At 40.8% G+C, this 70,592-nt stretch overlaps 3 protein-coding genes and 5 non-coding genes across 13 annotated transcripts; 1 reads left to right on the top strand and 7 right to left on the bottom strand.

The window, feature by feature from the left end:
- Positions 1-3,798: 3,798 nt before the first annotated feature.
- On the bottom strand, positions 3,799-14,000 carry ADIPOQ (adiponectin, C1Q and collagen domain containing). Its single transcript, XM_006188845.3, has 3 exons — positions 13,850-14,000; positions 6,278-6,496; positions 3,799-5,659 (listed from the first exon to the last, which is right to left on the bottom strand). The coding sequence occupies exons 2-3, from the start codon at positions 6,486-6,488 to the stop codon at positions 5,139-5,141; spliced, it is 732 nt and encodes a 243-aa protein (XP_006188907.1). The 5' UTR covers positions 6,489-6,496; positions 13,850-14,000; the 3' UTR covers positions 3,799-5,138.
- A 14,674-nt stretch (positions 14,001-28,674) lies between these two features.
- RFC4 (replication factor C subunit 4) lies at positions 28,675-41,035 on the top strand. Of its 3 annotated transcripts, none has more exons than XM_032482582.1 (12): positions 28,703-28,956; positions 29,446-29,589; positions 30,216-30,358; positions 31,879-31,957; positions 34,789-34,868; positions 36,712-36,831; positions 38,279-38,422; positions 38,619-38,739; positions 39,433-39,558; positions 40,533-40,613; positions 40,691-40,807; positions 40,888-41,035. In XM_032482582.1, exons 2-12 carry the CDS (start codon positions 29,569-29,571, stop codon positions 40,981-40,983), a joined length of 1,128 nt encoding a protein of 375 aa, XP_032338473.1. In that variant the 5' UTR covers positions 28,703-28,956; positions 29,446-29,568; the 3' UTR covers positions 40,984-41,035. The 3 variants fall into 3 exon arrangements, with proteins under 3 accessions (XP_006188906.1, XP_032338473.1, XP_032338468.1); XM_032482577.1 differs by having other exon boundaries at positions 29,538-29,589; XM_006188844.3 differs by lacking the exon at positions 29,446-29,589 and having other exon boundaries at positions 28,675-28,956.
- On the bottom strand, positions 41,030-47,310 carry EIF4A2 (eukaryotic translation initiation factor 4A2). 4 transcript variants are annotated; one of them, XR_004320913.1, is made up of 12 exons: positions 47,197-47,299; positions 46,332-46,380; positions 46,111-46,243; positions 45,687-45,826; positions 44,751-44,919; positions 44,555-44,664; positions 44,168-44,311; positions 43,719-43,856; positions 43,383-43,472; positions 43,080-43,159; positions 42,517-42,627; positions 41,030-41,812 (listed from the first exon to the last, which is right to left on the bottom strand). XR_004320913.1 is itself a non-coding variant. In XM_006188843.3 (11 exons), exons 1-11 carry the CDS (start codon positions 47,223-47,225, stop codon positions 41,668-41,670), a joined length of 1,224 nt encoding a protein of 407 aa, XP_006188905.1. In that variant the 5' UTR covers positions 47,226-47,310; the 3' UTR covers positions 41,030-41,667. The 4 variants fall into 4 exon arrangements, 2 of the variants coding, with proteins under 2 accessions (XP_006188905.1, XP_006188904.1); XR_004320914.1 differs by having other exon boundaries at positions 41,684-41,812; positions 42,521-42,627; XM_006188843.3 differs by lacking the exon at positions 42,517-42,627 and having other exon boundaries at positions 46,332-46,377; positions 47,197-47,310.
- Positions 43,219-43,358, bottom strand: LOC116666639. Its single transcript, XR_004323571.1, has one exon. It is a non-coding gene; the product is annotated as a small nucleolar RNA SNORA4 (small nucleolar RNA).
- On the bottom strand, positions 43,541-43,671 carry LOC116666627. The gene has a single exon (XR_004323562.1). It is a non-coding gene; the product is annotated as a small nucleolar RNA SNORA63 (small nucleolar RNA).
- On the bottom strand, positions 43,942-44,119 carry LOC116666664. Its single transcript, XR_004323583.1, has one exon. It is a non-coding gene; the product is annotated as a small nucleolar RNA SNORA81 (small nucleolar RNA).
- On the bottom strand, positions 44,382-44,508 carry LOC116666631. Its single transcript, XR_004323565.1, has one exon. It is a non-coding gene; the product is annotated as a small nucleolar RNA SNORA63 (small nucleolar RNA).
- On the bottom strand, positions 45,928-45,996 carry LOC116666669. The gene has a single exon (XR_004323587.1). It is a non-coding gene; the product is annotated as a small nucleolar RNA SNORD2 (small nucleolar RNA).
- Positions 47,311-70,592: the final 23,282 nt, after the last annotated feature.

Consider the following 70,592-nt stretch of genomic DNA (forward strand, 5'->3'; position numbering starts at 1 on the left):
TCTTTGTCTCATGGATTTGACCTGAAGGCAGGCCAAGTCCTGGAATTGTGTATTAGACACTGTTGGAAAAACTCCAGGGGAAATCACCTCTTACTAACCAGAAGACCAGGGAAAGCAACTCCTGCATGACACAGAGTAGAAGAGAAATCCCACTTTTTTTCACATTCACATTTCTCTTTTCTCTCCTAGCTCTGCCCTGAGATCAGCCCCAACCACTGGGCTGCATTGCCACAGCAGCAGTGGCAACATGAGCTAAAATTTGCCCCCTAAAATCATAGTCTCTCTCTGGCCAAGAAACCAGTGAAATGGACCAAGCTGTTCAAATAGTGTGGGATAATTCTTGCTACTTTCTTTCTTTTCTCTTGCTGCTTTAACCCAAAAGACAGCCTCAGTCACACAGGACAACACAATAGTCCAAGAAACTAAAACTCAGAGGAAACCTTAGCTTCTTGCCAATAAGAACCAGGAAAAGGAGGGTCCCTGGGGGCTGGAGAATACAGGGACATGCTAGAGAGGAAGGAGCTGGAAAAGGACATCTTCTAATTCTGTTTGGGATCCCACATAAGTCCCAGACTCAACCCCCAGAATAGACATACAGTACAGACCCAAAGAAGCATAGCAAAGCCTTCAAAAACTAAATGACTAAAGTCTCAGACTAAACTTTGAGTGGTGCCTGTGACAGATAGATACAAATAGCACAGCAAAGGCTTGAGACCCGAATTAGCATTGGAATCACCACCCTTAGAAGGTGAGACACAGCTTGGTCTCTGAACCTAGGCCAATCAGTCATGTGCTAACACAAGCAAGCAAAAATCCAACATCCCCTAAAGGATTTTAACAGAACTTGGAATTCCATAATATCCAAAATATTCTGGATACTATCCAAAATTACTCAATGCATAAAGAACCAGGAAAATCTGACTAATATTCAAGAGAAAAGATAGTCACCAGATGCCAACCCCAGTATGACCTCAAATGGAAACATGAACATTCTTGAAATAAATGGAATGATAAAAGTTCTCATCAGAGAAAGAGAATTTAAAAAAAAAAAAAAGCTAAATGAAAAAATTTTAACTGGAAGACACATATCTGAAATTAACAATTCATCAGATAGGCTTAATTGTAGAACGGAGATGACACAGGAAAGAGAACTTGAAGATAAATCAATAGAAATTATACAAGAAGAACAGAGAGGAAAAGATTGAAAGCACAACCCTAGAGGTTTGCCAATGTAACATTCACGTTATTGGAATCTCTGAAAGAAAAGAGAAAAACAAAATATATTTGAAGAAATAATGGCAGAAAACTTTCCAAATTTGGTGACAGATATGTTTATAGATTTAAGAAGCTCAATGAATCCTAAACAGGTTAAGTGCAAAGAAAACCACACCCAGACACATCATAATTAAACTGTTGAAAATCAAAGGTAAAGAAAATATCTTGAAAGCACCCAGAAGAAAAACGGATAAATTACACACAAGGAAAGCTATGACTGTAGGTATCGCGTCAGAAACCATGGCGCTCAGAAGACACTGAGACATCTTTAAGGTGCTGGGAGAAAAATAAGTAAGTAAATAAATAAAGTGTTGTAAGGAAAAAAACTGCCAACTCAGAATTCCATATACAGCAAAAATACCCTTCAGGAATGTAGGCAAAATAAAGACATTCTCAAATGAAAGAAAACTAAGAGAATTCACCACCAGCAGAATTGCTCTAAAAGAAATGCCTAAGAAAATTCTTTAGGATGGGGGGAAATTATACCAGAGGGAAACATAGAACTTAAGGAATGAAGAAAAAACAAAAGAAATAATGAATACACATATCTGGATAAATAGAGTATTTTTGTCCTCTTAAATTCTTTAAAATACGTATGATTTTTAAAATATGAATAATTTTGAAAAAATACAACATTGTAATATTTCATTGCATACAGATGTAACATATAAAATGACTATAATATAAAGGGAGTAGGATAAAGGACTCTGTATGGTTATAAGTGTCTATATTTTACTTGAAGTGGTAAAATAGTGCTTCCAAGTATACTGCGAAAAATTAGGTATATATGCTGTCATCCCTAGAGTAACTACTAAAAAGTATCACAAAGACATACATGCCAAAGAGCCAGTAAGTAAATATTCGATGATCCAAAAGAAGTCAAGAAAGACAATACAGCAGAGGGGGCATATAGAAAACAAACAGAATGGTAGCCTTAAATTTAACCATTGAAATTTTGTTAAATTTAAATTGTCTAAACAGCAATAAAAGAGAGACATTTTCAGACTGCATAAAATAAAAAGATCCCACCACACACAGTCTGTAAGAATACACATTTTAAATAGAATAATACAGAGTTAAAGTTACCTGATGGAAAAAGATACACTATGTAAACAGTGATCAAAAGAAAGGTAGAGTGCCTATAATAATAATTTCAGACAAAGTAGACTTCATAATAGGGAAAATTGCCAGAGAAGAAGAAAGACGTTATATAATGATAAAAGGGTAAATTCACCAAGAAGACATAATACTAAGTGTGTATGTATCTAACAAGAGAGCTCCAAAAATGAAGCAAAAGTTGACAGAATCAAAGAGAAATAGACGACTCCATGATTATACTTGAAGACATCATGTGAACATTAATCCTAAAACCTTTATCACAATTTGTCTCAGGGGGGTTTATGTAGATTGGCGCTCTGTGTTTCCACAAAGAGCAAACCCTGGTCCAGAGAGATTCGAGTGTGTGTGACACCGTGTCCAGTGCTGTGAGGATCCCACCCTCAGCAGATGTGGGACTGTGAGCATGGCTACTTGTGGAAGTTTTAGAAAAAATCAATAGTAATTTTCCAGTGGTATCTCTTTGAGAAACCTGAGAAAATTCAAACATAACATTAAGAGTTTGTTGTGGAAGTTGTTGTTTTTGCATTCACCATCCATTCTCCCACTCTGCTGTGTCCAGAGGGTTTGCTTTAAGGAAAATATCACTTCTCTAGCTTGAGCCATAATCAATTAAGTCAATAAGTATATTCCATCCTAAGTCCAGTGATTGGTCAGAGACGAGTACACAACTCAGCCGGAGCCAGTGGGATGCAAGGACACAGTTGGTGGGGCTTCTGGAAGACAGAGCTTCCTCTCTTCTCCTGGGGAACAACCAGGAAAGAGGATATCCTTTTGGCCAGCTGGTGTGGTGTGAGATATTTTTCCATTATGCAAGAGGACACGGTTTTTTGTTTGTTTTGTTTTGTTTTGTTTTTGCTCAAGTTTATTTGAGTTGGGTTCTTTGTCATTCACAAAATAGATTCTTGATTACCACAAGGCTTACTCTGTCAACCCTTTCTAAACCCCATGTCTTTCTGCAAAAATGAAAACAAAAGCCGCATGATACAAATGCTTCTACTTTTAATGCTGGAGAGTATCTTTACTTATAGAAAATAATGACATGCAAGCATTTTAAAAGACAAAGCTTATATGTAGAAATAGTAATCCCTAATGAACAGCAATACATATATAAAAGGAAATCATTCAGACTTTAAAACTGTAAGCAAAAAACTAGGTTTTTCATTTCCATACTTATACAGAACACTATTTGCTGCTTTTGCAAAAAAATTTGAAAAGCATCATTCAAGCTGTTGTCTCCTGAGGGGATGTTTACCACCATCAACCAGCTTCTTTTTTTGAGGACTATTTGACAATTAAAAATGTATATATTTAAGGTGTACAATTTGATGATTTAATATGATATACATTGTGAAATAATCACCATAATCAAGTTAATTAACATATCCATCACCTCAAACGGTTATCATTTTCTTTTTTCTTTCTTCTCTCTCTTTTTTTTTTTTTTTTTTTTTTTGTACTTAAAAGAATAAGAGTAGATTTAAGAGGCCCAAGTCTTCCCAGACCCTGCTGGTACTCAAAGTAAAAACAGTTTCCAAATTCCTTCATGGGTTTTGTGTTGCAAGCTCAAGCTACTTCCTTGAGGGAAAATCCTCTAAGTGTTCTGGAAAGCACAGTCACTCCTAACCTCAGTGGCAAAGATTCAAGTTATCCAGTGGAACAAAGACTGGGTGTTTAAAATCAAGAAGTTCCTAAAATGAAAATGTTTTTGTAGAGAAGGATTGGTTATATGGAGAGACTGAAATGAAGTAAATTCTGGGTAGATGTCAGGTTCGAGAGTCTGGTCTCTGGCATTTATCAAGGACCTGCCAGGGGACTCGGGATGAAGCAAGCACCGTTCTTTCTGGACAGTTGGCCCTGGCCTGGGGGTGGATGTCTCCCAGACCCAGGACTCTCATCCAGGTAACACGTGGAGGGGCACAGAGTGCGAGGAAGGCTTGCAGAAAAGAGACATCACATTAGAGAAGCTTCTTGACCAGGTGGTCTTGAGGAACAGGGAAGATTTTAGCATGTGGAGATGGGGCTGACGTTCAGGGCCAGACAGAAGAGCATGAGGAAAGACAGAGAAGAGGAAGTTCAGGGTAGTGCAGGGGCCACTGCATAGTCCACCTGGACTGGGACCTAGTCAAAGAGGCACCTTCCCTGAGGAAGCTCTGCCGGGGAAAGGGTTAATGCATGGTGAAGCCTAATTCAAAGGCCCCTGGGTGAGCTGGGTGGGAGGCCCCTACCAACATCCCCTAAAAAGCCATATACTCGTTAAAAAGGGCACAGTATACTGGAAAAAGTCCATGGCCCTGGGTCTGAGTTCTAACTCTGCCACTTAATGCCTGTGTGACCTTAGGCATTCACTTAACTCTCTCATCCTCAAGAGGTGAATAGTATCTTTCCTGTGCACTTCACAGGACTGGCATGAACATGAGGGAAAACAGTGGGCACAGAATAGCACTGTCAGCTACTTTCTTGTCATGTATGTGAAACTCCCCAGTAAATGTTTTTATCCCTCTATGACCACTTCATAATAGCTCCTTGAGGCCAAGGGACGTGCCTTCTTCAGGACTGTCCTGGGAACACAGTGTATGATTTTTTAATAAAGGTACTTGATAAATGAATGAATGAATGAATGAATGCAAGATGATCAGAGCCCTCCAACTAGATAACAAAATCAGTCTCCTAATGAATTGAAGACCTGTGGGCTCTCCTTTGACTTAGGGCCGTTTGGCATGGTGGAGATTATGAGTTAGTGGTGCTCACTCGGTGTCGTGGTAGAGAAGGAAGCCGGTGAAGGTGGAGTCGTTGATATTGTCTGCATAGACCCCGTTATTCTCTCCATCCCCGTACACTTGGAGCCAGACCTCTTCACCCTTCTCCAGATGGAGAAGCACAGAGCCAGAGGCCTGGTCCACGTTCTTGTCCTGGTACTTGTCATAGGTGAAGAGCACGGCCTTGTCCCTCTTGTAGAGGCTGACCTTCACGTCCTGCAGGTAGACTGTGATGTGGTAGGAGAAGTAGTACAGCCCGGGAATGTTGCAGTGGAATTTGCCAGTGGTGCTGTCATAGTGGTTTTGCTGATTGTAGAAGATCTTGGTAAAGCGAATGGGAACGTTGGGGACGGTGCTCCGGGTCTCTAGTCCTACACTGAATGCTGAGCGGTATACATAGGCACTTTCTCCAGGTTCTCCTTTTCTGCCTGGGATTCCTGGAAAGCCTCGGGGACCTTCAATCCCAGTCACTCCAGTTTCACCAGTGTCACCCTTAAGACCAGCAAGACCTAGAGAACAGGAAGGAAAAAAAGAGAGAAAGAGAGAGCAAGAGAGCCAGAGAGAAGAAGGAAGGAGGAAAGAAAGGAGAAAGGAGGAGAGAAAGAGGAGGGGGAAGGTGAAGTATGTTTAGAAAGTGTATTCTGGGAGCTCCAGCAAAAAGCTCAAGGGGCACAGGGGGCCAAGGGGCTCCCTGTCTCAGAACCAGCTCTCCATACCCTACTCCTGGAAGACAGTCCTTCACGTGCATAAGGGCTCTGGTCCCCACCCATCTCTGCCCCTGTTATCAGGTGACCTTAGCCCCCCACGTCTGATTGCCAGAGTCTTGGTCTCCCCATCCCTTTCTCACCAGGGACTTGAGAGAAAGCACAGAGGGAAGTGGGTCCTAGGATCCCAGATCACAGGCCCTCTGTGGAGTCTGAAACGTAGTTAGTCCCAAGAACCTGACTCTAAACAAAACACATTCTATGTGTATTTTTTTACTCCATGTCAGGCCACATCAAAAAGCTCGCTTCTTCCCCGAGCGTAGGACTGTCAATCACTGCTGCCCTCGTGCTGTTCTAGGAGCCCTCCCCCTCCTCCACTCAGGAGAAGTCTGTGATGGAGGAGGCCCAAGACTCTACTCTTACCTGGATCTCCTTTCTCGCCCTTCTCACCATGGGCGCCATCTCTGCCATCTCGGCCAGGGATCCCATTGTGGCCAGGATGCCCCGGGATGCCCACCATCCAACCTGCGCAGGCCCCCTTGGGCAGGGGGTGCGGGACTCCGGGCCCTTCAGTGGTTTCCAGGCCGTGACCAGGCAGGGCCAGCAGTAGTAGAACAGCTCCCAGCAACAGCATCCTGGGCCCTGGAATTCAGATCTGCACCATCAGCCTTGAAAGAGCGGATCCCACCCAGCTCACCTAGACAGACCCAAGCAGGACTCCGGCCAGCTCTGCAGGGTCCACCTCTGAGACCTGCTCTCTCAATACTCACCTCTTCCAGGAAGACTTTCCTGGCTCTTTCAGCCCACCTTGAGCTCTCTCTGCCCTGAAATTTGTAATATTTAGCATAATTCTTTGTGTGTAATCCTTCCTCCACCGTCGGCGATGGTGAGACAGGACTCCTCCAATTTCTTCATATCTGAGCTTAGTACTACGCACAGGGAAAGCTCCAAGAGTCCGCTTGTCAGGAATTCACCCTTGAATTTTCCAAGAATGATGACTCAGATGATCCCATTCAACTCTAACCAACTTCCCGCTCTCCGGCTCCTTCCTCTTTCTTCTCTACTTCCCTTTGCTTCATTTTCTATGCCTGTTCCTCCTCCTTTCTCTCCCATTCTCTTTTCTTCCTCTCCTGGGTCGCATGTAAGGCCATTTGGTATATTACACATGTGCACACATATTCGCTCACACACACGTATTCACCTTACACACATATGCACACAATGCACATGCATATACACACACAGCCTTCATCAGCAGAGACACATTATCCCACGAGAATATCCACTGACCCTCTGCCTGGGCCACTCTTAGCTGCACCTCCTCACCTGCCTGATCCTTACACAGCCTTCAGAACATGATGGGCTGTCGTCTTTTAGGAAGTCCTCCGGGTCCTCCTTCCCCCACTCCAGGGTGCTATTCCTTATCTCCGCTCCCCAGCGCCCTCTCTTACCTCTAGCATGGCACTTCTTGCATTGTACTGTAGTTCCCAATTTGCTCACCCATTTCCCCCATTAAACTACAAGCACTGGGAGGCAAAGCCTAACCCACTACCAGCACAGAGTAGGGACTAAATAAATATTTTTATAGGAAAAAAAAAAAAAAAAAGAGCAAGAGAGCCAGAGAGAGGAGGGAAGGAGAAAGGAAAGGAGAAAGGAGGAGAGAAAGAGGAGGGGGAGGGTGGAGTATGTTTAGAAAGTGTATTCTGGGAGCTCCAGCAAAAAGCTCAAGGGGCACAGGGGGCCAAGGGGCTCCCTGTCTCAGAACCAGCTCTCCATACCCTACTCCTGGAAGACAGTCCTTCACGTGCATAAGGGCTCTGGTCCCCACCCATCTCTGCCCCTGTTATCAGGTGACCTTAGCCCCCCACGTCTGATTGCCAGAGTCTTGGTCTCCTCATCCCTTTCTCACCAAGGACTTGAGAGAAAGCACAGAGGGAAATGGGTCCTAGGATCCTGGATAACAGGCATCACTAAGACCCTCTGTGGAGTTTGAAAGGTAGTTAGTTAGCCCCAAGAACCTGACTCTAAACAAAACACAGTCCATGTGTACTTTTTTTATCCTAAAGACTCGCTATTTTTCATCATTTGCTTGTCTCTTATAGATTTCACAAAGCCTCCAGAATTGAGTTTGGCTTCAGGAGACAGTTCCTCTGAGAGAAAAGACCCTGATTGGCAATCTTACCCCCAAAGACATGCGTGGTGCTTGGAATCCCACTCTTACATGCCCATTACCGGGGGCCCTATAATGCCCTCTCCATGGGACACAACCAGCTTCTCTTTCATACATACAGATATATGAAACTCATCACATACATGGTAAGTTTATGTATACATTTATATATATACATAAATGTTATATAGAAATAACATGTTTATATATATGCTCATCTTTCATATAAACATATACTTGTGTGTTCATTAAAAATAGTAAGATAAATACTTTGGGAACTACAGAAAACAAAACAATCCCCATTCCCAAGAATCTTTCTTTTTATTCTGAAACATGGTGGAAATCATACTTTACATAGAAATTTTACTCCCCTATTTTTGCCTTGCCATTTTCCAGTTTTTATAACCATCATTGTAAATGTGCACGTGCTAGTCCAGCAAGTGGATATAGCCAAAATATACTTCAACATTTCCATTTTGTTGAACTTTGAACATATTTCCATTTCAAAACATTATTTTAAAATCTATAAGAAACATCCTTAGGCATATAGCTTGTCCCCAAATTATTTTTCTGCTATGACATGTTCCCAGAAGAAAAATTTCTGGACCAAAAGGGACGAACATTTTAAGACTCTTGATGCATGTCCCCAAGTTATGGTTTGTCCCTCTGTCACTCGGCAGTACAGTAACGCATGTGTAAGACAGCCTTTCTGAACTGCACCCTCACCAGCTTCGGACAGAATCATCACAAACATTTTGTTGTTCTTAGTTTAGTGAGCAAAAGAAATGGTACCTCACTGCTTTGACCATTAGTGAGTTGTACATTTTATTAAAGGCCTATTTCCTAATTTAATTTCCTCATTTATGGTAGCTCTGTTAGTGTTCTTTCTCATTTTATTAGGGACACAATGTGCTTTTTGAATTAATTTATATCAACACTTTGTCATATGTGCTATGACAACTACCTCTAATGTAAAGATTATTCTTTTGTTTTGTTTGTCCTGATTTTTAGGTGACAGAAGTTTTAGTTTTTATATAGTCAACTCTGTTGATTCTTTTTTTTGTTTGTTTTGCTTCTAAGTGTTAAACTGTTCTTATCCATAGTAGAGTTTTGGTAAATATTTTATTTTCTTCTATTGTTTGGTATATTTTAAATTTCACTCTTTAATTCATCTCTGATATTTTGTTTTGGTGTGAGCTGTGATCTAAGACAACAAGTGACTTCTTCCTATTTGAAGACGTGCTGTCTAAAAGACACCTTTAATTAAGTTAATCATTCCTGTCTCTATTGATCTGACGCATCGCTTATCACATGTCAGGTTCTAATATCATCTTATTCATAACGTGAGAACTGAGCAGAGAACAGGGGCAGCACAGCAACTGAGACACGTGCGTATTGATTGGATGCTGCTCAAGGCACTCTCTCGCCATCAACATGTACCTTTGTCGCCCCCTACTGGCTTTGGAGGGCTCAAGGGGCATTCTCAACAGCTGCTGGAAATGAAGTGAGAGAGAGTTTAGGCTTGGCTTGTTCTAAGATAAAAAGAAAGAGGGAAGTTAGACGAGAAGCCAAGAAAAGACCAGTCAAGCCCCTTTTGTATTTAAGGAGTATACTTGTTCTGAGACTTTTAAGGCTGCATATGTCATTCAAATTTCCCACGATTTGTCACCTCCATCCTTTCCCCTTATGGGGTTAGCAATAAAACTCCTAGGACCACAGAGAGGCTTTGTGCTTGCTTTCTCCAGAAATGAGCAGGGAAGAATGTATAGACTGTGTTCTTTTCCACAGGGAGACAGGAGGAGAGAATCCAGAACACGAGAATTGGTGGAGGCAGCTACCAAGGGCCTCAAAGATAAAGGGTGACTGGGGGCTTCCTCCAACCATTGGAAGGAGTATAATTTTAGGTCTCTAGAGTTCTCTGGTTCCTCCTCCTCTTTTAAAATCAAGATTCTATTCTCCCAGCCCAAGGAAAGTCATTCGGTCCTCAAACACTTCAGTGGTATGGACAGATTTCTCCACTCACAGGGGCAACCAGTCTGGGTTCCATGACAGTGACATAGGGTGGAGGTACTGGAAAGAGGGATTGGGGTAGATGGACACTCAATCCTAGGATGTTTCTGATGCTAAGAACAGATTCTGACTGAAGAAGAAGGTTGTCATCTAACCGAGTTCTGGATGGAAAAATCAGCAATTGATAACAATTGAAGGTCAGTGCAGAGATGCTGAATTCTTGAAAAAATTTATTACAAAATTATTTGTGCTCTCTGTTTAGATATAGCAATTATTATATTTCGATTTTTGAAAGACCTCTTTTTCCATAGGGAAAAACATTATTAAATGAAACTGTAATCTAAGACTATAATCTAAGACTCAGTTATGCCTATAAAGAGACCATTTACATGAACCATGAAGCTAAATCCCAAGTACCACTTACAATTCTTTGTCTTTGTAGAATGCCATTTGTAAGTCCTCACCTCACTCGATATCTCATTTAATTCTCACAACAATTTTGAGAGACAGAATAAGGGAGAATTTGTTCTCACTTGTAACATGTTTCAGCCATACATTTGTTGGAGGATTAAAAGGCACAATCCACGTAAAGTACTTAGAACAGTCCTGACATGTGTCAGTGCTCAATAAATGCTGTCTATGACTGTATCCATTCTAGAGATGAGAAAAGTGGGTTTCAGGGAGGTTAAGTGACTTGTCCAAGATTCCAGAGCTAAATGTAGAGGAACTCAAACTATCGGCTTCCAAAGCTCAACAATGGATCCTTAGACATAACCCAAAGGAGGAAAACAGCATCAAGGTCACATATCTGCCTATTCCACTCCACAGGATGGGGCGTAAAAGAGAAAATAGTGTAAAAAATCCTCCAGATTATGATGCAAGTGGCCTGGCTTCTAGTCCAGGCTCCACCATTAACTCACTGGGTGACTTACCTGTCCCTAAGCCACCTCCCAGACCTCAATGCTCTTTGCAGGCAAAGGTGATTATTAATGAATTGTTACCCAGCCTATTTCACAGTATTGTTGTGAGAATCAGTTGACTAAAAGTATGAAGATGTATTTTATAAACTTACGAAGTGTTCCACTCTGGATCCTAAGGGGCCATATTATGATCTCTCATTTTCATATGTTAAGTTTATGAGAAATTCCACTTTGACCTGCTGGAATTTCAGTAACAATAGCAGAATCTTGTGAAATGCAAGGATGAGGTCTCCCTTGGGACTGGCAGGAGACAGAGTGGGATGGGGGAAAGAGGTCACCAAAGCCAGTGCCAACTCCTCCAGCTGGAAAGGGCACTAAAGCCCAGATCCTAGAGTCCCCAAGAACTGAAAGGGACCCCAGAAATCATCTCACCCCTGCCCTGCTTTTACAAAGGGAGGCTAAGGGGAAAGAAAGGGATATATTTATTAGAGCCTCATTGAAACTAGCTCTCACACTAGGAGCTTTCACACATTACTTACACTATTTATTATTTATTTCAATCTTTACAAGAACTCCAAGAAGCAAGGAAAATAACCCCAACTCTAGAGAGGGGGAAACTGAGAGATTAAGGAGATGATCCCTGAGAGATTCCCAACCTGACTTCCAAACCAGTGAGCTTCCTGTCACATTACCCTGCTGCTAAATGGGCTTCTCAGACTCAGCTTCTTAGTCTGCTCCATGAGATCATGTTTAAGAGGAGGGACACGAGAAGACTTGAAGTTGGTAAGGGTACTTGGAAGTATAAATTGCATAAAGCAGTTTCAAACCATATTTCGTTTAATCCTCCTGATAGCCCTGCTTTTGAGTCCACTATAGAGAAGAATCTGAGATTCAGAAACCCTCAAGATGCTGACTTAAGATCTTGTAATTTTTGGATTGAATTAAATGAAACTGCCATTTTTAAAGGTCAAAAATGGTAGAATATCAGCAGTTTCACCTGATACAACCTAATAACAGATGGCAGAACCAGGAATCAGCTAGGTTCAGCCTGGCTCCCAGGAGGATTTCCTGAAGGCTTTCACTCAGCATGCCTGGGTCCCAACACACACACACACACACACACACACACACACACACACACACACACACACACACACACACTCTCTCCCTCTCCCTCTCCTCTCTCTCTCTCTCTCTCTCTCTCACTTGTATTCCCAAGGAACTGGTAAATCAGAGTACTCCTCCACCACATTTTTGGGATCAGTCTCTCTCCATGTGAAAGAATTCCTGATAGAAAGCTTCTAGTCTAAAACTCAGCGGTGACCATGGAGGAAGGAGGTAGGAAGGGATAAATTGGTAGTTCGAGATTTGCAGATACTACTATATTTAAAATAGACAAACAAGTTTCTACTGTACAGCACAGGGAACTATATTCAATATCTTGTAGTAACCTATAGTGAAAAAGAACATGAAAAGGAATATATGTATGTATATGTATGACTGAAACATTATGCTGTACACCAGAAATTGACACATTGTAAATTAACTATATTTCAATCTTTTTTAAAAAAAGCCTTTTTTTTTTTTTTTTTTTTTTTTTGCTTGTTTAAAGGAAAGAAAGAAAGCTTCTAGTCTTCAAAGCTTCTACTTCTGCTTCCTGACCTCAGCCAGGTGTCTGGGGCTATTGATCTCCCGGCTTGACAAGGAGAAGGAGGAAGGTGGCCTACAGCCACCTCAGAAAGGACAAGAAGCAAGTCCTGTGTCTCTCTTTACAACTCCTTGAGAATTGAGGGAAGGGGGCAACATGGACTGCCCACTAAGCTGTGGGGCTCCCTTTACACTGCTCTGCTTCAAGGACAAGGCTGACACCCTCATGCTCCTCTAGGCATATCATGCCAGCATGAAGGCCCTCCTGCTCCCCAGCACTGTCGGGAGGAGCCTGCTTTACCCCTAATGGGAGGAGTCACCAGGAGTAAGGCGGCTGTACTCCTGGCGAGGCTTGATCCCCAGACCAGGGGCCGGGGTCCTCTGACACCTGAGGGCAGGCCTGATCTCTAAAACCCCTCCCACTCCGGCCTCTGCGACTGTAACTGAAAACAGCCAGGATGCCTCAAATGCCGCTAGGGCGAGCAGGACTGGGCTTTGCAAAAGCAAGACAGAGTCAGTTGTTTTTGTCAGAAGATGTCTGCTACAAATAAGATTTTTCATAAGCTCCCAGCATATACCAGGTCCCTCGCTCACTTCACCTCGCCAGAACTCCTCAAGCACCCTGGGAGATATCCCCGCATGGGTGTAGACACGCACGTATCTACAGATACCCCCACGCCCACAGAGCGCGACCGTGCCTCACCCACCTTTGTATCTCACCCACTCTACCCAGTGTCTGGTCCGTAGAATCTGCTCAATAAACGTTCCTGAGTAGAATCAGGGGTAGAGCTAGATTCCAAACTCAGTCTGAGGTCGGCGCTCGGGCTTCCCTCAGGCTGCCTCTTCGTGAGCTTTACTTTCTCTGCCCTCTGCGGTCAAGCTGAGAAGTGACTTGTCCCCTTCTCCTCTTATTTAATTGGACTTTACTGCTGGGCCATCCCTCTCACTTCACTGACCTCAACCTTTTCTTTGGTGAGTCTTCTTAATACACGTGAACTGGGCAAAGTTCAGGATGGTCCCAGGCATTCTGACCAGAAGGGACAGTCCCTTTTCTGTTGGAGCTGTGGGAGCATCAAGGAAGAAGCCGGAGGCCTGTCTGCCTCCGCCAGTGCTGCCCCCACCAGGGTTTTGACTGTATCCCTCCCCACCCCGCTACAACGGGAAAGCGCGGGCACACCCCAGCCAGAGGCTCCGTTGCAGGGCAGCCATCTTCACCTCCAGCCTAGAATTTGAATCAATTGTCCTTACCCTCAGTTGTGGACTCGGAGCCCCAGACTGCCGTCAGGAATGGAGGCAAGGAGGAGATGGCCCAGCCTCAGCAGCTGGTACTCATGGAGACAGGCAGTCCCCGCCCCACAGTTGTCCCTTCTGATTGGCCAGCACAATGAGAGCCAGAGACCAATGGGCGGGCCCCGGCCCCTGGCAGATGCCTCAGGTCTCCGCCCCGCGTAACCTGGTGCAACCCAGTTTGGTCTTGGGAAGCCAAGTGGGGCTTCAGTCACAACACTCATGTTTCCAGACCTTGGCCCTTATTTTTGCCTCTTACAACAGCAACAGAAGACAAGGCCGAGGGTCAAGACCAGAAGGAGGAAAACAAGATATTTCCTTATGTAAAATGAATTGCCCACTGGTCCAAGAGGCCTCCCCCTCCTCATTTGCGCTAATAAGTCTGGGGCACCAATTACCACCATCACACTCCTGCTCACTGTGCATGATGAAATGTGATATGGTGTGGTTTAGCCACTGGCCTTTCAGAAGGGGGAACAGTCAGTGGGAGCTGCAATATAGCAAGAAATACAACAGCAAGGGATAAATCCAAATCCCAGGGACTAGGAGTTTGAGATTTGCAGATACTAACTACTATATATAAAATAGGTAAACAACAAGTTTATACTGTATAGCACAGGGAACTATATTCAATATCCTGTAGTAACCTATAATGAAAAAGAACATGAAAAGGAACATATATATGTATATGTATGACTGAAACACTATGCTGTACACCAGAAATTGACACAATACTGTAAACTGTACTTCAATTTAAAAAAAGAACTACAACACATCCTCTGCTTTCTGGCCTGAACCCCAGATTAGAGAAAGAGTTTGTATGTTAATTTTGAGAACTGAGGTGAGGGGATGTTTCTGGGGTCAGGGCCAGATTAAGACCTTTAAAGGCCCTGTATTCCAAATGAGTTTGGAGTCCCCACCTGTGTGTGATTCAGAGTCAATATATCAGAAAACATATTAAATAGGATAATAGAATACCATCTTTCAAGGTTTTTCTGTTTCCAAAATTTTGGATAAGTTTTTGAAAACTACCTTTGTATGTATGTATGAGTCCTCATTTTGCCAGCACCTTAAATATATGCCTGATCCACCTATTGGTGAACCCTGCTCTGGGCTGGGAGCAGCATGGAGGACCAGAGGCTGTAACCCACATGGGTGTTCCTAGAAGGCTTAGGCTTAAAATGGCAATATTCACACCTTGGACTCTTTCATAGCAAACCCACATTCTGTTTTTGAAGGGCAGGATCACAGCCAGTTTCTGCAAGCCACGAATTCTGATGCATTAAATCATGACCCCAGCAAGGGCTCCGGATGCTGGCACCAACTCCTACAAGACATTCAGAAACAGAATGTTCTCAGGCTGAGCAAGTGTCTGCCTATCCCTGAATACCACCTCTACTGGCCACACAGAGCCTAAAAATCTACCAGCAAAGTAAAGTGAAAGTCTAAGCAAAGGTCTTGGTCTCCTGTTATTATGCAAGTATTTCTAGAGAAGTCACAGTAGGTAGGCCTTTGAGATTGGAGCCATCATGAGTCTCTTTCCAAGGGCTCAATGGCTTAGGTGAGGGACTTATGAAAATGACGTTCTAGATAGTTTACTGGACAGACTGGACTGAGGACAAAAGACAGAGAAACTGCAGCAACTCTCAATTACATCATTGCTTTATTTTTACTGCAGCATTTCTTAATTATTTGGGGTTTGTGTTGCTATCTCTCCTTTCTAGAACATAAATTTCATGAGAGCCATGCCTTGCCTATTCCATGTTTTATCCCCAAGCCCCAAAATAAGATCTGGGACAAGATGGGCAACGATAAATGCTGAATCAAAAATAAGGGAGTGATCATATTTAATCTTCCCTTGGAGACAGCTACGGATGTCTCCTCTTTTACAAATCAAGTGTCTGGAGTTCAGTGAAGTAAGTGACTTATCCAGGACAGAGATCCAAGATTTGAACCTAGTCTGTTCAACAACAAAACACATATGCTTTCTAGAATGTTATGTCCCTCACCCCTCCTAATAAGACCCTAAGATTCATGCACATACTTCAGGGCAGCTTTGGGGTTGGCATAAAAAGTATCTTATTCCAATATTTCTGATCTTATGGGAATACAGCTGGTTACAGCAGGCTTTAACTATTGCACAAGATAGAATGACTTTAGCCCCCAAATCACACTAACACTGTGCTGGTCTGACTGTCAGCCAGTGACATTGGGAAGGCCTGTCATTCTGAGGCCTCAGGAAAATCGCCATTCACCACAAAGGCCGTCTTGTGGAGAGAGGCAATTCAGCGGCATACTGGTTTAGAGACTACAACTGAAAAACATTCAGCCAGTGATGCCCTGAGGCTAGTCTTTTTCCCAAAACAGAACTGTTACTACCTCGAGTGGAATAATCAAATGTGATCATTTCCTCCAGGGTATCATGGCTACTGTTCACTCCCCTGTCAGCATGTGAACTGGGATATTGACACAGTAGGTCACGTGATTTGGTTCCCATAAGTATGGTTAAGTATTGCCATATTCTTGCTTAATTGTGATTTTTTTTTAAAAAAATAATCTCAATCAAAATAACTACACATAATCACTGTTTTTGAAAAATAATCCAGAAGATCGGAGCAAGACAAGAGAGGAAGCACATGCTGCAGCCTTCCACTCCGTCCCAAAACCCCTAGAAATGGAAAAAAAAAATTCTTTTATTTCTTCCAAAGTCTTGGCTAAAATTGTACTCCATCCAAGGCAAACTCAGATACTAATTTTAAGTATCGTACTTTGAACTAACAATAATCCGCTTCCACTGGGAGGGAGGCCTGTTCAGATAAGCAACCCTAGACTTGTATCTTTGAGAGCCTGTGATGTTGGACCACTCGTCATATCAAAATACTGTAACTAGTCAAGGAATTTCCCACAATCACTTTGGAAAGGCTGGAGATGCAAAGGGAGGGAGATGACATTGCCCAGAGATCAGGAAGTGGCTGCTGCCCCTGGGCTGTGCACCTGCACACCCTGCCTGTGCTGCTGGAGCCTCCACAACTGCCCTGAGAAGGAGCCTGGCCACTGACACTGCCCAGGGGCACAGCCTGAAACACCATAGCTTCTCCCTTTCTCCCCCTTCAGTCTTGCATGATTGCCTCCCATTTGTGGAGTCTAACTGGAACTGATCCAGCACGGGAGTCTAGGATAGGTCATTTGAGACACCCAGCTTCAGGAATACAAAGGGGATACAGAAAAGTGGATATAAGGCTAAGTACCAACAGATGGGATCTGACATAAGCCACAACTTTAATGAATAGAAGAATTTACACCCAATTTACACCCAACTAATAGCATAAAAAAAAAAAAAAAGGAGAGGGGGTAAAACTTAAAAATATAAGTATAATTATTATATTTAGAGAGATAACAGGAAAGAACATACCTGAAAATTAAATATTCTGCCACAGTAGGAGGTAAAAATAAGTTTTTCTTCTTTAAGTCATCGAGCTTGTGGTGCATTGTTATGGCAACCCTGGGAAACTAATACAGGGACTGAGAGCCAGGCAAAGATTTCTTACACATGACACCAAAGGCCTGAGCCATTCCAGAAAAGGATGGTAAATGAGACCTCACCACAATGAAAACTTTTGCTCTGCCAAAGACCCTGTTCAGAGCTAGAGACTGTGCAGTGCCAACTGGTGCCTGCTGAGGCCCTGCGGTCCCCCAAACTTCCAGCCCTTAGGCATCTGATTGCTCCTCTTCGGAAGATAAAGTCCTGACGGGTGTCTGCCTTCGCAGAATTAACAGCCCTGGGGAATGGCTAGCCTCACCGTAGCTCAGGCTGACTTGTCCAAGCCCACGTCTCCCCCTTATCCGAATCATAAATTCCATTACCTTGTCTGTGTCAGCCCATGTCTCCATCTTACTGGAGTCATAAATCCACTATCCTCCCATGTACCAAAGCCCCTTACCTCACATATAGCCAATCAGAAAGCTGTTCCCCTAGCCCTTTGTGTTCCCAGCCCCATCCTCAATAAAAGACCCTGCACGTTCACACTCGGTGGACACACAGACAAGAAGTGCCTACAGTGTAGCCTCTGCTACAGCTGCCTGTAGCAGAGAACCTATTAAACTTTCCTTTGTTCTTAAATTTCTCCGTGCCTTTGGTAAATTCTTTTACCAACCCGTGACACCGGCCCTCCATGAGTCCCCCAACAGACCGGGAGAAAATATTAGCAAACCACACATCTGATGAAGAATTTATGTTTAGATTATTCAACAAACTCTCAAAATGAAACAGTAAAACAAACAAAAATCCAATTAGAAAATGGGCAACAAACATGAAGGATATTTCATGAATATCCTATATCCTATTATATACGAATGGCAAACATATGAAAAAAGTTTTCAACATTATTAGCCATTAGGGAAAGGCAAATTAAAACTGCAGTGAGATCACTACACACCTACTAGAATGGCTAAAATTAAAAACAGTAAGAAACACCATGATAGGGGGTACATGCCATTATACTGGTAACTATACATTTGTCAAAATCCACAGAATGTATAACACCAAGAGTGAATCCTAGTATAAACTATGGACTTTGGATGATAATTTTTTAAGGTGGGGAAAATTTTTTAAAGATCAAAAAAAATAGCAAGAATACTAAATTTGGGAAAGGACACAATGAAAATGGATCACTCATGATTTGCCAGTGGGAATGGAAAATGGTACAGCCATTCTGGAAAATTGTTTGGCAGTTTCTTAAAAAATTAAGCAGCAGTCCCATTACTGAACATTTATTCCAAAGAAATGGAAACTATGTCCAAACAAAAACCTATACATAAAAACCTGAAGATTTCTGTACATGTAATCTTTGTTCATTTGCATGAGTCAATATTTAAGGTAAATTTCTAGAAGTGGAATTGCAGAATCAAGGGGTGTGCATGTCTTAAATTTTGATAGTTGTTGTAAATTGACTTTCAAAAATTCAATAACAATTTATACTGCTTCCAACATGGTATGAGAACTCCTGTTTCCCTGTACCCTCACCAATATTGGATACTGTCAAACACCTAAATATTTGACATTCTAATAAATCTTTTTTAAAGTATCTCTTTGATTGTGTGTGAGGAGGGTATATTTTTATACATTTATTGGTTATCTGTATTTATGTTCCTATGAATTGTGTGTTTATTTCTATTTATCCATTTTTCCTACTGAGTTATTTTTAGTAATTTTTAAAGTTCTTTGTATATCAAAGAAATTAATCCTTTGTTATATGGTTTGAAATTTTATATATCTCTTGCTTTTTGAAATATATTTTATACAAAAATGTTGGTTTCCTGTTAGAAAACTATATAATTGGTAGTTAGGTATTTTTTTTAATTAAAAAAATTTTTTGGAGGGAAGGTAATTAGGTTTATTATCATTTTTTTTTAAATGGAGGTACTGGGGATTGAACCCATGACCTTATGCACCCTAAGCATACATTCTACCACTGAGCTATACCCTTCCCCCTTGTTTAGCCTAACTTTTTAACATTTTCCTTTTGCCTCTAGAGTTTGTGTGTTGCCTAAAAGATATCTCCCATTTTAAAGTTATTCTTTAAAATATGTTTTCTTCTAGATGCTCATGATTTCTTTTCCTTTCAATTCACTATTTGATTAACCTGTAATAATTTTGTCAAAAGGAGAAAGACCACCCATAGAGTTAATCAAGGGATGTTTATTCAAAGCTTTCTATTATAACGAATTCACCACCATCATTTTCATTCTAGTAGACACTGGAAGGGGACTGAAAGGAGGGTGAATTTTATAGACTGAAAGGAGGAAATCCTAAGACAGTCTTTGGTGAGTGTTCTTTTAGGCTGGGATTTTCTATTTCTAGTAGGGTGGGATTTTTTTGGAAGTGCAGAAAGCTATCTGAATGGCTTTCAAGTACATTTGGCAGTCTTTGGTCCACAATCTACCTGTACGTAAGTGGGGGCTTTCAAGGCTGGGTAGGGTCATGTGAGTTTTCCTGATTCAACTGAGAGAACTGAGCTTTGGATTCTTGCATAAGTAATTCTTCGTACTTTAAAAAATAAGGTAAAATCCAGCTTAATTTTTTTCTGTATTCTTAGTGAACTCAACACCCGTTTTAATACACATTTATCTTTTTAATTCTAATTTTAAATGTCTTTTTCATACATTCACTTTTCAAATGCATTGGGGGTATCTATTTCATAATTCTCTATTCTGTTCATTGCATGTGTTTATTCCTCAACAGGAGTATGTATCCTCATGACCAATGAAAGCAGCATGATGCAAAGCTCTAAGTTATAACTATTAAAGTCATATCTGAAAGTTTATCCATTTATAAAGCTTCATAATACCATAGATATGTAACTGGGAGAGTGTGTTTAATAAAACTTTCCAACCTTGGAAAAAAAAAAAACTTTCCAACCTTGGACTCTGACATGGAGCTTGGCATACAGGAGGACTCCATATATAATGGCTGAGTCCAGAAATGCTAGTGTGGCAATGAGAACTCTGGACCAGGAGTTGCAAGACATGGATTCTAGTGTCTGCTTCGCTGCAGGCTGGTGGGGTGACCATGATACATATGAATGGCCTGGTAGTTGAGAAATGGCCTCCATTATACGAACTTTAATTCCTACCCTTTCTTGAAGATAGGAGTTACCATATGACAAACTTTTGCCCTGTAGAATATGAGAGAAGGTGATATATGCTACTCCGGATGCATCTTAAAATATTACACATGTGATCCTTCAATTTATTCCCTGTCTGTAAACAAGGACACAGATATGCTTGTGACCAAGTTTTGTGGGGGAAGGGTTTATTTTTTAGAACTATATATCATTTTCCCCCCAACTTTACAAGAATTATTGACAAACATAATTGTATACACTCAAAGTAGACAATGTGATGATTATATATATATACACATATACATATATATACATACATACACATTGTGAAATGATTACCAAGATTAAGATAATTAACACCTCCATCACCAAACACAAGTAACTCTCTTTATTTGTGTGTGGTGAGAATATTTAAGATCCACTCTCAGCAACTTCCAAGTACACAACACATATCATTAACTATAGGCCTGGGACACTGTTTTGATCATACAAACAAAGATGATGTTTTAGCAGATGGTGGAAAAATCAGACAAAAGAAACCTGGGAGTCCTGAATGACCGTGTGGAGCAGAGTAGTTTTCCTATTGGCCCTGGACTGGTACCTGAGATAAAAATAAACCTATTGTTTAAGCCATTATATTGTTGGGGCTTTTGTTGCAGCAGCTTACTATTCTACATAGCACATGGTATCCCACAAAGGAAATAGTTCTGTAAAGAGTCTGGGAAATGAAAAGGGTGATAAAAGTATGCAGGTTTCCTTACTACAGGACTTCTCTGCACCTGGATAAATGCTTTCTTTTTTCCTATATTGCAACTTGAGGGAGAAAATTGCTGATCTCTGCTATTCTCTTTCTGGTTCTGAAAAACACATCTGGAAAATGCTGATTGAGATGATTTCTATTTCCTCTAAGTATTGCATAATGCATGGCTAGTGTCAGGATGCATTCCGATTACCACTAAATTTTACAGAATCAAGGCTGTCTTTAGTCCAACTACTTCAGTTGGAGCATGTTATCTCTAGGGGACAAGAGGCAATATTATAAAACCATAAAGAATATGAAAAATTCTTCCAAAAATTTTAGGGGATTTTGATCTCATTGTTCTATATTCTTTCTCATCTAATCAAATAGCCACACAGCAAAGGGCTTCTTTGTGGACACACTATTTTGTTTTCCTGAATTCTTCAGTGATGTTCTTGAGACTCATGGGAAATCTCCCCAGGTGTTTGCTGACCCACTCCATTCCAGGAACGAATCAGGGACCCCAGGACTCAGCCAGATCCCTCATCCAGTGAAAAGTTAAACTCAAATCAATTCCCAGATGAACTAAATCCAAAACTAACTCTAAGACTAAACAACGCCAGAGCTCAGGGTGCCGGTTATTAGCCATGATCTCTCAGCTCCCCACCCACTCTTGTGCCCTCTGCTTTGTGGTTGGGGCATTTACCTCCTTTGTCAGATTCGTAGTGTCAGGCTCAGCCAGGGCAAAAGACCAGAGGCTGAAGGAAGGGAGGGAGTTATGCTCCTCCCTGGGTGTCAGCATTCCCCTAGCAACTGGCCTTCATCCTGAGAGTCACAGTTGGTTCCAGTAGCTGCAGTCTGCCATTTCCCCAACACTTCCACAACCAGACTCATCACTCCCCTTCCTCCAGCACCAGCTGGCAGTGCCGCCTCCCTAGAGTTCTGCAGCCATTTCCCAAGTCCATCTTTGACTTCCTGGGGCACCTGTCCTAATGAAAAGCCCTCCTTCTCAGAGGGCTACCCCCAGCTATGTGGGGCCACATCAATCTCTTCCCTTTGTTCCCTCAGCCCTTGAGCTGGTAGCTGCTTCCTGTAGTTAAAACCTCCATTATATTCCAATATATACTTTCTCTGTGCTAATCGATATGGGGTCTCTATCAGTGATTGGACCCTGAAAGTTATTCTGTAACTAAGTAATCTTGAAAATAAACTTTAAAACTTAGTAAGTTAAAAAATTTAAAAAAGAGGGAATAACTGACAATAAATACAATAAATAGCTGTGAAGATAGCTTAAAACTAAATAGGTGAAAACCTATGACAAAATTTTCAGAAAATAAAAACAAAAAATTAAATAAGTCTGAAAATATAGTTCAAAAAATAAATAACTAAAAACTAAATAATTCAAAAACTAAATAAATGTAAAACTATATAGCTAAAACTACAATAACTAAGAGTCACACTGAAAATGACTCAAAATTAAGTCAAAAGTTAAATAACAAAAATAGACAAAAACAAAACCAAAAATAAATAAATCAAAATTACAATAATAGAAAACTAAACTCAGACGCTAAATCTAAAAATAATTTTAAGTAAATAATTCTCAAAACTAATTCAAAAAACAACTGGAATAACTAAAAACGAACTTTGAAAAAAGTAACTGTGAAAATAAACTGAAAACTACAAAATTAAACAACTATTAAACTAACTAGCTAAAAATAAATGAAAATACAGTCCCGCTGGCTGGAGAGCCTCTCGGGCTCAGGAGAGCCCTCCGGGGCGTGGTCCCCGCGAGGTCTACACCCTAGCCTCCGTGCTCGCGCAAGTGAGTCTCGACCGACTCCGCGAGGTCTGCGCCGAGTCCCTGCGCGGGCGCGGTCGCGTAGCGAACGGCTTCAGGTTCTACGACGGGTCTCCAGCCGAGACCCTGCGCTCTCGCGAGCGCGTGTAGAACGTCGCGGGGTTCTCAGCCGGGCGGCGCGGGGAGAGCTGGGCGCCGCAGGCCGACATAGGCTGCTTCTTCCGCTGCGAGAAGATGGCCCTGTCGCCCCTGGCCAGGGAGGCGGATCCGCAGGCTCCGAGGCCCTTTGCTATTTCTGCTTAAGGGCGGTGCCGGCCTCCGCGCCCACAGCAGAGTTTTCCCCGGAATGAAGGCGGCCGGGGCGGCCACAGCGGCCGGAGCAAAGCCTGGTTTAAATCCTGGTCCTGGAACTTGGAGCGGGGAGGGTGGAGGGCAGGGGGACGGTGGAGGAGAAACTGGCTCTGGGAGATGCCTCCAACCTCCTCCAGATGTGACTTGAAGAGCCTCTGCAGTAACCGCCAGAGACGCCTCTTTAGGGCGGCCATCCAACCTGGATCCCCTTAGACCAGGAGCAGACATTGAGGAAGGAGGGATGGCGGTCTCGCTGGAAGGCTTTTTAGGAGGAACAGAGCAGCCTCGCCCATAACCAACTTCTACGTGAACGGAAGGGCTGAGTCTCCAGGGGCCGTGGCCTCAGTACTTCCATACATTGCAGGGTGCTGGGGACCCCAGAACCGTCCTCCGGGAGGCCGGGGGGTGGAGCCGGGCCATGAGGCCTCATCAGAGAACACAAGCAGCTGGGGGTGGGCGGGATTGGGAGGCCACGTGGGAACGGAAAAACCTGAAGACGAGTTCCGGCCACTACTCGCAGGGTAAGTGGCTCCCGGGGTGAAATGATGACATGGTGCTGGGGCTGCTTTCCCCTCTCTCCTGCGGATCCTGCAGGTTGGGCCGGGACTGGGCGGTGGTGCTTCAGCCGGGCCCAGGGCTGGCACAGCGGCGCTCCCGCACACCTGGCGGCGGGTTGACTACGTTATTTTGGGGTCATCAGGGCCATTCCCTGCCTCCAGACAAGGCCTGAGCTGGAAAGAGTACCAACCCTTGAAGCACTGACAAGTCCTAGATGCCACTTCCCTGCTGGGGATTGTTAGTGCACGTGGCCCCCTTGGCTTCTGGTCCCACAGGTGAGGGTGGGGGCCCCCACTTGTCTAGAGCGGGGCATTTTCTAATGTCATAAAACAAAATACAGAGTTTATATCTTGACGTAGGGTACAGGCACATGCAGACACATATTAAAACAAGTTTTACACAATATTACCCTCACTGTGATTGATACCCTTTAACAGTTTGTGTTAATTCACTTTTTTAAAATGCTGGTCCAGATCCACTGAGTTGATTTTATGACCTACTAATGGGTTAAACTCACAGCTGGAAAAGCACCAGAGAAAAAGAAGCAGAAGGGAAATGGTAGGGACATGGGAAAGGAAAAACAGATAAAGAAGAGGACAGGGAGGAGAAAGGGGTTTTGTGGGAGGTGGTGAAAATCACGCAGATCCCTGCCATGATGTCCCTTTGAGGCCATCTGCTCTAACACACTGCCTCCCACTCTGTGTGCCCTCAGTGCTTCCATTGGACCCTGGGCTACATGGTGGCAGACACAAAATCTCTGCACTTCTGGAACTCCTATAGCTCCTAGTCGAGGAATTCTTAGAATCAGACAAAACCTTAGAGAACATTTCTTAGTCAAAGCTTCTCGTTTTCCAGGGGAGGAAACTGACTTGAAAGTGCCAGCCAGCCAGCCAGTGATTATTCATCGCAGTCAGGCCCTCGGCACAGTCATGATTTGTTCTTGACAGGTCACAAGCATCACTTTTTCACCTAAAAATGAAGATAACAATATCAATTTTAGAGGTTTAGTATTATGTACGTCCATCAAGAATGGTGCCTGGCCCCATTTGTTTATTTATTTATTTTTTGCTTTTGTTTCCTTTGGATCAAAAAAAGAAATTGCTGTGATTTATGTCAAAGAGTATTCTGCCTGTGCTTTCCTCTAGGAGTTTTATAGTATCCGGTCTTACATTTAGGTCTTTAATCCATTTTGAGGTTATTTTTGTATATGGTGCTAGTGACTGTCCTAATTTCATTCTTTTACATGTAGCTGTCCAGTTTTCCCAGCACCACTTATTGAAGAGACTGTCTTTTCTCTGTTGTCCTTGCCTCCTTTGTCATAAGTTAATTGACCATAAGTACATGGGTTTATTTCTGGGCTCTCTATTCTATCCCATTGATCTATGTGTCTGTTTTAGTGCCAGTACCATATTATTTCGATTACTTTGTAGTATGGTCTGAAGCCAAGGAGCATGATGCCTCTAGCTCCGTTCTTCTTTCTCAAGGTTGTTTTGGCTATTGGAGGTCTTTTGATCCATACAAATTTTAAAATGATTTGTTCTAGTTCTGTGAAAAATGTTACTGGTACTTTGATAGGCATTGCATTGAATCTGTAGATTGCCTTGGGTAGTATGGTCATTTTAAGAATATTAGTTCTTCCAGTCCAAGAATACAGTATATCTTTCCATCTGTTTGTGTCATCTTTAATTTCTTTCATCAGTGCCTTGTAGTTTTCCGAGTACAGGTCTTTTACCTTCTTAGCTCTCCAGCTGCAGGATATGTGTATCATTTCATATGCTGCCAAATAGACCCTTTAGCTTTCACATTTGGTCTGGAATTGGCAATTAATCACCCTCAGTCTTTCACTGGCTTTCATTATTTAATTAATGAGGCCCCCCCAATGGCCATCCAACTCCAAAGTTCTTATAGTTACTGTTTCCTAAACATCTGGGATATTGCATCTGTTGGGACGTTCCCTTCCACTGGCATCCCATTCCTGTTTGCCACTGGTGAAAGTTTTACCAATTGCCATACATTCCAGGGGCTGTCCGTGCACCACTACCGCCAGAGATGGGACGCTCATTACCAGAAGGCTGGTAGATGATCCAACTTCAAAATTTCATCTTTGAGTCTTTTTCTAAGACCACGTCTTGTAAGAATCCTATGGGCTGAATTCTTTAGGAAACAGATTCTGAGATTTTGAAGTTTACATACAGGTTTTTAATTAGTTGGTAATTCTTGGGACCAAAAGCTGAGAGGGGTCAGAGAAGCAGGACTGGTCAGAGGTTGTACTGTGATGCAAGTGCTCAGAGATCTGGGGCTGGGACAATCCATGAATTGTGCCACATAAGGCAAAGGGGCTAAGACTTTATACCTCTCCTAGTCTGGTCCTTGGAGGTGGGCTGCCTCAAGGAAGGACTGAGACTTTGGGCAAAGTGGCTCTGTTTGGCTGAGGACAATTGCTAGAGAGAACTAAGCTGAGAGCTGTCACCTAGGGAAGTGAGTGTCTCAGTCCTAAAAGGTGGCACACCAGAACATCCACTGCACCTGCATTTCCTTTTTTAAAATTGACACAGTCACCCACTGTCTAACTCCTCCCACTCCTGACAGCAGTCTTCTTTTATTTACCATCCAAGTCTTTTCCTTTTCTAGTGGACCCATACATCATAATCCAGGTACAGTTCTGTCTTGGCAACACACTAAGTAAAGTTGTACTCAACTTTTGAAAGCCCTTTTATAATAGTGAAAAAACTTCACAAATCTCCACATAATAGTAACTGAATGAATATCCGTTAAAAAACAGTAAAGACAAATTTATTAACTGGTTTTATCACATGTGCACCCATGTATAATACAAAAAAAACACTACGTATTTAGATAATGACATTTCTTGTTCTGGTGACAGAGATAGTACTTCAGGCACAGATAAACTCACAAAATACCTGGGTTAGAATGCTACCTGTTAGTTGTGTTCAAGAATAGAATGGCCAGCTGAGGGGGCAAGTGGAGACTGAAATACAGGCGAGGCTCTTCTAATCACTAATTCTTTCACTCCATCAAAAGGCTGAATATACTGGAGGAATATGGGACATTTTCTAAACCAATTGCTCAAACAGTCTACCACTCAGGTCTTTTTTTCTACTTAGGATAAAGGCACCTCCATGCCAGCCTTGCACCTGCCCAGTGACTAATACAAGCTTTAACTCCAGAGTCAGTCCCAGATGTGGATTCTGGCTTTGCTTATTTGCCGTTAACCTTCTCCATCTAAGGCTGAGTCTCCTTTGTAAAATGTGATTATATCTCCCTCTGTGTGGTTCAGGTGTTTAGGTAGCAAATGAATACCACCTACCTTCACAGATCTTTGGTTTATAAACTGCACTGAGATATAATTTACATACAATAAAATGTACAAACAGTAAATGAACATTTTGATGAGTTATGACAATGTAAACCAGTAACCAGATAGGTAACCTGTGTGCTTTTTATCCTATTCAGAGATTGTACTAGGCCTTGCCTGTGGGAGTTACAAGATAGCATGAAGCACCCTTAGTTGATTTGGTTAACCCCTTGATTAGGTTAGGCCTGGAACGTATGTACTCAGAGCCCCCTACATCCTCTGCGTAACACACATCTATCGCACTGCCTGTCACCCTCCTAGGCTGTAAAGCTACCTGAGGGCAAAGACCTTCCACTTGTTCCCTGCTGTATCCCCAGAATGTATGGGCATTCCATAAGCATTTGTTGAAAGGCAGATGAATAAACTTACAAAGTTAACAAAGTATCATGTCGAGTTTGTGCCAAATAAAACTTGGTCATTCACTTGGAGAAGACCCAGATCAACCTTGCGGGTTACGGTAATTAGTAAAGGCCTGCAGTTAAGGTAATATTTCAAAAGGGTCCGATTTCAAAAACATTTAGGAAAAATCCAGAGCTTAGACAAATGCATAAAGTTAAAAAGGGTGGCCTCGAACACTTGCCTAGAGCACACACTGCGTGCACCCTGGTCCCAGTAAACATTATCAATCATTTAACTTTAATTGAGCGTCTGCGCCACCAGATTTCTGGTCAGGGCTCTGGGATGAGCTGACCATAGCTGCACGGCAAGATCCTCCCTCTTACCGACGGGCAGACACAAATAGAGGTATAAGCGATATGCACCCAAAAGGGCAAAGAAAGGCATCTTCAGAGATCGCTGCCCTTGAAGCGCACACGGTTTACTCCGCGACAACGAATGGGAAGGGAGAGGACAGGGATCTTCAGCGCGCCCTCTTCTGGCGAAGGACAAACGCCTCCCCCGTCATTTGGGGGGTGAAGCAGGTTGCAAGCCAAATTGTGTCACCGCAAAAATGCCGGTGACCCCCCCCCCCCACCATGGCTGCCAATGAATTAACAGTACGGTACAGGTTCTACAGACTCGTACCTACAAAGAGAGAGGACCTCCGGGATCCGAGGCCCTTACGAACCCTCCCCCTCCCGAGTGAGCACCCGTCTAGCCCTTCCAGCTCCGGTCGGCTGAACGCGCCGGTCTGCGGCCCCAGCGTCTCTTCGGGGACGGCCGCGCTCAAGTTCCCTGGCCCTGCAGCATCCGGTCGGAGGGATGCACGGGGACAGAGTGATCCGCAGTGATTCCTATCCAGTGTCTACATCCCTAAAAGGCTGTATCTCGTTTGCTTAAATACCACGGAATAGGAAGAACCGGCTCCCTTAAGGTGGGGCGCTCTGGGCACCGGAAATGACGTGTGACGTACTGCGTATTCCCGCCCTCCCCTGCGCCCGCCGTTCGGTGGCGGGAAAGTGGGGCCTGTACTGACGGGGGAGACAATCTTAAGTGTCCTCGGTCGGCGGCTCGGGGCCTGATATTTTCATCTTGGGGGACCGAGCTGAAACTTCGAGACCTCCTCGCCCTTCCCCTGTCCCGGAAACCCCAGGAACGAGCCGGCGGCGTCTTCGTTCCGGAGACGAGTGACTGAAAGGCCCAGGCAGTGCCCCGGGAACACGCACGGGGAGCCGGGGAGAACAGGTGACCGGCCGGAGACATTGCGGGGGTCGCCTTCGCCTTCTCTTCTCCCTGTGATATTTTCCATTGCCGTCGAAGCGCACACAGGGGCTGGACCAGCGCTCCGGTCTCGCCGCCTTCTACGCATTGCGCACCCCTTCGTGTAACGGTGGCTCAGCGCAGCATCTCTCAGAGCCCTGCTTTGGGCGGTGTTACTTTTTGGCAGCCTCTGGCGGGGATGGAGTAATCCAATAACGTTAAAAACCTTATTATTATTATTATTATTTTTAATAAGTTTGCACTAAACCTTTAGTGTTTACAGATACTAACAACTTATTTGATTTATTGATTATATACGCATATGCCAACCACAGAACTGTTGTTTACACAATTCTTTCATTTAACTCAGTTGCCTTACGAATAGGCCTTAGCTTATTTTACAGAAGGGGAAACTGAGTCTCATACGTGGTAATACAGTCACCAACTCTTAACGGCGCGTCTATCATGTACCAGTCACTGCTCTAGGCACTGGGAATACAGCAGTGAAGGAAAATATAATTGCCACTAATGCTGGGAATTTTCAGACAAGCTCTCTCCTAAAACAGCCTTCTACTGCCTGGAAGAATGTTCACCTGAATGTTAGTCCTTATCTTCTGGGTGAGATTTTGTGTGAATTTTTAAAACTCGCTTTTCTGCATTGTTTTGATTTCTTCAAATGAACGTGCTATCAGAAAAAAAAAAAAAGCTGTTTCCAATTTAACGGGAGTTCCCTCCCCTCCTCGTCAAAAGAGCTTCTGAAGGCAGTCATGGGCTCCGCCAGTAAAATAGATCCTTGAGTGGAGCTCTAGGCCCAAGAGAAGTGGATGTTCTCATTAGTGGTCCCAGTACTCCTAATTGCTGAGTCCATTCCAGGGTCTGAGCTAGAGTGAGGCCCATGACTAAACTGGAAGAGACTATCAAGACCCATGTACACTTTGGCCATTAATGCTATCATATTTATCAAAAAGTTTGGAACTCAAAAATTTTTCTGATGTGAGATTTATCTTTGTTCTATAACTCCCTCACTATAAATAGATTTTAAATTCCTTGAGCACTTTGGCCTCTTTTATGTCCCTCTAGCCCTCAGTACAATGCACGCAGAGGATGCCAGGTCATGGGGTGATGTCCTTTATTTAGTAAAGATTTATTGAGTATCTTTGCACAAGGTTAAGTGTGCTTTCAGGCTTTACCTCCTCATAATGGTTTCAAAAGAACTTTTCCTTTTCTGTCTTGCACCTGGTCAGGGTGAAGTAACCATGCAGGCATTTCTAAAAGGCACATCTATCAGCACTAAACCACCATTGACCAAGGATCGAGGAGCAGCTGCCACTGCCAGAAGTAGTGGAGAGAACAAGAAAGCCAAACCTGTTCCATGGGTGGAAAAATAGTAAGAATGTTTTGGTTATGTTGAAATAGTTAATAAATTACCTCTCTGACAGGTTTTGATCACTTTTTTTTTTAAACTTAAGAGGGGGATGATTTACTCATTTAGATGTTGTCCTTGAAAATCACCCAATTATATAAGTCATGGAACCTTGGAACTGAAATGTACCTTAAAATAATCTAGTTGAATTCTCTTAACTTATAGATGGACTACAGCCTTCTCTGTAACTCAGGAGTGCGGTTTTAGGGGCTGGGATACAGCAGTAAAGAGAACAAAATTTCTATAAAATGACTATAAGCTCTTGGTCAGGAGTTCTACTTAAGTTCAGATCTATTCTTTTCATTACTCATAGCTGTAAATTGTTGAGTTTTTGCTTGTTTATACATTTTTGGCAAAAACAACATCTTACGTGGCACTGAAATTTCAGCTAAGTGAAATAATAAGCAGTTGTAACTGTTGGTGTATCCTGAGTTATTGCCAAAGGATTGCAGATTACTACTAAGCCGTATAAGGCCCTCACAAATGTTTGGCGCAAACAGTACTTTTACAAGTGGGAAATTTCACAAAAATCTAGACTCCTTCAATTAAAGAAGTTATACAAGGAGAAAATTTAGATTTTCAGCCTTTCAGGAAATTAGGCAGCACTAGATGCAGTTTCTCGCCTGACTACGCTTAGATGGACTTGAGTACTGCTTCCCGTATTGGAAAGGTCATATGTTCTTCACCACAGTCCTACTAGTGTCTCTTGCCTTACACTCTGCATTCATCACTCTTTTTATCTGCCTAGCCCTTGCAAGTATTTGAATATGAAACCCTGATTTATAATCTACACTGGTTTTCCTAGATAACATTGTCTGACATAAAATCCCTGCCTAGCATTGTCCTGATTAATTAGAAAAGTATAAATCAAAGCAAAGCTTTTGATTAGGTAGCTAAGCATAGAGCTTTATCTTAGGGTTGGGAGTATAACTTAGTTTAGCATTATTTGTTAATGATGTAAGACAAAAATTATTATACTCCCTATTGGTTAAACTTGTTATTTTGTTAACCCTCCATGAACTGAACAGATGTGCATTTTTTTGTCCAGTTAGGTGATAGAGGAAATTGGTATTAACCAATTAACAACATAGTAACATATGTAACTATATTAATCAAAATTGTTACCTATCCTGAGGTTCCTAAATAGGTATCCCTTTTTAGCTTAGGTACATATTGTCAAATTCTAGGCAAGTGTTCACTTTACATTTTTAACCAGTTGGCATTTGTGATGTTACAAAATAAAATCCTTTTGCATAATTTTTGTAAGTATCATAGATGCAAACAGTGCATCTGAAAGAGTGAAAAATTAATTCCTTCAGTATATATTTGTCTAAAGTAAATACAAATGGGGTTTCTACCTGCTTCCAATTATGAAAGTTTCTTATTTCATTACTGATGTAAGAGAATTGTCTTTGGTATTTTAGTGAAGAGAGAGACTTCTGTGGCTACTATAATACACAAAAACTTTTCTCTTCCCCCCCCAGTCGCCCAAAATGTGTGGATGAAGTTGCTTTCCAGGAAGAAGTGGTTGCAGTGCTGAAAAAGTCTTTAGAAGGAGCTGATGTGAGTAGCAGATTTAAAACTTAATTTATTCACTCTCTTTTTTTTTTATAGCCTCCTGCCTCCTTTAAATACAATTCTGTATGTACAGTAAGCCCTTGATAACTTTATACAGTGGAGGATTAGTTCAACAAATATTTGCTGAGCATCTCTTCTGTCCTATGGCATTGTTATAGAGTACTCAAGTGGAGCCCATTGAGCAAGACAGGCTGGATCTCTTTGCTCATTAGCTTTTATTTTGGTGGGGAGAGACAGAATAAATATGTAAGCAAAATAAATAAGAGAATTATAGATAATGATAGGTACTATGAGGAAGAGTCAAAGAGTCTTTGAAAGTATAATTGCTCACCTAATTTTAGGATTTGGTTTGAACTACAATACAAAAAAAAAATTGAGCATTTAATTCTGCTTATAGCATTATGTCTCCTGCTGTGATATGTAGGATAAAATGTCCTTGAGTGACTTACATTTTAGATTAACTCAAAGATAAGATAAACCCGTATGAAGAATTAGAAATTTAAAATTGTATGTGATCAAGTGCCTTAGGAGCTTAGTGGAGGAGCAGAAACAGTTGCAGATGGAAGTGGGAAGTCGGGTGTTTGCTTTATTCCCAAGATTTTCTTCCCTCAACCTGGCTGCTTTGAATTAGAGGTTCTTTGGTTTTTGCTGCCATTGTTCTCTTCCTGAGGTTACATAGTAACAGTATATATTTTGAAAGAAGCTATATTATATAAAACTTACAAAACTATTGAAAATCTTTTTCTTTACCAGTATCTGTTTTGATTTGATCCAGATACCTTTCAGTTTTATATTAGTATACAATTTAAATTGCATAATAATATTTATAAAGATTGCAGGACATGATGTGTTTTAAAAGGTGAAAGATTTAGATGATCTGAAGAGAAACCAGAGTTTGACGATGTATTTTAATTGCGAGTATTCTCAACTCTTCAGGCAAATGTAGTGGGATTATGATCCACTTACTGAGTTTAATTTATGAGGCTGAATTAAGAACTTTCTTCTTTAACCAGTTGTTTAATAATTTGTGTTTCTTTTCAGGCTTAAGTTTTTTAAAACTTGAAGTAAATTTTTTAACTCTAAAGAGTAAAGGAAAATAATTCATTCCTTGATTTACTTTAAAAGTTTTGAAGTAGAATTATAATGAGACATGTTTTCAGAAATCAATTTTTAGGACTAATATTCCACATACAGTTCTTGAATGCACCATATATATTATTTAATAATTTTACTGTGTTTTAAAGTATTTAAGTTATTGTATGTAGTAATTACATGGATGAATCATTACAACTACTGAGGTATGCATGGATCAAAATAATGGTTTTAAAAATGAGGTGTTTTTGTTTTTAAATGGTGAATCTCATAGTTTGTATCTTAAGCTGTATGTTACCAGTGTAACAGTAATATATTTATATGTTAGTTTATTTATTTGGCATATGCTGAGTACCGCAGGAGATGCTGAGACTATAGATGTGAATAGAACAAATAAGGTTCTTGACCTTCTTAAGCTTACCCTCTAGTGAGGTAGATAGGTATTTTACAGTTAAACCCAATCACTAAATAAATAATGATAAATAATTGTAAATTATGTCAAGTCCAACAAAGACTGACAGGAGAATGACAGCAGAGACCCTCTTTAGATTGGGATCACAGAGGGCTTCCGACTTGTAATGCGGTAGAAGTTGCCAAACAGAAAAAAGGAGTCAGACCTCAGCTCATGGGAGACAGCATGTGTATAGGCCAGAAAGTGCTTAGCGGTTGGAGACCATTGTAAGTTGGAACTTAGAAGGTGAGAGAGGTGGCGAGCAGATGATGGACATCCTTATAGGTTATGGTAAGCTGGTTGATTTTTTTATATGTCTGTTTTTGTTTTTCTAAGAATATGAAGCTAGTGAATAGTTTGAAGTAGCAAGCAGAATGGCATCTGATTTCGTTGAAAATTAATGGATGGGAAGGGGGAGGGTTAGACAAGAGTGGAAGCAAATAAACTGTATTGCTTAGTTTTCTATGTGCTGAGATTTCCATACGTGAAAGGACATACTGAAGAGTTTAATATATTTGTTAATCAGTAGCACAGAGCAGTTGCCTGTTTGATAGCAGCCAAGCCACCTTAAAAGAAGGTAACTAGTTATTTAATCTTATCCTTTCTTCCACTGATGAAATCTTGCTGATACAGGCGGGCATCCTTACAGGATACATAATCATGATGTGGAGCTCTGCCAGGCACTTAATAGATGCATGGGTTTGGGGTTTTTTGTTTTGTTTTGTTTTGTTTTTGTTGTTGTTGTTTTTTAATGTTTCTGTTCTTGGAACTTCAGCCTATGCAAAGCCCTAATAGGCCTTTTTCAATTCTTTGTCCTCAGTATTGGCCAAATCCAACTGCTCCTTTGGTCTGTGTCCCCTTTGAAGCAGCTGACATCTTTACAAAGTATAAAATCTTGCCCAGTCCTAAACGAAGGTGTGGGATAGGGAACTGACAGAAGCCTGGGATTCTCTTCAGAAATAAGAGGTTTTTAATTCCAGCTTTGAAAACCCCACCAAAGTATTAGATGAGGTATAGAACAATCAAATATAAATTCAGTCTAAGATATTAATTAGAAAGACATTTTGGGGAAAAGTAATAGTATTATGTGAAAGAGCAGGATTTAGTGCTGTTATTACTATGATACCAGTTATATTAAGAAATCTTTGTATTCAGATATATATGCCCTCTCTATTAGGGAAGTCATTGCAGTCTTCCATAACATTTTTGATCATCATTTTCACTTGTTTGTGTCAGAATTCAATTTTAAAGAAATAAAATTTAACTTCTACAGCTCCCTAATCTCTTGTTTTATGGGCCACCTGGAACTGGAAAAACATCCACTATTTTGGCAGCAGCTAGAGAACTCTTTGGGTAAGTTGAAATCTCTCCCTTTCTCCCTCTTTTTAAAGACCTGACACTGAAAATTTCTGGTACTGCTTTTCTTTCTCTAAACCTTTGTGTTTGGTTACTCCATGAGGTTGTTGAGTTTACTTTTACTTCTGAATTTTTAAATAATCCAGTAACCTATTTCCAGTTTCTCCCCTCCAGTAAATTAGCTTGCCTATATCTTTTGAACATTTATTCTGAACCTTGTTCAAATGTTTGAATGTACCACAACGCAAGGAGCCTTGTCATTTTTTTCATCACTTTAACTCTTTCATTATGATTTTGGAACCCAGAGGAGCCAAACTATCTCCTGTCACACTGATAGTTTTATCACTTTCCTAATGATCATGTTCACATCTGGGTCATAGAATTTCCTGCGTTTGAGGCTACTGACAGTGCACCACCCCTTCTTGAGTTCTTCTTACTCTGGACTACCCAGGGCCTGCCTGGAGTGGCTGGGCCAGCTCCTTGCCCTCAAGCATCCTGAGTATAAGCAAAGTGTGTGGTAGTTGATGTAGTATGATTCCAGGTACAGCAGAAAATCTCTGTGAGCCACCTTCTTAGAGCCTTCCTCTAGATTAACTATCTCGGCTTTATGTCAGCCCATGTCTGATATCCATGCAACATACACCAACATAACAAAGGCTATCTTTAATTTAGCAAGAATTTTTATATCAGGCATATGGCCTAGGGGTACATCTGAAATCCTATACATGAAAATAATTAGATGCCTCTGAAACCACCAATTATGTAAGGATAATTAGTTCTGTTGAAATGTGAAGGAAGACAAAAGGGGAAGCTGCTCTGAACCTAGTATTTTATTTATTATTAATTTGATAGCAACTTTTGTTTCTCAAGAAAATCTTAAAAGAGCTTTTTTGATTATTCTGCAACTTAATCAGTTAGATTTGTTCTGAACTAGCTTTAGCAATGTAGTCATAGTGAAACTGTTAAGTATAGTTATTCTAGAAGAGGTCAGTCCAAATTGTATAATTTGTAAAATATTCTTTTTAAAATGTTTGTCTTGTAGAACTAAAAGAACTTATTTTAATTATAAATTAAATAGTATATGTGGTTTTAAAATACCAAATACATGTCCAGAGATTTCTAAATGTTTATGCGCATAGAAAAATGCTTAGGATGTCATGCTGTTTAGGAAAAATAAAGACTAAATCCCAACTTTTGGTTTTTGTCTATTTAAAAAAAATGTATGTAGAAAAATAACTGGAAGGAAGTTTTTGAAACAGTGGTTTGGCAGGGTAAACCAGTTGTTTTTATTTTCTTTTATTTTCCCACAGAGCTACTTTTAATCTTCTTTTTTTTAAACTAACTTAAAAAACCGTCCATGTTTTAGTCCAGTAATTTTCCTTATAGCAAGCTACTTTATGAAAATAATTCAAAATATGCTATGTTGCAGCATTATTTGAAATTGCAGCATATTTAAAACTACCTAAATGTCTTAACAATAGAAGGATGCTAAATAAATTAAGTAAATGACGGTATAGTCATAGATTGGAAAGTCATGTGGCCATTATTTACAGTGGTTATCATGACATGGCAAGATGTTTGATACAATCCAAACTGGAAAATTGATTTAAATTTTAACATGTTATGTGATATAATCTTTTTTTTTTAATGCATGGGAAAAAGAAGTTAACTGAATGCATTTGAAAAAGAGAAAATACAGAAATAATTATGTGCCTTCTATCCATATTGTTTACTAGGTGTATTTTAAACTACTGAAATATGTACAAATGTTAAAATATGGTTTAAACTTGGGTTACATACATGCTCTATGATGTTTCACATTTGTTTCGTTTTCACATAGGCCTGAACTTTTTCGATTGAGAGTTCTTGAGTTAAATGCATCTGATGAACGTGGAATACAAGTAGTTAGAGAGAAAGTGAAGAATTTTGCCCAGTTAACTGTGTCAGGAAGTCGTTCAGAGTAAGTAAGCTCATCTTCCCTTCTCTATATCATGTCATTGTATTTGTTTAAAATACATGTTTCTGTCAAATTTCTAACTCCTTTTTTATGTAAGATCATATTTTCTTCTAAACTACTTAAACCTAGAAAAACCTAGAAATGACCTTTCCATTATAATAACTAATTTTAGGTTGTTTAGCTGTCAAAGTTTTTAATCAATATTTTGTCTAAGGAGTATTTATTAATCAAATGTGATGGTTTGTGGTACATTCGTAATAAAAATCCTTATTTTTGCCATTGTGTTATTAAAAGAAGATCTGTCATATACCTTAAGATTCAGTGTATATTTCATAATTAGGGTGACCATATATGTCCTTGTCCAAACTGGGATACTTTTAGAATGAAAGAGAAGATATTATTAATAATTAAAATAGGACATCCTGAGTTCAACGGGGATGTTTAGTCAACTACTTACACTCCTTAGGTGGCAAAGTTTCAAGATTAAATTTTTGGTACCTGGCATATATTTAAATTTTTATCAGAGCACACTTAAGAATTTGTAGAAAGTGAATGATTCAATTTTTGATATCTACCTTGGACTGACAGTATATATAAATCATATACAATAAGGGATTTAGATGAAGAACAAATAACTCTTACAACTCAATAATAAAAAGACAACCCAATTTATAAATGGGCAAAGGATCTGAATAGACATTACCCAAGGAAGATATACAAATGACCAATAAGCACATCGAAACGTGCTCATCAACATCATGAAAATAGACATGACAATAGAGAAATGCAAATCGAAAACCATGGTAAGATACCACTTTAAACCCACTAGGATGGCTACAATCAAAAAGACAACAAGTATTAGCAAGGATGTGGAGAAATTAGAACCCTTGTACATCGCTATTTGGAATGTAAAATGGTGCAGCCACTTTGAAAACAGTTTGGCAGTTCCTCTAAAAGTTAAACATAACTACCATATGACCCAGCAATTCCAGTCCTAGAATATATACTGACAGGAAATGAAAACACATATACATGTGTACAAATGTTCATTGTAGCATTATTCATAATAGTCAGAACACGGAAACAACCCAATAAACATCAACTGAGGAATAGACAAATGAAAGGTAGTATATGCCATACTATTTGTCAGTAAAAAGGAATAATATACTACAGTGTGGATGAACCTTGAAAACCATTATGTTAAGTGAAAGAAACCAGTCAAAAAAGACATGTTGACAACATATGATTTCATTCATATGAAGTATCCAGAAGAGGCAAATCTGTGGAAATAGGCAGTAGAGGTTCCTGATTGCCTATGATTGGGAACGTTGGGAGAGGAGAGAAATGGCTCCTCATGGGCACAGAGTTTCCTTTTGGGGTGATGGGAATGTTTTCAAATTGGGTTGTGGTGATATGTGAATTATAACTCCTGTGTGTGTCTCTAAATCAGTGGGAAGCCATGTCCTCCTTTTAAGATTGTTATTCTGGATGAAGCAGATTCTATGACCTCTGCTGCTCAGGCAGCTTTAAGACGTACCATGGAGAAAGAGTCTAAAACCACCCGATTCTGTCTCATCTGTAACTATGTCAGTCGGTATGTATATTGCCCTAAAAATAGATGCTAGGCAGCCTTATTTTGATAGCCCCAAATAGGGAGAGAAAAAAATTTTAATGTTTTAAGCCTCCATTAGTTTTTCCTCCATCAAATCTTAATTTGTTTTTGATAAAAATGAGTTATTTGGGGGAGATTCTTCTTCAGACATTGACTTGTTTTTTCCAATGTTTTACAGAATAATTGAACCGCTGACCTCTAGATGTTCTAAATTCCGCTTCAAACCTCTGTCAGATAAAATTCAACAGCAGCGACTACTAGACATCGCTGATAAAGAACATGTCAAAATTAGCAATGAGGTAATTACTAGTTGTTTAACCATTATTGTAATTTCTAATTCCTTTGATGAATGCCTGTGAAGAAGCCTTGAAAGAATCAGATGTGTATTGCTACAATTTCTGATGCCAATTCTTCAGGCAAAGTTAAGGTAAATGAGCAACAGTTGGAATGTCTAGAATTGCAGGTTCAGCCTTCCTTTCTGTTGCTATTAGAAGTTTATTTTCTGTATTTCAGGATCCCAAAGCTAGGGCAGATTTAGTACATATAATGCAAATTCTGCAACAACAAATCTCTGCATAATGACAAGATACTCCACTTGTCATTATTAACAAATACTCTTAAGAACTAATTTGGTATGATGAAATTCTGGTACACTGATAGATAGAATATATAGGCTCCTTAGTCACTAACAGAATTTAACCATAATTTTCATTTTCTTTGCTATATGTAATCAAGAAAATAGGATGAAAAGTATGGAATTTCTCTTTTCTCTGCAAATTTCTTTCAGAGGCCAAGAGCTCTCTATCCTTCTTTGGGTGATGCTGTCTCCATGAATTCTGCCACTATAGAACTGATAATCTTCTCAAAAATGGAAAGACTTTGTTTTTCCCCCCACTAACTCTTGGCTAAAAACAGTTTTTTACTTTTTTTTTTAATTAAAGTCAGCCTTAATTGGCCAAAATAGGTTAAAAAACAACTTTTTTTCTCTTCAGGGAATAGCTTATCTTGTTAAAGTGTCAGAAGGAGACTTAAGAAAAGCTATTACATTTCTTCAGAGTGCTACTCGATTAACCGGTGGAAAGGAAGTCACAGAAAAGGTGATCACAGATATTGCTGGGGTAAGAGCACTGCATGTTCTGTAATTTTTAGTTGGCTTGTGACTTTTACAAAATTTTATTTCAGCATATGCATATATATATACACACACACAGAATGCTTATTATGTGCTGTCTTAAGTCTGTTCAGGCTGTTGTAACAAAATGTCATAGGCTGAGTGACTTAAAAATATCACAGTTCTAGAGGCTGGAAGTCCAAGATAAGGGTGTCCACATATTGTCTGTTGAGGATACACTTCCTAGTTCAGTAAACTAGTTCATCCATGGCTTTCACCTCCCTGCATCCTCCTGTGGCAAAAGGGAGCTCTCTGACCCTTTATATAAAGGGCACTAGTCCTATTCACAAGGGTCCACTCTCATGACCTGTAATCACCTCCTGAAGGCTCACCTCTAAAATACCATCAATAGTGATTTTTAACATGAATTTTGGGAATTCATGTATTGGGGGAATATAAACACTTAGTCTGTATAGCATGTGCCAAATACTATGCTAGGGACAGTGTAATAAGGGAATAACCTGAGAGTATTATGCTTCAGGCAGGGATGGGAGTTAAAATCACTAAAGGAATTCTCTTGTACCATGCCCTTGTCTGGATGCTCCCCTCAGGGTCACTGCCACTTCCAATCAGTATCTTGTTAGTGGCATCTTGGTGAAAGGGAACTCCTCACCCACTGACTAGCGGGCTCAAATTGGAGAATGTTTAACACGTTGATCACAACTGTCACCCAGTGGCAGTTGTTTTCCTCAAGGAGAGCTTATTTCAGGTCCAAGTTTGTAAATCACCTTTTTGGATCCCAAATATGAGCGTTAACACTTAAAAAGCTGACCCTTTTCCAGTTCCTTGCCTTCCCAACTCTGCATGGATTCAGCATCAGCTAACAGTTCCATGCTACAGGCCATGTGCCACTTCATTGAGCATGGAACAGAAGAGAGTGGATGGGCACAAGCTTGGTTGGCAGAAACTGTTATCTTTCAGGTAATACCAGCAAAGACAATTGATGGAGTATTTGCTGCGTGTCAGAGTGGCTCTTTTGACAAACTAGAAGCTGTAGTAAAGGTAAAGTGACTTTACTAATTTGGGGGAAGGGAAAATTAAAACACAATCATACCAAAATCAAGTTTTTGTTGTTACAGGACTTGATAGATGAGGGTCATGCAGCAACTCAGCTTGTAAATCAACTTCATGATGTGGTTGTAGAAAATGATCACCTTTCTGATAAACAGAAGTCTATTATTACAGAGAAGCTTGCTGTAAGTAGCTTTTTCTGCATTTCAGCAAGATCAACATACTGAAAGAAAGTTTTATTTACTAACCTTTCATTTTATTATAGGAAGTAGACAAATGTTTAGCAGACGGTGCTGATGAATATCTGCAACTGATCAGCCTTTCTGCTACCGTGATGCAGCAATTAACTCAGAATTGTTAAACCATGTGTTTTGTAAAATGATTTTTAATAAAATGACCAAAGCACCTTTAAAGTGAATATACAATTTATTTAACATTCAAACTTCATTAAGACATGTGCAATATGGCAATTTTACTGGGGTTTAACCCTACCTAGGATGATTGCTTGCTGGGGCTTTAGCAACAGGGTCCAGTTCACACTTAGCACTAATTAAATACTTTATTGAATAAATACAATACCAAACAAAATGCATTCAAATGCTTTCTAAAAAAATCAATTTTAAAGGCCTTTCTATTCAGGCTAATGACAAACACAATAAAGGCAGATATGCTAGTTTAACATAATTGGCTGATTTTATACAGCACTTATATCTTTTAGTCCACAAGTATATTATTAAATGATAGAGAACATCTAATACAACCATTTCTACAGAACTAGGAAATAAATTTCTAAGAAAGAAAGATTTTACAGACCCCATCTTTTATACCCAACCCCAACAGTCTAACTCTAAAGAGGATAAAGCCAATGACTTTCCTCACAAGAGCTCACGACTAATGTCGCTTTGCTATCAAAATCTGTATTTCTGATCCGTTATGAGCATTGAGACAAGATTCAAATATTCCCAAAGAAAGAAGCACAATGCACGTTGTGATCGCCTATTCAGCAACAGCGAGCACTGCATTCAAAACTATCTCATCCCAGGAATTAAATAAGGTCTGCCACATTCATTGGCATTTCCTCCACTGTAGTATTGTAGAAAGTCTCAATGTCACGAAGAATCCTCTTGTCTTCTTCAGTAACAAAGTTTATAGCCACACCTTTCCTCCCAAATCGACCCCCTCTGCCAATTCTGCGTAAGAAAAAGAAACCAACAATTAGAATATATTATTTCTCACATGCTGCATGAACTAATGAACATGATGATCCACTTGTTAACCATCAGCTGCTGTTTACTTATCAAGGTTATAATTCGTGCGTGCTTCTAATTGGAGCACTAGCTGCTAATCAATATCTAGAGAAAAAAATCTTCCTTTCCAGTTAGTGCCAGAAGGATTCAATCAAGGCTTGTCTGGCTGCAAAATGAGATTTTATCAGGTGTCTTGAGCATTATTTTTTTTTTTAAAGTAGATGACAGTATTGTTTGGGATAGCGAATTTAAAGCCCATACCAAAGTGGGCCAGCCAAGAGCAGATGTCAGCCTGGGACAGATGTAAAACACCAGGGATAAAACAAAAAGAAGTTATGTAATCCATTTCGACGCATTTCTGGAACTGTAAACACAAATGGTGCAAGGTTAACTATTGTCTAAAAATTACAACTTTTTTCAGTGGGAAAACAAGTATTTGGTATGGTGACCTGATCACTGCCTTTTTTGCTCAGTTTCACACGTTATAACTCAAGTTACTCAAACGTGTTTACCTCCAAAACAGCTTTCTAACCTTCCTGACAAACCAGACAATACAAACCACCTAGTAAGCTAATATACAGAATGCCTTGGCTGGAGCATCTTAAAATATCAAATAATCATGACAAAAGAAAAACAAATATAAATACCGACTCGCTCTTTATTCAAACAGTGTGCTGTTTCGCTTATGATTCCACGTCCTAAATTACGTCAACGCCGTTTCTGAGCGCCATCTCGTCATCAACTGCTGCTATCGACTCCTGTATTTTTTAAAAAGTCTTTTTTTACATCATATAACAAAGTACAATTCCAATTTATTTAGGGATAAAGCCACTATAGCTAAACCAGGGACTGCTCAAATTGCTACCAGACGACACCAAGAAAATCCCAGCTAGAGGAATCACCGAGAAAGCACATGGACACGAGCATCAGTAAAAAATTAAGCTCAAAAATAAGCTAAGACCAACAGATTTAAAACAACCTGATCTGTATGTCTGGAGTCCACAATCTGGGCAACATTCACAACTGTTTTCCCACTCTGTATGAGCAATCTTCCCAAGGATAATTTACTTACACCCTACCAAGAAGTTACTTTGTCTTTCCTACTCGATTCCCTGATTTGAGGTTACCTTTCAGGCAAATCAGTCAGTAGAAAAGCAAAATACGAATTTTATCAATATAGTAGTTGTAAGTCAAGGTACCATCTACTCACCTGTGAATATAGTTTTCACGATTGGTAGGTAGATCATAGTTTATAACCAATGACACTTGTTGCACATCAATTCCACGAGCCTGAAATACAATGGGGTATGATGTTCAAATTCTAATTTTAAAAAACTAGACAATTATGTAATGTAGGCCACAAAATAGTAATGGACTATACTAAATGGTATAGCCCACTGTGGAGTGTGGTCTTTTCTTTATTCTCCCAAATAGCCCTAAGTTGGTAAAGGTTATTTAAAAACCTTCCCCCAATACAAACTTTTGGTAGATTACAAAGAGCAGTAAGATTTACCAACAAGTCAGTAGTGATCAGAACACGGCTTGACCCTGATCGGAATTCCCTCATGATAACATCTCTTTCCTTCTGGTCCATGTCACCATGCTGCAAATTAACAAACCTTAAATTATTATCATGATTTAATTCACATCAAATCAAAATATTTTATCAACATGTATGAGACCAAGCGTCCCTGGCTGCTACAGGAGTAAAGCAGACAGGTATAGTTAAGAAACAACTTTATTTTGAGCAGGGGGAACGACAACACAGCACTTACAGCTATATTGTAGTCTAAATCCTGCTTTAATGAAGAGACTTCAATTATCATTACTAGGTTAGACCATCTCTTACCAGAGCAGAAACTGTGAAGTCCCTGGCATGCATTTTCTCAGTAAGCCAGTCCACCTTGCGCCTTGTATTGAGAAAAATAACAGCCTGTGTAATCGTCAGAGTCTCATACAAGTCACAAAGTGTATCCAACTTCCATTCCTACAGCATTTCAAAGAGAAAGTTTAAGTCATTAAAATCATCGTTTCTAACTTCCATTCGTTAGAATTTCATTGTTAGATTAAAGATATATTGCACCAAATCTTAAGACAAAGGACACTGGACATTAAGAAAGAGGTCCACCCCAGTCTTTACAATCTAGTGCAGTTACTCTTCTTCTTGTGTGTACTCTGCTAGCATTATTACAAAAACCAAGATGTGATCCTAGTTTCTATAATTTTAGCACAGTGCTTATACAAGAAGGTAAAACAAAACCTGGCTACATTTTTATGTTTAATAATTAGACAAATTACCTCTCTCTCAACATTAATATAAAACTGTTTGATTCCTTCAAGGGTCAACTCTTCCTTTTTCACCAGAATTCGAATTGGATCTCTCATGAATTTTTTGGTCACTTCCAACACATCCGTTGGCATCGTGGCAGAAAGCAACACAACCTTAAAAACAGTGATTCTGTTGTCACACATCACACAAATAATTAGCACAACTTTCACAATAAGAAAAACAATGTTTGAGACCAAGCGTCTCTGTTTTGGCATGGAATTGTGCTAGACAGAGATAGTTATGCATCAATTACTTTAAGCAGGGGGAACGACAATAGAACACTTCAGTTGTATTGTAACAGTACCTGCATTAAACCTAACCTCCAGCTATAGAAGAGTAAGTGCAATCAAGCTCACCTGAATACTTGTATTTAATTTTTGGAAAATCTCATAGATTTGATCCTTAAACCCTCGGCTCAACATTTCATCTGCTTCATCCAAAACAAACATTTTGATCCATTTTGGAGCTGTTAAAAATAAAACCATATTATCATCTCTAGATTCTCAGGCATGCTATTTATAATATGAAAACCAAACTATACTCAATACTTACAAAGATATCTTCTGTTTAACATATCAAACACTCTCCCTGGCGTACCAACAACAATATGTGGTGCTTCAGCCTGCAGTTTTTGCATCTCATTTCGAACATTGGTTCCACCAATGCAGGCATGACAAGTTGCTCCCATATAGTCTCCAAGTGCCAGAATTACCTTTTGGATCTGAAAGCCAAAAGCCTTAATTATCATCCAATAGAACTACAGGCTTTTGTGACTAAACTTCCAAAGCAAAATGGCAAATATCTGGTCTGCAAACAAGCTTTTATGCATGCACACCACTTAACTACTTCCAAGCTTAAAATGCAGACCCATCTAACTGCCTCAAGATAAACTTCACTGAAAATGTCCTGTGCCTTGTCAAACTTGGAATTCTGCTGCCCCAGCTACCAACTAGGTTAAAGAATGAAACATTTCCTACATTTTTCACTGCGTAGGAAGGTGTAAATAGCAAAACAAGCTTCTCAACTGCAGTTAGAACAGTTAATGTTCTTTTTCTGCAGGGTACTGCGACTTGTATCTTGACCTTAATAAAGCCTACAGGTTTATTAGCAAGATTTACTTCAAAGCCAATACAGCAGTGAGCTTTGAAAACACAGCATGCAACAGATGCGTAACAAACTACTGAGACAGTCAAATAACATGTCACTGCAGTTTTCATGTTGCACAACTGCATTCAAACTTAAAAATGGGAACGGACCTATCCACCCTGAGCAGAAACCTTCAGTTTGTCAATCTGTTACACAACCCTGCAAACCATACCTGAACACCCAGTTCCTGTTTAACTTTCATCAAAATCTCCCTGCATGCACGGACAGTTAAAAGGAGGGCTCTGTAGGACCAATTTATACTAAGCTTTAAATTCTTCACAGTTGTGAAACCTGAAACCTATGCAACACGCAAGCAGTTTTTTTCAACTACACTATCAATACCTGTTGAGCCAGTTCTCTGGTGGGGGCCAATACTAGTGCTTGGGTCTCCTTGAACTCAATCTCCAACTGTTGCAGGATGGAAATAGCAAATGTGGCTGTCTTGCCAGTACCTGACTGAGCTTGAGCAATCACATCATACCCTAAAAAAAGTAGGATACATATTTACCGATCCCACATCAAACCGTCACTTCTAGTTCACACCATGTATTCCATTTGGAACATGAATTATGCCCAAATAATCAAGTGATCAGCAATGAGTATTCTCTTCATTTCAGGTCAGTCCCGAAAGATGATTGCCATCATTTCACTTTGAGGAATACAAATAGGTGCTAGTCCCCCAGAAGATAAGTATTTTCCCTTTTATGGTCCAGCTGTACGCAGAACAGTGAATTCGATTTCAAAAAGTGCCTACGAATTCTTTTACCTTTAATACACGGAATAATAGCTCTCTGCTGAATAGCTGATGGCTTCTCAAAACCATAAGCATAAATGCCCCGAAGAAGAGACTCCTTTAAATTCATATCGTCAAAGTTATCAACAATTTCATTCCAGTTGCTCTGAAAGTTTAAAAAAAAAAAAAAAAAGAATAAATGGGATGAACCAACCCACCTTTCAATAATTTCCAATTCTACACACATTTCTTACCTCGATGACACCATCGGGGTCCATTCCCTCTGGGCCGCCATGTTCTCTGCTGACAAAAATACTACAGTTAGGGAACATGTCTTCTCCAATCCCCCGTAAACTGCACATTAAGGGGATGTGCCCTTCCATTACCTGTCTCATCAGGTCGCCTCCCACGCACGTGTACACTTGCCAAAGAGGCTGATGCTGCGGGGCACACAATGTACTGCGCGCCTGCCCCAAGCTTAAGAACTCGGGACTCCAGGAAAGGCCCCACGGAAGCGGGCCCTCCCCCCCAGGCCCGAGCGCCAGGCTCTCCCCTCCCGGAGCCCGACCGTCTCGCGAGAGCTCCACGCGCCGAGCTCCGCCCCTAACACTGCGCAAGCCGGGGTGATTGACGCAGGCCGAGGCCTGCCGAGGGCCATGCCAACGGTTCGCCGGGACCCCGTTGCCGGCGCAGCCCCACCCGGCCTCTGGCCGCAGCGACTGGGCGCCGCTGCCGTCCTACCCCCATCCCACCTACATGTAGTCCAGCACTCCAACTCCCGCCCTTGGCCGCGAATAAAGCCTTAGGCCCCAGTTTCATGAACCGAATGCGGGCTGCGCCACGGTTTCAACTAAAAGCCGGGCTCGGCAGGGCAGGGGCCGCTATTTTCAAGCGCCTCTGGGAAAACACACCTTTCACTACCTCGTTTCCTACCCTTATCTCGTCTCCCCACAGTCCCAACCCTACCCATTATGGAAGCTTCTCGAAGAACACAGGGGTACTGTGCCCCAAGGCAACGCCTATGAACCCGGGGTTCCCTGCCTCCTCGCCAGTATCCCAGTCTCCCCCGCCATCCTACAACCTTTGCTACAGAATACCGCCACCAAGAAAGCCCCATACCTGTTATAATCCGCGGAGCCACCAGACATGATCCGAAGAGCCACTCAGCGCCCGACTGAAAAGACAGCCGGGCCGCACCACCCGTTTTTTATAGGCTCGCGGCCGGAACCCGTTTTCTGCGGAGGAATTTCCCCGTCGGTCTTTGGCCTGCCACAAAATTGTGATCCTGGGGTCCTTATCTCAGAAAATATCCTAAGCAAAGCGGCGGGAAAACCCAAGTTTGGTTACCTGTCGATATCACAGGCTGCCTGTACATCCCAGAACCCTGGGGGAAGGTTGGAACTCTTTGCTCTGCCGCGGAAGAATATTGCAGCAAGAAGTAGGCAGACTGCGTTCCCCGCCCGCCCTGCTCCTACGGGGTTTCCACGTCCCTGAAGCAGAGGCGGCCGGGGCGCCGGGCCGGACCGGGAGGCGGAAGGCTGGGGCGCGCCGGGAGCTGGGCCGCCCCGGCTTCCCTGCGGGCAAGTGTGCCGAGCTCGCCGTGACCCCGGGTGCTCGGTGCCGGAGGGGCTGGCACGTCCACGCTCTGCCCTGGAGGGGAATCGTGTTATTCCGCCTGTTCCCACGCTACTTAAGGAGAAGGAGCCGCCTGGCCTTTGGCCCGAGCGTTTAACATCCATTCAGACCTTAAAAGTGTGAAACTCCTGCTTGGGAAAATGTCGGCCACCCAGCACGTCCCAGAAGAGCCGGTTTACCGTACGCTGCGCAGGGCGAGAAGCAATGTGTAGTGTCCTTGGCAGATGTCTCCGGAGTAGCCAACTCTATTCTCATGTTGCTTCTGGTCTTCTCTCGCTCTCCTAAAAATAATGCTAATTTTAACGGGTGTAAGAAATGCCTGATAAAAATCATTAATTTTTGCAAACAGGGGTAGTTTTCCTATTAAGCAGAACTTTAAATGGATGCTTCCGCCGCCTTAGGCTAGATAGGTTTCGGATCTGGTCATTTTTTTTCCCAAAAGGCTTTTTTTTTGAGTTTTAATTGCTTATACAGAATGAATGTTGATTTATTGAAATTGAGCGGAATACAACCCAAGCCTTGCTGCTTAAATAAACTGCATGATTCTTAAAGCTCCAGAGCTTTTCAACAGGAGCCATAACCCAAGCCGTTAATAAAATATGCATATATGTTTAGTCGTTTAACTTTAAAATACAGTTCTGCCCACACTGCAAGATATCACGAATACTCAGGAAAACATTTTCTCGTAGATTCAGACGACCAACCTAACGCCTGATAGCTGGAAAAAAATGACTCAATTTTCTGTATTTGTATATTGTACTTGATACGATATTTGGTTCTAAATACTACATGTATTTTTTTCCAGAAAATCATTTACTTATTTGAAAATTGTTGTCATGCTGGGATCTGTGATAAAAACTAAGACCAAGATGACAAAGCGGACTTGGCCCTCAGTCTAGTGATGCTGCACCTTGTCCAACCCCCCATAGTGTTCAAATCCAGATCTGGGGTGATGCCAGACGTCTTCTGAGAATAGAAGTCAGAGATCCTTATTGTCTCATCCAAAACCTACTAAGAATCTCCTGGCATCCAAGAAGCTGAAGAAAATACTAATTCAGAAAAAGTGGCCAACAATTTTGTCTCACTTAAGTCTATCGGGTGAAATCAATCAACAATTAACGCCTAATTGTAGAATGTTTTCTTTAGGTTTAGGACTACTGTTACCTGGAGGATTTCCAGAGTCTTTTAACAGGAAATAATCAAGGGCTAAACTCTGGTTTAGGTTACAACTGCTGAAGGGTTTTCAAGGTAAGAAGGCTTCCTAATCCAAAATTGAGCAAAAAATCCAGATCCACATTGCCTGCAACTCTAAAATGTATTTCTGATAAATGTTATGCTTACCATATTTGCATGTGCTTACTAAATAGCATTAGTAAGTAAAAAGTGAGATAAAGATCCAAACAAAACATACATATTTACAAAGTTTTGCATATCAACACGGAGCATACTCTTTCACTGTTAAGATAAACTTCTACTTACCTGAGACCTAAAATTAGATAGCCATCTCTAAGTCAAATGCTTCTTTGCTAACCTGGAGCATGTGAGGCCATTTACACTGCAAAGGATACCAGAACTCAGATTCTTCCCTGTGGGAGCCACCTAATTTAGTTTTGCTCATCAAGAACCTCAGCTGACAATTGTAAACCCACCTAGCAGTTGTAGGCCAATGTTCACCAGAGGAATCAAGGAATTCCTATGGATTTGTCAGCATGACATGGAAAAACAATAACAAAACCTTAAAAGAGTATCGTTTATGTTTGTAGTGATGTCTTCCTATAGAAAATATTCTCATCACTCAGGGAGCATTGTGTGCCATGTTGCTGATCTTAACATTATTTTAAGGCCATCAATTGGTTTTAAGTGATAGCTACCCATTTAAAGCTGTGTCTTGGTAAGTCATTGATAGGCAAAAGTTGGTTAAGGTATGTTTTTGGAATTTGAATTCATTTATTACTTATTAATGTCATTTATTATTTAGTAAACACACAGGGATATGCTGTCCCTCCATCTGTAATTTAAGACTTTTTAAAAAAAATTGCCTTGAGCTGGATGAGAACAATAGTGATCACTTCTTCATTATTCAGTTGCTGGAAGAAATTAGAGGTTAGATTCTGCGCAATGTAGGCAGTGTCCACTGAAGCAATTTGGAGGGTGGCACTCACTGCCAAATTCTTCACAATAATTTTAAAAACCATTTGCATGAAGATAGGTAAAGATATTAATAGAGTTAAAAAAATGGGAAAAGTTGAGGAGGACCATGGAAGGGGGCTGTTGAACTGTATCAGGACTGTTTTATATTCATTAATCCAAGGTTATTAAACTCTATTGTATTATCAAGATATGGAGGTTTTTCTAGCTCTACTCATATAAGGACTGAAATAAAAATACAACTAAAACCATGGTATGTGTACAAATCAATGGGAAGACCTCCTGGAAATGCAGATGCATGTGGACTCCACCCTCCCAACCCAGATCCAGTAGATTGGTCTGAGGTAGGGTCAGCTTTTTATTTTGGAAAATTCTTAACCTAAAGACAAGTTGCAAGAAAAAGCAACGAACACCAAATGTGTGTCACACTTAACAGTTGTTAACAGTTCCCTACATTTGTTCTCTCTTATATTTATCTGAGTTTTTTTCTGAACTTTCTGAAAGTCACAAACTTAGTTAGTAGTGACACTTCACTCTTAAAGCTTCAGCACTACGTCTTAAAAAACAAAGATGTTATCCTTCCGTAAAACCACAAAAATACCTTATATTCCCAAATTTACTATAGATAGAATAATAACTACAAAATGAACTATATTCAACGTTTCTCAAACGTCCCAATAATTTACTTTGTGACCTTAAAAAAAATCTAAGATTTAATCAATGATCACACGTTATATTTAGTGATTTATTTAATCTCTTTTAATCTAGAACAGTATTCTTCTTTGGGGAAAGAGATTTTCTCATCAGAAATTCTATTACATCTACATGTGTATAAAATTTGTGTGTAGGTGGGTGTGTGTGCACACACATGTGCTTGCGTGTCTTATGACCTCATTAATCTTGTTTGGCTGTTTTTCCTGTCTTTTATAACAATAGTGTTTTTGAAGATTCCAGACCTCTTTGGTTTTGTTTCTCTGTTTTAGAATGTCTCACACTTTGAATTTGTCTGATTGTTCCCTCACTGTTAGATTCAAATTCAACATTTTTGGCCAGAATATTACATGTAGGTGGTGAAGCATCCTCCCCAGTCCCTCAGGTCAGGAGGCACATGGCATTCCATTGCCCGTGACCCCCGTATGATTTTGATTCAGGTTAGTCTCCAAACAATACTTTGACAAAAACCTGCTTTTAAAACCTTTTGAAATTTTGTGTTTTATTTGAAGTCATGAAACTGTCAGAGTTCTGTATTGTCAGCTCTAATCCTTTCTTTGAACTGCTAAAACCTTCAACAACAAACAAATAACTACTATGGTATGTAGCACGGGTGCTGGGTCCTTGCAGCTATCAAGGAAATGAAAAAGGCACAATTCTCACTTTGGATCCCACTGAGAAAGTAAAATAAGCACAAACAAACAACTTAAGAGAACAATTCTCAATTGGGAGATCAAAAATAGAAGATTTGATACTACTCTATGGGAAGACACATACCCTTCTGATGGTGGGAGTTGAAATTACTGTAACATTCTTGAGGATATTTTAGCAATATGAAGAATTAAAATGCACGTCCTTTTGTTGCCGATAGAGGCAACCAGTGTTCCATGTTCTTGTCCCGTCCCAGAAAGAATTCAGAGACAAGATGTAGTGGTTAAAAAAAGTAAAGTGAGGATTTATTAAAGGATGGATAGTACCCTCTCAAAGGGAAAGCGGGCAGGCTCAGTGAGTGGCTGCCCTAAGTTTCTTTGGCAAGTTAGCTACATAAGGTGTAAAAATGAATGGGCGGAATATTCATTGGGGAGGGAAGGGTTTGGGGTTGTATTCCCTGATTATCATCCCAACTCCACCTTCCCAAAGGGAGGAGGGATTTTTGTCCTTACTTAGTCTGGATCGGAAGTGTCATGGCGTTGGTGCATAATGGGTACTTCTGATCTGCAAGGTTAATTTTATTGAAATGAGGGCATAATGAGCAAAAGGTTACATTCAGACACTGAAAATTCCTGCCTTTTCTCACCTTTCTTTGTTCTTCTCCAGGCCACTTGTCACCCCAAAAAGCATGATCCCTTATCAACCCAAAGGTTCCTGCTTTTCTTTCTTTGCCCAGGGACCCCTGCTGCTTACATGATGTGTGGTTTCCTGCATTTGGCTTGTGCCCCTCCTTTCTGCCCAATTCCTGCCATTTGGTCTGTGTCCCCCTTTCTCTGCTCATATCTAGCTACCTGCCTGCTCTAACACTTTGACCCAACAATTCCAGTTAGGAATTTTACCCTGTGCGTATAATAGCCCAAGAACCCAGAACAATACCCGCCTCATCCACCTCTCTTCCTCTTCCCCACCCCCACCCGCCTCAATGAACATTCCTTTTCTCATTATTTTAATAGGCAACCTAAATGTCTATCAAAAGGAGATTGGTTAATGAATTGTATGCCATGTGTATTACTTAGCTATTTAAAATAATAAGGTCCACTTCCACTTCTGGGACAATAAAATAGACACACTTTTCCCTATTTCTCCTGCTAAGTACAACTAAAAACACTGCACAACTGCACATTACATTTAAAGCAAACACAAGAACACTGAGAGGTGAGAAAAGAAGACAGTCTGACTAGGAAACTCGAGACAGACATGGTGGCGAGTTTCCTCAGTTTTCCTCCTACATCATATATCCCCGATTGGAACTGAAGAAGTCAGCAAACCAAATAGGCACAGACCAAGAAAAGGTCCAACAAAAGTCTGCTCTCTCTACCCAGAGGCCCAAGAAAAGAGGCATCCTAGGAAGAAAGAAAACCTTTTGACAACAATCACTCTATTCCAGCCAAACACCACAGAAGAAACTGTGGTCCTACCCACAGCCACGCCAGCAAAGGCCAAACAGGGAGCCTGTAATTCCCACCCCCAAACCCTGCAAGGCTGTGATGGGGTGCCCTGACATCCCCACCATGACTTCTATGTGGTCACAGGAGACCACGGGGGAGCCTTGACAGCCATACCCACCAGGCAGTAACCAAAGCAGGCTTCGCTCTCCCACTGGGGTGGTGTCAGAGGAGGCTGAATGGCAATTAAAGACATTGGGACTTTCTCCATCACACCATGGCAATGGGACCACCTTTATAATAGGACTAGTGTCCCTATAAGAAAAGGAGGAGACCCAGGGGTGTGAAAAGCACAGAGGAAAGGCCATGTGAGGACACAGTAAGAAAGCATTTGTCTGCAAGCCAAAGAGATAGGTCTCAGGAGAAACCAAACCTATAGACACCTTGACTTTGGACTTCCAGCCTCTTGAACTTCGAGAATATAAATTTCTGTTGTGTCAGCCACCCAGTCTGTGGTATTTTATCAAGGCAGCTCTAGCCAACTAATGGATGTCATTCTTCAGGTTCATGCAAATCTAACCATGTCTCCCTTAATATAAAAGATGTGTTAGAGCAGTGACTATTTTTTCATTACAGGGATGTCTCCTCTATCAAATGACTAATAATAGGTTTACTTAAAAATGATTTCTTATGTGATTTAAAAATATTTTAAAATTTATTTAATTAATTAATTTATTTAAAAGTTTGGGTTTTGGGGGGGTAATTAGGTTTATGTATTTAGTATTTTTTTTAATTTAGCAAGGTACTGGGATCGATCCCATGACCTCATGCATGCTAAGCATGCGCTCTACCCACTGAGCTATACCCTCCCCTCTTATGTGATTTAACTTGTAAATATTATGTCACTTTCTCCATCCCTTTTATCTCTTAAAATTTATGTGTCCTCTTAGGATTAGCTCAAAAACCTCCTATTCCACTATGTTCTTCCTAATTACCCTTAAAATGAAGAGATTTCTTTCCCTGGACTCCCATTGCCATTCTCTTGTTTCTCTCTTATGTGCTATTCGTCATGTCCTAGGTTATAGTTTAGTATAAGTGTTTCATCTCTTCTAAACTGTAAGGATCTTGAGAGGAGGGGTTCTGTTTTCTCGACCTTTGTGTCTCTCACCACATGAAGCCCAATGCTTTGATGCTTGTATTACATTCTATTGCTGCTGTAAGTAGTTACCACAAACTTAATGACTTAAAACAATACAGATGTATTATGTTACAGTTCTAGAGCTCAGAAATCTGCAATGGTCTTACAGGGCTAACATCAAGTGGTCAGCAGAGCTGTGTTCCTTCTGGAGGCTCCAGGGAAGAATCTGTTCCTTGCCTTTTTCAGATTCTAGGGACTGCCCACTGTCCTTGGCTCCTGGCCACATCACTCTTCTTCCATTATTGTCACATCTCCTTCTCTGACTCTGACCCTCCTCCCTCCCTCTTATAAGGACTTGTGGTTACACTGGGCCCACCTAGATAATCCAGAATAATTTCTCCACCTGGAGATCTTTAACTTAATCACAACTGGAAAATCTCTTTTTCGTGTATGATAACACAGTCACAGGTTTGGGGGATTAGGAAGGTAGACTTCCTTGGGGAGACAATACTCTGCCTGCCACAGCGACCAACTTTGTTGAATAGCGTATAAAGTAAGAACCAAGAGCAGATAGTAGAGACATTATTAGAATAGAGCTGATCCAGAAACACTTCTAAGAAGTTGTGAATTTTAATCCAAAAACGGCAAAATGATTTTCTTGCTTCTTTTATTCTTAGGTCAAACAAGCTGATGTAGAAAAGATTGTTTTTCATTGCTGGCTGTAATTTTTTACACATAGAATAAGCCCTTAAATATTTTTGAACGAATGAGTGAATATGTGGAAAAAATAAATAGTAGAACTATGAAGATGAGCGGATACTATCTAAGTCCTTCCAGTGATTTGTAATGTTGATATGCTGTTTTAATTTCTTTTGAAGAGTAAAATGACTCCTTGCTATTCATAATAAAAAAGGACACATCTTGGTGTCCCCTCCCGCTTATGGACATTTTAAAGGACATTTAAGCGGGGAGGGTATAGCTCAGTGGTAGAGTTTGTGCTTAGCATGCGTGAGGTCCTGGCTTCAATCCCCAGTACCTCCATTAACTAACTAACTTAATTAATTAAAATTTCTTCGAACCCTATCACATTAAGGAACTACGCTCAGTGTGGCAGAACATTTCTTCCTGTTCACTGACCTATCAGTTGCTTTGGTATTATTACTTCTATTGATGTTGTTTGTATGGTAAATTGGCTGAAATTTGAAGCGGGGCCTGGAGCATGGGCTAGGTGGTGGGGGGTCCTTAGAACCACTCCTTGCATCTGAAGCTGGAGTGCAGTCGATGTAGAAGTGGAGCAGGAGTTTACAGACCTCATTTCCTTGGAATGAATCCAGCCGTTCTTCAACTAGTCAGGCTGCATGATTTTTGCTATACTTGAGTACCATCTGAATGGTTTCCCTCATTTTTTATAAGTCAATTTGCATTTATGTCGCTTGAGTGAAATCACAAATTTAATTTGTTAATCCTGATTTAAGTAATTACCTAACTCTCCAAATAAATACTGTGTGTCAATATGCTTCATCCAAACTTTTCTGACCATTTGGGATACACTATTTCAGAGAGATGGTAGACTTGCAAAATCTGTCGTATTAGCCAGACCATGACAGAGGCAAATTAGATCTTGGTTTCCAGCTCTGAATTCTGAGTGACAGGCCAGCTAAATTCTGACCAGCTGGATAAATATTAATCATCAGTTGCTTCTGATGAAAAAAAAATTTAATTATATTAATAGGATGTCAACAACAACAAAAGACTCTCTGCCATCTTCCTGACTCCCATCCAAAGGCTGAGGCGGTACATGACCAGCTGGTGCTCCCTGAGACTGTCTGTTTGGGGGGGCCTTCTCTGAAGCGAGAAGACGGTCAAGGCACATTGCCCCTTTGCTTACCAGAGGCTTTTATTTTTATTGCCCTTTAAAATCCTTTTGAAAAGTAACTTTAAAATTTTATACTTACACTTGATCGAAATAAAATAAATTACATAGGCTATAATGCCATTTAATAAGCTTCAGAGAGGCAAGAAATCTATTATGTCAAGTACCTGAAATTTTCAGAGTATTAGGCTGATTGTTATCTTCCGCAGTAAGTTAAGAAGTCAAGGATCAAGAATGTGTACAATCTGGTGATGACGGGAATAAGCAGACCAGGCCAGTGGAGGAAACGTCTTATTTAATTGTAATTTATGAGGCTCTGTCTCTAGTGATATTCAATAAGAAACGACACATTTTTTTCCTGAGATGGCCACTGCCACTTCCCTGTTTTCCTGAGCTGATCATTCATATTTAAACTCCCTTCTACTGCAAAGCAAATATAACTTTGCAGCATTTCTTTAACCTACAGAATAAATTTGCAGTAGAAAATGGAATTTGTTCACTTAAATTACAGTTGAACTTTAACAGCCTTGATTTAAAATGACCTATCTTTCTCTATAACCTGACGTCTCCACTGTTAGTCAGTGAAGAAACCTGAGACCATGTGTCTAGCTGTCTTTTTTGCTGACTGTATAACTGTTTTGGTTTTTTTTTTTTTTTTTTTTGAACAAAACACGCATCAGAACCTGGTTCCTGGACGAGATGATGCTGTGGTAAACTCGGTCGGCAAGCTCTCTCCAGAAGGCAAGGAGATGTTCGGGACTGAACTCCCCGATGTACCAAAGAGAGGAAAGGCAGAGGATCCTTGTGACCTTCAGTGGGAAGCTTCCCGTTTTTCCTGCTCTCTCTAATTTAGGAATAGCTGCTGAATCTGTTAGACTCACTGCAGTAGACAATGAAAGGAATATTTATTTAGTGAACTAAAGGAGGTTCTGAGGATAAAAAGCAGAGTCAGGGAGTGCATTTCTTTTATTTTGGGGGTGGGGGGCGGTAATTAGGTTTATTTATTTATTTATTTTTAATGGAGGTACTGGGGATTGAACCCAGGACCTCATGCATGCTAAGTGTGCTCTACCACTTGAGCTATACCCTCCCCCCACCCAGGGAGTGCATTTCTATGTGAATTTAGATTAATCAGCTCAAAGGCTATCTTATAAGATAGACATACTTGTGGAATCACTGAAGGGATAGACTCTCAACAGAGTACAGACGGAGGCACAAGAACTACATTTTCCTTTGGGGCACCTATTTTCCAATGTGGGTTGCCTTTCTTCTTTGCAGCCACCTTGGTTCCTGGAGATAAGAAAAACTGTGGAGGGATTGGATTGCACAGAGATTACATGATTTATTTCAGAAGGCTTGCATTTGAATGCATTCCTTGAGAGAACTGAGATAGGAATTCCCCCGGGGAGTCCCTTAGGCTAACTAGTGTGAATTGAGGTTTCAAAGCTTCCCAGGCAACTCTGCATAGTTTGGGGATCTGGGTGGATTTCACAGGCTCCTAAGGGCATCAGTGGTCCCACCTTTGCTCTGCCCTGCCCACCTCTTTCAAATGGGAACCTTTGTTCTTCTATATTAAAGTCCTGATTTTTGGTTAAAGTTAGAAGATTGATATTTAACCTCCATCCTCTTTTGAAAGCTCACTAAAATAATAGTAAAAAGTCTTGCTGAGAAGACTTAAACACTCAAAAAAATTGGAAAAGAGACAACAGCCCACAAAGCTTCTTAAATTGGAAAGCAAATGGGAAAATGATGAGAAAATTCACAGATGGGAGAAAGCCGAGTCCAAAACTCAGAGTTAGGAAGGCTGATAAGCAAACTCACTTACAGCGTAGAACAACCAGAAGACTCAGGAATAGGGAGCACCATGTTCCTTGGGACGTGGGGATGTGAGCCTAAAGCAAAACGTGAACACTGTTTGGAAATCTGTTGAAAAAGCAGTTAGCAGCTGCCAGAGCAGAGGAGCAAACACATCTCTGTGCTCGGGCCCCTCCAGACCCTGCTGAGTTCCAGCAGGCAGAGTTAGTGCCAGTGTTCCCAAAACCAGGGTCAGGTGCCTTACACACAGTGAGGCCAGACAAACTGAAACGTTGAAGTTTGGAGCAGAGAAAGGTTTATTGCACGACCAAGCAAGAAGTATAGGCCGTGGCTCATGCTCAGAAGACCGAAACACTAGCTCTTTGCCGGCCTTGGTTAGAACCCTGTGGCTACAGAGAAAACTCAGGAATAAAAATTGAGAAAGAGACACTTCAGGCTGAAATTACTAGCAATCCCCCCAGGAAGGAAAGGAGGGAAAATAAACACACGGATCAGAAAAGCCAACAGGCCAGTTAAGTAAACCTTAGAGTGACCAGGAGATCCAGAGTTTCCTACAAGAATGGGGACTCCTTGCATGTAAAGTGGTGAGAAGAGTCACGTGTAGCCAAAAGTAATTGCACAGGGACATAAAGAAGAGTGGCAACAGTATCTCCAGATGCTCATAAATGTGCAGGATTCACACACTACTATTCATGAGGACCACCCCAGATCCAGGAGCGAGCCCTGGCCCTGTCCTTATGGAGAGGCCCTTCCACAGGATCCTGGACACAGATGGTGGGACAACGTCTTTGCCGGTCTTCCCCGTACACAGGTGACCAACCCCCCACCTCCTGAGTACCAGCCACAAGGCTGTGCCAATCATACTCCTTTTGGGGAGCTGCTGTGCTCCCCCGACACATAATCTATATGGAGGAACCTCAGGTACCTGGATGTGAGCCCTGGAACATGAATCCTCCAAGGTCAAGTACATTCCTGTTTCCTACCTTTTTCCTAGCAACCCCAGCCTCCAGCTGCAGGCAACATCCTCTGACTCTGATTCAGATCCTGAACTGAAAGGAAATTAGAACCTGGATCCCAATTCTATCTGAAAGACAATGGGTTAGTACAGTTCTGGACACTTACGACTCTTTCCTTTCCCAACCCAGTGTAATGAGGATAAATATGCAATTAAATCAGAAAAAAAGAAAAAAGGAAAAGCAAACTTCAGGAGTTCCTCCCCAATTCCATGTAGTTAGGCCACTTTCTCTCCTTTACTCTGGCTCGTCTAGAAGTTTACTCTCCAAAGATCATAAAATAGCAGGTCAGGCTCTAGAATGAAGGCCCTCATGAAGGTATGCTTGAAATTTGGTGGTAAATGTAGAAAACTGTGGTTTTACCATCTCGTTTTACCTGGGGAAGGGCCATGCTCACACTCAAAGGTCTACCTGCTACTCTATGAAGAGGGTTTGGCTGCACCATCGCGGCTTACTGTCCTCTTCTATTTGCTGCTATGTCACCAGGCCTGGCCAAGACCTACCATGGACACATGCTGGACAACCTATTCTGTTACTGTTGGCACCAAATTGAGGGTTCTGTTAGGGCCATATTAAGTTTGACATCAAGCAGGGGTACTGAATAGGCAGTTATATACATGAGTCTGGGGACCCAAGGCATGTGGGTAAGCATACAAGAAGAAATCAGGTCATAAGATCTTAATTTAGGAGTCACTGGCACATGAATGACATTTAAAATCACTGGACTGGATAGTATCACCCACGGAGTAAGTGCAGAATTATAAGAGACTGGGTGGCAGACTGAGTCCAGAGGTACTCAACATTTAAAGTTCATCAAAGGAGAAAGAGTCTATCAAGAAGTCTGAGGAGAGGCCATTGAATTAGGAGAAAAAAGAGGAGAGTGTGACAAACCAAGAGAATAAAGAGTTTCGAAGAAGGTGTGCTCAACTGTTCAAATGCTAATGAGAGACTGGATATCTGACTACTAAGAATTGATCACCAGGTTTGCAGGATGAATGTTTGTTGGTAAGGTTGACTGGACCAGTTTCACTGGTGGGGATAAAAGCTGATTTGATTTGTGTGGATTAAAGAAAAAATGGGGAATTAAGTGCCACGTGTAGAGGACTGATATGTCTGAAAATCCACCTGTAATAAAGTCCAGATCTGCTAGATGCATTACAATAAAGTTTATTTTTAAATTCATAGACGAACTTGCAAGGCAAAAGGGATATTGCAGATATACAAAATGAAGAAGTGAATATAGGACCAGAAAGCATGTAGGCTGACTCTACGGCTACCTAAGGGTTTAATTTAGGGGCTTCCTTTTTAAAACATCAACTTTTTAATGTGGAATAACTTTAGGTTTGCAGAAAAGTTGCAAGATAGTACCCAGAGTTCCTCCGTGTACCCTTCACCCAGTTTCCCCCGTTGTTAACCTCTTAGACTCTAGCTCCTCACAGAGGTTTGGAGTTTGAATTTATTTTACCAATGAATTCCTCTAAACTCCAAGCCAAGAACATACCAAAAAAATGTGTCCAAGTTCAGTGAGATCCCAAGACTCTTGGTGAAAGTCAACAGAGGATGGATCTGCCAGGACTCTTCTTCACCCAGGCACAATGATTTCTCTCAGGAAAAAGCAAACCCTGCTACAGATCATGCTTTGATCGTAATCGAAACATACATGGAAACAACTCACTGTGTTGAAAGTCAGCACTGACAACAAGCAGTAGGACTCAAGTGGCCATGAACTTCAGATAACAGAAAGACTAGCTGAAAGAGAACATGAAATAGAGCATCTAAAATGACTCAGACATTGAATAACTGAATCCCGAAGAAAAAGACAAGGCACTAGAAAAGAACAATCTGGAAGAGGGATGAGTGGGTGGGTGACCAGAGCACATCCTCCTCTCTAGTCTCCCCCCTCCCTCCTCCCTTGTCCTCTCCTCTTTCTCCTCCCTCTCCTTTTTAACCACCATAAATGTGGGAGAAGAACCAAAAATCCTTTTCTAGCTTAATAAAGAAAGTTCACAAGTATTTATAACTAAGAATGACAACAAGCAAGAAACTGAACTTTAGATGATAAAGGTGATGAGGAATAATCATCAATTTTTCTATGGCAGGACAATCAGACTAAGACAGAAAGAAAAAAATGATATGCCCCGCTTTGTGATGGGCTGTTCCCAATGATCCACGTGCGTGTGCATTATATGTGAACCAGACCACCTCAAAGCAGGAGGGTATAATCAGCTTTGAGAAAAATGGTCCCTTTCTTCAGACACCAGCATTGTCATTTTCAGATTAAGATTTATTTTTCATCCCATACAGGGGATCACTTTGACCAAAGGCTGGCTCCGGACATGCGTAAGTGATCAAAACATCTCCGATGAACTAGATGCACAAGGCTAACCTGTCAATATAATGCATGTAGTCTTTGTCTCAAGAATGTATCAAACTGCATCTCTAACTCCTGACCAGTGGAATGGTTCTCAGAACTTCTGAGAATCTGTTTCCTTGGTTTTGTTTGAATAAAGTTCTCTTTTCCTCCTCAGCTTGATTGTTATCTGATTTTCCATCCACAAAGGTAACTTACACAAGATATAACAACAATCTCTGAACTAATGTATTTCCAACTTACTAACGTATTTCCAGCAATGTATTTCCAGCCCGTAATTCCCTGAAAGTCTACCTATCCATTTATTTATGTCCCTGGTCTCAGGGGAGTACAATCTGACAACTTGTTTTTGCTTACAAGATTTTATCCTCTGTGATCTCAAGATCACGAAATATCTCTGAGGAGCGCTTTAATGTGTAGGTGTTTGCAGGGATCACTTCCACTGTGCCCACCATGTTCTTCCCTATCCTTTGTGTCACGATCACTTTCCTCACTTACGGTGGTAAGTTCACCTTCACAAAATTCCTCTGGTGCCTAGAGTCTCAAGAATGGCAGTGGTGTCAACATTCCCAGGTTGGGGGTATCTTCTAACCACATCCAGTTCCACTGCTAGCAATATCACTTTTCCTTGCTTTGCTGCACTTCCATTTTTCTTGGCCAATTCTCTTTCTGTCATCCATTTCTGTCATATGTCATGTTCAAGTTTCTAAAGACAATTTAAGATTTTAGAAAAATATATTAAGTTGGCATTAAAGTTCAATATAATACTATTTTAAAACTTTTATCAGAGAGATCCTATAAATGTATACAAAGGGTAGTGGAGAACTCTACAGGTTCCCATAAATTGTAATATTGTCTGAAGTTTTCAAGACCGGTTTCTAATGATGACAGTCATTCAAATAAAAACTCAATCCAGTTGTTTGCCCATATTTTCTGTTTATATAGTTTAAGCAATAATAATTTATAAGGCAATTATTTAAAATTTTAGAACTTTAATTTAGCATTTTGTAAAATGCTGAATTTCTCACATGAAATAAAATGCTATGTTTGTATTTTTATTTCCTGCATGGCAAAACCAGGAGAAGATACATAGCTATCTTTCACAGCTAGAATATATAAAAGAATTTATTAAAATATCTGAGTAGTATCACATAAACTTGGCTTATATTTTACTTTTTTAATTCATGTATTTTAAAACTAACATGAAAACTCTATAAGTCTTGGTTAAAAGGAGTTTTAAAAGTCTTTTCAGTTGGAAGTTGTGTCTTTATAATTAATCATTTCATGAATGAAATGGGTCTCCTGCATTTGTCTATCTTTTCTTTCCCTTTTTATAACTACTCATTGTTGGCTTGTCAATTTGCCTACCTCTGTTTTTCACGTTATAAATAAGAGGGACAACAGGTCACTCGATGAAAGTTAAATTTTTCTTTTTCTCCTCTAAAAACGTTTTTTGAGAATGTTTATATTGGAAAGTAATAGATATACTATTTTCAATTTGTATTAATTTAGTTATCTTTATTTCATAATTTACATGTTTTAAATTTTATTTTGGTCAGAGAGTTAACTCTCATCTATACTTAAGCTTTTCCACTTGGAAGTCACCTTGTCCCAGGGAAAAAAAAACCCTTTAAGTTTCAATTTTCTGAAGACTAATATTTACTTGCTTGATACCTTTCTCTAAGCCCCAGAGTGTCGCTGCACTGCTGGGCACACAGAGTGACAGCCAGCATTTACCTTTACTCATAGTGGGAGAACTCTCCCTCAAGCTTAATGCCTCACTTCTTTTTGAAAATCTTTACAATCCTTTCCTTTCCCCTAGACTCATAACATCTTAGTAGTCTTTTGTAACCAATTATAGGAGCTCCACTAAATTTGAGATATTTTACTGGACTTTATTTTCTAATTTCCTCCATGGGTGAGTCGTCCTGTATAATTCAAAGGCTTCTACCAAGGAAGGCTCTTGTCCTCTGTCTTTTGTGGCATAACTACGCTGGTCTTATAGAACAGAAAACTTTTACTGCCAAAGGCTTCATTAAGGCCAGAGGGTCCCTTTTGGGGGTCCTACATCCTCCTGGGTACAAATGGACTTTCACACAGGAAAAATAATCACAGCCAGATAACCAAAGGAATCAATCAACTCTTAGGCAAACTGAAATAATATAGCAGCCCTGTAGGAACAAGGAAAAGAAAGGATGGAAATGTATTCTTTTTAAGAAGAGAAAAGTGCTTTCTCCCAGTGGCGTTGAGTTTCCTAAAAAGACCTTCACTTCTGTGTTTATCCTCTGGAGGGCAGCATTTCCCCATAGAGGACGAAAGATACCCTGGGGAAAGGTGATGGCCACTTACGGTCTTTCATGCCTTGTCTCATTTTACTGGCAGTGAGGGAAAACTTGCTTCCTACTGGGGCTGGACTCTCACAAAGAATCCTCACTCACCTGAGTGAGATTGAAGCTGACTCAGCTCTCACATGTAGAAACACTGATTAAGAAAGGAAGGACTATCGTGAGTCAGCTCCTAGCAGATGGGTCTCCACCCATTCTCTGGATCCACATTTGTGATATTAGCCACAGGCAGTCCAGTAACAGCAACAACTAATACCATACTTCCTGAATGTCTTTACCTCTATAGTTTTTCAACAATGTATCAGTATTAAAAGCTATTCATATAGTTATTACAATTTTGGATGAATTTATGAAAATCAAATCTATGGGCATAAAAAATGATCATGAAATATGTTGATTGAAAAAAAATAAGATTATAGTGGGAGGGTATAGGTCAGTGGTAGAGTAAATGCTTAGCATGCGCAAGGTCCTGGGTTTAATCCCCAGTACTTCCATTAAAATAATTAAGTAAATAAATAAACCTAATTACCTCCCCCAAAACAAATTTAAAAACTTTAAAAGAGGGAGATATATATGTTATAGTCACATCATGATTTCCTTTCTGGAATACACATACCTACAGATAATTGGAGAGAACATTTCTGGAAAGTCATAACCAAAATTTCAACAGTAGTTTCCTTTGGCTCGTGAGATTACAGTAGTTTGTATTCTCTGCTTTACCTTATTCTGTAGTTTCTAAATTTTCCACACTAAACATTAAAGTATGTACTATGAAAGAGTATACAAAAAGCAAGAAGACATGCTGGGAACCTTAGAGAAAAATTAATAGTGACTTTCAACATTAAAATGAGTATTTAAATGTGAATAGCCTCAGTCCTACATTTTCCTGTCATGTTCTGGCTTTTATTTATTAACATTTATCTAGCATATAAAACTAACATAACGTCACTTTGGGGTGGATAAGATTTCGGAACTGAGTGGTAGCAGATGTTCAAAACAGAGACAAAATGCAGGAGAGAGTCACCCACTTGTTACCTTTTCAGGGCGACTCTCAGCAGACGTCAGTGCCTGTAACTCTCTCCTTCTCCTCTTGAACCATCGGTTCTATGTTGCCTCATTATAGAATTTTAGACTCTTGGAGGAGGCTAGGCCACACCTGTCCGCTTGTCCTGCCCTCCTACCCCTCTCAGAGATCCTTCCCGGAATAATTCGAACTTCAGCCTCTTCTTCAGCATCTCCGGGAATGTGGGCCTCGGTACTCTTGCCCAAAATGCTCCCCCTCTTTGTCTGCCTGGAGAGTTTCTACTCATCAGTCAATATTCAAATGAGGTGCCCAGTTTCTGTGAGGCCCATGTGGTGCAGTCTTTGGTGCTTCTGAGTGTGGACTGTGTGGTCGGAAAGACCTGGATTCAATCTTTCCTCTCCCCCTAACACCTGCTGTGTGATCTTAGCCAGCTTATCTCACCTCTAGGAGCCTCAATTTTCTTCCCTGTCAAATGGGGTTCGCAGATGTACGGGCTTTTCAGGTGGGGTCCGGCAGACGGAAAGCAAAAAGTGGTAACTGCTGCTGTTCGCAACATCAGTGGTTTCAGCCCTGACCTGCATATTAACACCACCTGCAGAGCTTTTAGAACATGGTTTAATAGGTCTGGGGTGATTCTCCTAACAAGGTATATATATATTTTAAAAGTTGCCCAAGTGATTCTAATGTATAGCCTGCCAGGTTGGAAACTGAAACTAGTAGCTCTGAAAATATGGTACCTGGACCAGCTGTACCAGCATCTCCTGGGAACCTGCTAGAAACTCAAGCTCCAGGGCCCCGCCACAGGCTTACTGGATGAGAAGCTCTGGAAATGGGCCCCAGGAGTCTGGCTTCAACAGGCCTTCCAGGAGGTTCTGATGCATGCGGAAGTCTGTGAATTGCTGCACTAGATTCTAAGCCAAGTAAAGGGGACAACTGTTTGTCTTGTTCAATGCCATATTCTCAGGGCTTAATGCTGTGCTGTACGCAAAAGCAGTTCAGTTCAATTCAAGAAATGTCGACTGAGCACGAATTTTCTTTAAGGCACTGTGCCTCAGCCGGGCCCTGGGAACAGATGCTGTATGAGACAGGTGCCCGTCCTCTCAGCCTGCTTACAGCCTCTCAGGCTCGACGCTTCCTTCCTGCCCTCACCGCCCCTTAAAGACACCTCTACCTGCTATTGTCATCTTTATGCTGATTTATAGATATTTTTCTATGTCTGTGTCCCCCATTAAACTGATCCCCTTAGGGCAGGAATGGATTTTACTCATTTGCTTAGGAGATGCTCAAAGGCAGTTGCATTGCTGGGCCTGGCTCTGCATTCAGAAGCAGTGGAATGTGTCCCCCTCATGAAGAAGGATGGGGGGCAAAGCCTGGTGTGTCAGTCAAGGTTTGATTAGGGATGCAGAACCACTCAGGATTACGGTACAAGGGGTTTCTCTGAGACATTGGACTTTACACTCTTGTGGCAGGAGCTTAGGAAGGAAGATCCAGGGAAAAGGAGTTGGAGGATCAGAGAAAAGTGACAAATCAGCCTTCCTCAGACACTGTGGCTTTGGAAAGCTGGAGCTTTTAGGGAAATCGGGACAAGCACCTCCAGCTGCCAGAGGGACAGCGAAGGGGTTAGTGGAGAAATTGGGGAAGGCTGTTGCCCTGGTTGGCCTAGTGTGGCTGTAGGTCCACGTGGCCAGGGATGGGGTGGGAGTCACATAGAGAATGGGGGATCATCATTCCTGTAAGCCTTTGTCTCAAGTATTTCCCCCAGAACTTCTTCAGGAAATGGATGTCATTTGGCTGATATCTGCTTAGTGATTCCAGGCTGCTTAATTTACTGAACAGAGGTAGTAATTTATTTTTAAAGATAAAGTGATTAAGTGGGGGAAATTTATAAAGCTAAACATTATACATTTTATTTTTCATACATGTTTGAAGTACAAAACTGTGGAAACCATTTGTAGGACCAAGTTGACATGCCCATTGTATGCTACAAGAACTCTTCTGATCATGGAATTTTGATTAAAGTGCACTAAATGATGAAAAAAAAAAAAAAAAAAGCAGGGGAGGATGAGGCCAGGCAGGGCGCTCAGCACCTCCGCATCGCAGCCCACTGCATCTATCCCATGAATTCCAAGAGCAGTGGTTCCGCTTCCTTCCATCTTCTGTATCATATATGAGTTTCTCCTCTGAACAACTCTAGCCTAGAGCCATACAGCAAAGGCACTTCTTGGAAACATAAGTCCTGTTTGGCCAAGCTGACACAGTACTAAATCACCCAGCTGGTAAATATTACTTACCTATAAATTAGTATTTATATTCTTTCCAGGAGCTACTGTTCCACCCATTTTTAACAGGCACGATAGAATAGTGATATTTCCAGATGCTCAATAGGGTAGCATCTCCAAATGCTATATAGGAAAGATTAAAGACAGGATTAGGGGAGAGTTAAAAACTCCGTGGTAGAGCACATGCTTAGCATGCACGAGGTCCTGGCTTCTACCCCCAGCACCTCCGTAAGAAAGTTAGGGGAGCTGTTATAACAAAGGACTGTTGCTGGATTCAGGTTTCTCATTCAGTAGTAGAAACAGAAGTTAAGGTTACTTTCAGAGGATAATTTATTTCCTTTATGTTCTTTTTGACATAAGGCATCCTGTAACTGCTGATTTCCACAGGTTTCCCACCAGCTTAGTCCATGAGTATCTAATGATACTCCCCTGTTTGCGTGGCCAGTGCCACAGATACCAGGATAAATAAACTGATTTGAGGTGGGATGGAGTAGTGTTTATACTCCATCTGTGTATTGATTTCATATGCATATTCAGTTACTGAGATAATTTAAATTATGTATATTTGAGGTCAGTTTTTTTAAGTGAGTTACTAGAAAGCACATACCAGCTCCCCATTTCCTTGTTTGTGTTAATGGCATCACCATTCCCTTAGGTCCCTAGACTGGAAAACTTTTTGTCATCTTTGATTTATTCCTGTTTTTCATTCTTCATACTCAGTAAGTAATTTGTTCCCACGTCTTTGAAATTCCATTCATACACATCTTGCACTCTCCACTCTTACTGCAACAATCCTAATGAATGTAATACTTACAGTCATCCGCGTGTCCATCCACCCATCCATCCATTTATTCACCTATCCCTTGTGAGTTTCATAACTCTCCTATTTTCAAAAATATTTGGAAGAGTTAATAAAATAGAACCATGTGAAACCAGATAAAGAGTAAAAAGAGAACAGAGAGGGCCTAAATCAGTTGTTCTCACCCTAGGATGTATTAGAATCAATGGAGAACTTCTGAAAAATAGTTACACTGAGGACTGTTTCCAGAGATTTGGATTCATATGGCCTAGAGCTCCCTAGGTGATTCCACTGCGCAGCCAAGCTTGTGAAACTGTGGAATCAGAAATGAGGGAGTAGCTATTACCGGTCACTTGACATGAGCTGATGAGAACATTTGAGTTCTGAGTATGGCTGCAAAGGCAAAAAGGAATATATGCTGTGTTAAACACATTCCATTGTCTGACAAAACATTTTCCCCCCACAGAGTTAAACTCTAAAAGTAATATATTGCGTATCCCTTAGTAATGCAAGAATAGCTACTCTTTACTGGGTGCTTGCCGTGTGCCAAGCATCATGCTAATTAAAGGACTTAACATTCTGAAGTCTCACAACACACCTCTGATGTGAGTATATCACTAACCTAGTATCTTGGATAAGGACATTGGGGTCTTGAGAAGTTAGATAAATTGCCAGCTTTTGGACTCAGGCTGTCTAAATGCAGAACCCTGATTCCTTTTTTTTTTCCTGCTTAAAATTTTATTTTATTTTATTTATTTTTGTATATATTTTTTTATTGAAGTATAGTCAGTTTGCAATGTTGTATCATTTTCTTATGTACAGTATAATGCTTCTGTCATACATGAACTTACATATATTCGTTTTCATATTCTTTTTCACCGTAAGTTACTACAAGGTGTTGAATATAGTTCCCTGTGCTATACAGTGTGAACTTGTTTATCTATTTTATATGTATTAGTATCTGCAAATCTGGAACTTCCAGTTTATCCCTTCCTACCCACTTCCTCTCTTGGTAACCATAAGTTTGTTTTCTATGTCTGTGAGTCTGTTTCTGTTCTGTAAATAAGTTCATTTGTCTTTTTTTTTTTTTTTTTGAGATTTCACATATAAGTGGTATCATATGGCATTTTTCTTTCTCTTTCTGGCAGAACCCTGATTCTTAATGACTTCGCTCTACTCCCTATCATGTGAGAATGCTGAGCATTACCTCCAATGCAAGCTTCACAGAAGACTGGAGATTCTTGTACAATAAAGACTGATGGTAAATAATTCAACAAAAGCATTTTTGCAAGGTGTTGAAATAGTATTTTGCTTTCTGATCATCTCACATTGTAGAGGGAGACACGGGGACTTGTGGAAGGCTAGATTGTTATCATATCCACTGGATCCTCTCAAGTCTTCTGATAGGAGCCCTGGAGCGGCCTGACCCCTTGCCCGAGGTAGAGCACAGAGCACTGGCAGAGAGGGTGGAGCTTGAGTACAGGACAGACTGGATGAAACCAAGAAGTATTGTTTTTCAGAACCAGGCTTAGAAGCAGGAAGTGGAAGATGGGGTATAAAGCCAATTAGGTCATCCTGCTTGAGGTGCTAGGCCTAGACAAGGTGAGGGAAGTGGGTTAGGTTGGACAAGAGGAAATTCCTGCACTGAAGAGAAGCACAGATGGATGAGGCTGTGTGGTTCCAGAGCCAAGGTCATGAACGTGGGTGTGCCTTTGGTTCGGGAGTGGGAGGAGGGTGCAGATATCTCAGGAGAGTGAAAGGTAGAGGCTGGGTCACAGGAGACTCATGATAAAATATATCTGACAAAGGTCTGGGGTGGAGATACCTCCAGGTGTTGAGTAAAGTGAGAACTGTAGATTTTCTATACCAGCTCTGAGAGCTCATTCTTCTGTTAAAATATGGATGGTCTGGAGACACCTGGCACACAGCCTTCAGTCCAGTCTCATGTCACTCTGATCAGTGCTCCAGGATCTTCAGAATAATAGGTATATAACTCTTTTAGCACATTTTAGCTCAAGAAATGTAAAAGGTGCTCTACTACTGCCCACTTTGATCAAAACTCCCACTTGGGATAAACAACAAGGTCCTACTGTAGAGCACAGGGAACTATGTTCAATACCTTATAATAGCCTATAATGAAAAAAGAATATGACATGGAATATATATATGTACACACACACACATATATATATAAAAACTGAATCACTGTGCTATACATCAGAAATTAACATATTGTAAATTGACTATGCTTCAGTAAAATAAAATAAAATAAAATAAAATAAAATAAAATAAAATAAAAACTCCCACTTAGGCTTTATTTTATCTTTCCAGGTTGGTCCTTCTGCCTCTTCAACATCTTCCTGTTACGTTAGTCAGGTTCACTGCTCCACATATGATCATGGCTTGGATCAAATGTTGGTTTCAAATGCTTTAGTCTTGGCTTCCCAATGTGATTGTAAGCTGTTCGAGGGAAAGCATTTATATCTCTTAAAATTGATTTCCCCTCATTTGCCTTGAGGTTCCCATAGGCTGAATACGTGACCATGAGTGGACTAGAGATGAGTCAAAGCACCTGGTCACCACACGTGTGCTCTGAGCACCTGGGCCCAAAATGTGATCAGCCAGCTGGCATTGAAACTAAGGCTGACAAAAAAGGATGCTTACATCAATTTCTGTCAGCTTATTGATGGTATCTTTGTCTTCCTTTGTAATTCTTTAAAATGACTGCAGATTTCTCTTCATTGAGTTTCTCTTCAATTTAAACAGTGCAACGGAGTGGGATGTTTTAAATAAAAACTCAGTATTAAAAAGAATTAAAATAAAATTCCTCTTTTTCTCAGGACTGACTATGGTAAACAGTCAGTGCATGCCACTTGACTTCATTATAGTTTATCCTGAGCAGTGTTCAGAACAGCCCCAGCCACAGTGAACTATTTCATAAGGGTTTTGGATAGAGATAATAATCATCCCAGAATCAGAAATCATCTTGACGTGTTTTGTGTGTGTGTGTGTATGACAACACTGATGATAAAGACTTGTGATAACACGGGGTAACAGAGTTCAAAAGGTCTGAATGTGAATGCCAGCTTGGTCACATATTAAGTTTGTGACCCTGGGTTGGGCTCTGTGAGCCAGTTTCCTCGTTGTAAAAGAAAGGTGACCACGGGGGCCTCAGAGTAGTTGTGAGAATGAACTTACACACCAAAAGGAGCATTTAATACCTGTGTTTTATGACAGAAAACAATCTAAATCTCTTTTTTTCCCTTCT

Source organism: Camelus ferus, chromosome 1 (genome assembly GCF_009834535.1).
Source record: "Camelus ferus isolate YT-003-E chromosome 1, BCGSAC_Cfer_1.0, whole genome shotgun sequence".
In the NCBI taxonomy this organism is placed as follows: Eukaryota; Metazoa; Chordata; class Mammalia; order Artiodactyla; family Camelidae; genus Camelus; species Camelus ferus.

Bases quoted from the DNA above. Each gene is read 5' to 3' on its own strand.
- ADIPOQ (XM_006188845.3), bottom strand. From the start codon at position 6,488: ATGCTGTTGCTGGGAGCTGTTCTACTACTGCTGGCCCTGCCTGGTCAC. The intron at 5,660-6,277 runs GTAAGAGTAGAG...CCTGTTCTCTAG, and splicing joins GGGCGAGAAAGGAGATCCAG to GTCTTGCTGGTCTTAAGGGT.
- EIF4A2 (XM_006188842.3), bottom strand. From the start codon at position 47,225: ATGTCTGGTGGCTCCGCGGATTATAACAG. The intron at 43,857-44,167 runs GTAATTTGTCTA...GAAATGCTGTAG, and splicing joins ATATTAATGTTGAGAGAGAG to GAATGGAAGTTGGATACACT. The intron at 41,813-43,079 runs GTGAGTAGATGG...TTTCTTACGCAG, and splicing joins CGTGAAAACTATATTCACAG to AATTGGCAGAGGGGGTCGAT.
- RFC4 (XM_032482582.1), top strand. From the start codon at position 29,569: ATGTTAGTCCTTATCTTCTGG. The intron at 30,359-31,878 runs GTAAGAATGTTT...TTCCCCCCCCAG, and splicing joins GTTCCATGGGTGGAAAAATA to TCGCCCAAAATGTGTGGATG. The intron at 36,832-38,278 runs GTAAGTAAGCTC...TCTCTAAATCAG, and splicing joins GTGTCAGGAAGTCGTTCAGA to TGGGAAGCCATGTCCTCCTT.